Source organism: Cimex lectularius, unplaced genomic scaffold, assembly GCF_000648675.2.
Source record: "Cimex lectularius strain Harlan isolate CLEC.00 unplaced genomic scaffold, Clec_2.1 scaffold51, whole genome shotgun sequence".
Lineage (NCBI taxonomy): Eukaryota > Metazoa > Arthropoda > Insecta > Hemiptera > Cimicidae > Cimex > Cimex lectularius.
In genome coordinates, this window is record NW_019392674.1 from 67424 (window position 1) to 138370 (window position 70947).

Here is a 70947-nt window from a genome sequence, read left to right on the forward strand (position 1 = left end):
AAGGACATCCCGTGTGTGTGTGTATATATATATATATATATATATATACAGGGTGAATTGCTACTCGTGCTACAAACTTCTCCAGTAGATTCTTCACCCTAAAATGAACAAAAAAGTTCATATTGTCCATGGTCCGATTCTCAACCATTTCAGAGTAATTTCGCTTTTTATCGATTTNTAGAGTGAGATAGAGTGAAATCGTGAGAATGGGTAGGAGAGAAAGCGATCTACATCTATAAATAACATCATAAATAGGTAAGTAAATATATGTAAAGATAAATAGATCTGGAGATACTGAGAGAGAGAGAGAGAGTGAGAGAGAGAGAGAGAGAGAGAGAGAGAGAGAGAAAGAGAGAGAGACAGGGAGAGAAAGAGAGAGAGAGAGATAGTGAGAGAGATTTTATTGATTGAAAGGGAGAGAGCTATATAGAGGATGAGGCAGACTTACCATTCAAAATCATTTATTTTTTGACGTTTATAAAGTTCAATACATTCCCAATTTATTTAGGATCTGATCAATATGTTTAATTTATTTTGTGATTTTATCGCACTTGACTTACGCGCGTACAGTTTTTATATTATTATAACACATATTTTATTGCCTTTTCAATTTGCCCGCTTTACATAAAGGACAACTTTGCCGTTGATAGACACGAGACAATTTCGAAGATGGATGGTACATGTAGCTAGAAAGTCAATCGCTGTTTTCATTGTGCCTGTCAGAATCAGTTATAGCCGGTGACTGGGTCAGATATGTGCTCCCGTGTGGAAACAATAGGGCTACGTGAACCAGGATTGTCATTCTTCGGAAATATTTCGCACGAGGGTTAAAAACGGAAATATCTACGCGTCGACGATGAGGGATCCACTTATATACGTGATGGTCCCATTGTTCGCTCTGTCACAGACCTGATGGATGTCCAATAACACGTAACACGCACGCTCGCCAGCCTCATATTGCTTATACAATTTTGAAATGATATTTCTTATTACAAAAAAATATTGGAAAGAAAAATAGGAATAGTACTGAAAATTATAAAAAGCAATACAAATCCACAATAACACATTAAACATGAAAAACCAAACCGGCGTTAGTAACTGGTCAGGGAATAACTCTACCTCATCTCCCTCCTTTGCTCACTGAAGATTCTTCAACTTTCTTATTGTTGCACTCTCACTATCCTACTCCCTACTATGATCGGTACGTTTTTTTCTTTTATATATATAAAAAAGTGTAAAAAAAGCTCAAATACATTCTCCTCTTTGGTTCATTCAATTGTACACAACACAGAACACTCTCACTATCCTTGACATCACACTCTACTATCCTATTTACTACACTGAGAATTATCTCACGTATGCTTATAATTAAGTTACCAGAATATAAAGAAATTTTGATTGACCACATATATTGCCTTCCAGTTTGTCACTTCCTCAGCATACCCGAGCTCCTCTTCGGGTTGATATTCTTGAGAAATAATGTTAATTTTATATACATTTTTTTTCCTGACCACCTATATATGTCGCACTTTTTATTTTATAAACGTTATCGTTATATCTATATTTCATTCATTCTATCCTCTTGATTATCGTTTACTCCCACATTCCCTCCCTCTCACTAATTTTATCACTCAGTCCCTCTCTCTCTCTCTCTCTCTCTCTCTCTCTCTCTCTCTCTCTGTCCTTCTTTTTACCTACCTCTCTTTATATAAGTAATTTTTATATTTTATATCGTTATAATTTTATTTCATTCTTTCCTTCCTCTTGTGTTACATTATCAATTCTTTCTTTCTCTCTCTCTCTCTTCTCTATCTCTATGTAATTTTTATATTCTTTAACCGAATATTTAAATCTCATTTTTCCCTTCTCGTGTGTTTTACTCTCCTTCCTCACTCACATTCACTCTTTCTCTAATATGTCTAAAATTTTCTTTACTTAGTTTTACATTTCATTCTTTATGTTCACTTGTGACTCAATTTCGATTGTTTATTATCTATCTATCTCATTCTATTTCGTTCTCTCTCTTTCTCACTCACTCTCTCTCTCTCTCTCTCTCCTTCTCTATCTATATATAATTTTTATATTCTTTATCCGTATATTTAAATCTCATTCGTTCTCTTCACTTGTGACTCACTTTTGCTTCCTCATTCACTCTCTCCATCTCTCTATTTCGTTCTCTCTTTTTCTCCTTCTCTTTCTATATATAATTTTTATATTCTTTGTTCGTATATTTAAAACTCATTCGTTCTCTTCACTTGTGACTCAGTTTTGCTTCCTCCTTCTCTCTCTTTCTCTCTCTCTCTCTCTCTCTCTCTCTCTCTCTCTCTCTCTCTCTCTCTCCTTCTCCGTCTATATATAATTTTTATATTCTTTATCCGTATATTTAAATCTCATTCGTTCTCTTCACTTGTGACTCACTTTCGCTTCCTCATTCTCTCCTTCGCGCTCTCTCTCTCCTTCTCTCTATATATATCTAATTTATATGTTTATATGTTATCGTTATTCGTTATTTATATCGTTGTATGTTTATTTCATTCTTTACCTCCTCTTGTGTGGCTTTATCATTTTCGCATTCACTCTGTTTTTTTCTCTTTCTCTCTCTATCTTTTTTTCCTCTACTAATATTAATACTAACCCATGTGTATTTTAGTTGGTCCTAATTAACCGAAGTAATGATTTAAATTGATTTATATTTTTTATATAAGTTTAATTGTGATGAAAAAATTAATACCACGAGAGGGATACTTTGCAAAAAATCAATTTAAATCATTACTTTGGTTAATTAGGAACAACTAATGTACATATGGATTAATATGTATATTAATTACCGAAGTACTTGCGCTACGCTAACAGCGGCTGCTTCATGAGTCGCCGAGAATCGAAACCGATAACTTGAACTTTGAATATATGGCTAAAACTGGAAAATTTGGCGAAGTTGAGGTTGAGATGGGTCGGTCTCCCGAGCGAAGTCGAGAGAGCTGACTGAAGTGGTTAAGGCTCAACACTTTACATAAAAATCATAAATCAATTTAAGTGATACTAATGAAATAACAGTCATTGCTATGCATAAAATTTTGGGACGATATGCGAAACTTCTCTTAGAGATGCGTTGCACTTGAAAATTATAACGTCAATTATCAAACCGTGGAATTGTGTGTTTACTAGATGTAAAACAGAAAATTGATAAGGTTTATTTTATTTAAAGGAAAAAAGAAGAAACAATTTGACCACGATGAAAGCTCCTTGGAGTACACATCTTAGATGGGAGTGGCTTGTGAAAGGACCGTCCGTCCTCAATTACCCGGCAAAACAACCTCAGGCCAATCTTCAAATTAAACTGCCAACACAGAAAGGCCTCTTTACCCCTGTTGGCACTCGCATTCCACCACGGCGTGCCATTTTTCCCATTTCTCTGTTTAGATTGTTTTGTTATTTGTTTTTTGTCGTGTTGATTTTTTTTTTTAGGGTTGTTGTTACACCGTGTCCAAAAACACCTTTTACACGCTCGGACCACACGTGTCTACAAACCCCTGCACGCATCGGATGAAGAAATCCCGCAAAACTTTCGTTAAAAGGGTTGACGGGGAGAAAAATTGACTTTCGTTCGAGAAAGCGTGTTAACAGGTACAAGTCAAAAATATACAAACTTGTGGGAAAAAAGTGTTCCTGCTGTTTGAATAAATCTTTCGAGCAATTTTTCGCTCCGGTACACACAGATGAAAACGATTTTTGATATCTGACCTATTCAAAGTAATCCAACCGTTTCGTAGTAGAATCAACCTCTTTCTTTTTCGTCGGTGTTTAACTTATTTTAGCAAGTAAACTTCGTAGCTCTTTCTAATTTTACAACAAGTAGAAAAATGAAATATATACAGGTGTTCGGCTACTCGCGTTTCAAACTTTGCCAGTAGATTCTACATTCAAAATGCAACCAAAAAGTCTGAATTAATTATGGCCCGGATCTCAACATTTTCGGAGTTATTCCACTTATTCTGAATTTTTGAGATTCAATGACCTTGCTTTCAAATAAACCATGATCCAAAACTAAAAAAATTTAGACCAATGCGATGGTACCATTGAAAGCTACGTTAAATTTCCAATAAGATCTATTAATACTAAACTTGTAAACGTTCGTCAAATAAGCGTTTTTGTAGCGAGAACATTGAAAAATATTTTTTTTTCAAAGTTGAAAAACTCACTAACGTGATTCTAAACTACTATTTCCAAACCTAGTAATCAGCAAATTTCAGCAAACTTACTCTATTGAATATGCATTTTAGTAATGCAATTGCTTTTTTAATAACTTTTTCCAAAGATGAAGAAATTGATGAAGAAAAGGAATAACCTTGGTTGGAGGATTGGTAAGATAAAAAAATTAATAATAATAAAAAAATAATGGAAATTGTCGAATGAATTTATAAATTTTGTTTTTTGATTTTGACTCGAAATGCTCTCCAATCTCTGCAATGTATTTTCGACGAGCTGCCGTCGCATTAAATCCGCAAAACTCGTACATAAGATGTATATCAGCTTATTCTTCACTAGAAAAGTAACAATAGTGTTAACAAGATATCACATAGATAACTAAAAACGTTTTGAACCATGAAACTTTTATTCCGGAGAATATAATAATGCTAATATCAAAGTTGCAGTCGTGTTGGTAAATAAGTAAACACTTGCACTATTTCGATTTCGAACCCAAATAAAATAACATTTAATAAATTCATTCAAAATTTCTTTAATTTTTTTTTTAATTTTCCACCTTAGCAATGTGTCAGCCGTGAGTTTTTCCCTTTCCTCCATTAATTTCTTCATCTTTGGAAAAGTAGTAAAAAAAAATTAATGCCTAAATAGGATATTAAATGGAGTACGTTTTCCGAAATTTGCTGGTCAATAGATTTGGATATAGTATTTTAGAATCACCATAGTAAGTTTTTCAAATTTCAAAAAAAACAACACTTACTTCACGAACGTTTACAAGTTTAGTATTAACCACATCTTATTGGAAAATTAACGTAGTTTTCAACGGTATCAACAGATTTATTCAAAACCTTATAGTTTTTGAGTTATCATTGTTATGCAAAAAGTTATTAAAAAAGCAATTGCACCACTAAAAAGTATATTAAATGGAATTTGCTGAAATTTGCTGATCACAGGTTTCGAATTAGTAGTTTAGAATCACCGTAGTATGTTTTTCACATAGAAATTTTTTTTTTAATGTTCTCGCTACAAAACCGGTTGTTTCACGAACGTTTATATCTTTAGTATTCATAACATCTTATTGGAAATTTAACGAAGTTTTCAATGGTTTTTTTTTTGGTTCAACTTTTTAGTTTTGAAGTTATGATTGTTTATTTGAAGCAAGTCGTGAAATCTTAAAAATTCAGACAATTGGAAAAGAGAGAGAGAGAGAGAGAGAGAGAGAGAGAGAGAGAGAGAGAGAGAGAGAAAGAGAGAGAGAAAGAGAGAGAGAAAGAAAGAGAGAGAATTGGTAGAAAAATATGTAGAAAGATGGATAAATGTAAAGACAAAGACAAGATAGACATACAACAATAGAAAAAGTGGTAAATAGAGATAGAGAGATAGCAAGATAGATCGATATAAATAAATATATATATATATATATATATTGATATAGATAGATAGATAAATGGATAGCCAGCTAGATAGAGAGAGAGAGAGAGAGAGAGAGAGAGAGAGAGAGAGAGAGAGAGAGAGAGAGAGAGAGAGAGAGGGAGAGAGAGAAAATTGGTAGAAAAATATGTAGAAAGATGGATAAATGTATAGAGAAAGAGAAGATAGGCATACAACAATAGAAAGAGTGATAAATAGAGATAGAGAGATAGAAAGATAGATAGAGATAGAGAGAGAAAATTGGCAGAATAATATGTAGAAAGATGGATAAAGGTATAGACAAAGACAAGATACACATACAATAACAGAAAGAGTCGTAAATAAGATAGGGAGATAGAGGTAGAGATAGATAGATAGATAGATAGAGAGAAAGGGAGAGAATTGATAGAAAAATATGTAGAAATATGGATAAATGTGTAGAGTAAGACCAATATAGACGTACAATAATAGAAAGGGTGGTAAATAGATAGAGAGAAAGAGAGTGTTAGAGAGTGAGAAAAGAACATTAAAAGGGATGTCACAGCCAGATATAAACAGAGATGGCGTGTTTCTGTTAGGAAGTGCATACATAATTAAAGTGTAGTAAATTACGTCTTTCTCATACTCATCGTAATACTGTATCGATTTCTTAATTTCAGTTTTACTCCATTCCGCAAAATATATTTCTCGCTTTCGCTATTTGACAAACATACACCCTAGTTTTTTGTGCTGTTAATAAATTTTCGCATGTTGGTAGAAAGAATTGACTATTGTACATCCCCCAAAATGAAATTTTCCGTTTAACCGTTAAGCGATATTTGAAGTTTAAGGTAGGACGGTCGATGGTAAATTGTTCGCATGGTCATTACCATCGTTATCGTCCTCAGATCCTTTGTCGGCTGTTGGCTGGAAACCCGTAATCGTCCCAGATAGGGGCCACTTCTACGCACAATGCGGACCTCAAGAAATATTGAATCCCCGATTCGACCCACCGTGAGAAGGAACAACATTCGCTTTCCGAGGATCGGTACGCTTTCGTATTTTCACCGATTTTCCTCGCACACACCCTTCAGCAAACGTCCTTTCTGCTGAAAGAAGGCTGCATGCTCGCACATAAGGCAAATCCGGGGACTAAGGCAGACTTCGGTCTCGACTTTCTAAATGTTCGAATTATTTTGACATTTCTGCCCACTGGAGTGATTCCCCTCGCCAAAACATATGATTATACATTTGAAAACCTTTATTTGTACTGTTTTTACAGAAACGTTTAGGGCAAAGTCTACACTTTTTATATACAAATTTGGTATTATGAGATCAATGCTAATTAAAATCGTGTTGTCCACTCAGTTTTTTATTCTTGGTTCTATTATGTTATTGTAAAAAATACATGTTTGAATATTTTAAAATAAACCCAGAGGTTATTAGATAATATTCACAACCATTCTCAGATATATTTCAAAAATTGTATTAAGAATTTATTATTATTTTATATTTTTTTACAAATAGGTTCAAGTATGTACCAAATTTGTGGATCTGCAGAAAGCTACATTCTACATGCGTCGTTAACAAGTTGAAAACATAAAATATGGGATTTTATTTTAAACATTTTTATTTGTTACCATTTCTGAAGATGATCTTCAGAATTTCAAAAACGACCATCATCACAATTCGTTTGTTAAACTCTTGAATTGTCTTAGTTTTCTCAGACGATTATCCACTACGAAACGCAAAATTCCCGAGGATTTCATTTCTTCGTCGGTTAAAAAACAATAACAAATCCCTTATAAACGGGACTCCTTCGGTCGTCGGATCAAGCGAAACGCCACGATCCGAGAATCATTTTGACGTGCTTTGCCCTCTTGTCGACCCTATCGATAGTGTTATTGACCAAAAACCTCTGGAATATCTCTATATTGTCGACGTACACAAAAATGATCACGAGAGGGACGCTCATGGCGAGTCCGCACATCAAAGTCATCGATCGGCAAGAAAAGCGTTTACCTTCAACATGGCAGTCCTGATCGACTTCCGGCAAAATCATGATCTGACGTGATTTCAACCTGATAACACCTGGCATAGCCTCTTGCAAGTATTTGTCGCGGTTTACAAGCTTCAACCGCTTTTCATATTATTCATAAATATCGCCCACAGCTGTTTTATTTTGTTTCCTTTTAAATAATACTTGTCATAAACCATATTGGAAGTTGCCCGTCGTCATTGTTTATAAATGGAAGAGAGTAGTTCGGAAAAAGAACCTTTAGTGGAAGAGGGCGAAGTACCCTCCAGCGAGGGACAAGTCGAAGAAGAGGACTTTGATATTTATAAAGGTTTCGACATTGATGAACCTTTTGACACAAACTGCACAGTAAGCTATATATTTTTATTTTATTAGTGTTATCTTAAATCTACATAATGTTTCCATATATTTATTCAAACAACATTGCCATAAAAGTGCCACCAGTTTAACACTAATAAATAAAATTTTCTAAAAATTAAAACATTTAAAAAATTATTTATTTCAATATGTAAATACGTACAATTTTTACAATAAACACAAACCAGAATATGCTAACTTAAAATATTTTCTCATTGACCTCAGCTGGGAGAATTGTGAAATATTCTCAGTCGGTCTACTAATTAAATCTAAACACTGATGTGCAAAACTTTAAAACAGATTTAGCGACAATTTTGAGTACGTGTCAAACATTTAAAATATTAGTGAGATAAATTAGTAGTTAGATTGTATTATGTAAATTATTTAAAATTTTATTTCTTTTAGAATAATAGAATGAGCGTCAATGTTTAGCTGGAGGCTTGTAGATAGGTTTATAAAACAAAACTTTCTAGCCGCTAATATCTGGTTTTACTACAGGTAGTTCATTTTTACAGAAGCATACACCCATATATTCTTGTTTAATTTTTTTCCTCAATAAATTTTTATTATTGATATATGATTGATTTTTTTAAAGGATAACGACGAGGAATGGAGGATTTTCAACTTATCTGTGGAAAACGGCGAAGAAACTAAATCGCTTGATAACAAAAGCGCTGGAAAAGAATCGAAGGATTCAGCCTCCGAATCAGCCTCCGAGCTGAAGATGAGCCGCGGGGAAGCGGAAGCGAAAAGAGAAGAAACGTCCAAAATGAAGAGTCTCCTGGATTCCAACCACATCCCTTCCCTTATGTCGCTGAAGACGGAGCCGCCGGAATACTATACGAGCAGGAGGCAGGAGCGAAAGTATTACGGGCACAAATGGCGAAATTCGCGTAGCCGAGGTATGTCAATTTTTCAGCAAGTGGCATCGTGTGTCAGACTGTAAGAGTCAATATTACACATATACACATATTTCTTTTAAAAACAAAAACAGAATTTGTATCTTAAAAGGTGAGTTAAAAAGGTGGAAGTAGATTGTTAGACAAATGTGGAGGTAACGAGAGAGAGAAAGAGAGATCGAAAGGGCAGGAGATTGATAGATAGGTAGACAGATCGATAAATAGATAGAGAGCGAAAGAGAGAGAGAACGAGGAGAGAAATGGAGAGAGAGAGAGAGAGAGCGAGAGAGAGAGAGAGGGAGAGAGAGAGAGAGAGAGAGAGAGGACAAAAGGGAGAGAGAGTACATAGACAGTTAAATATGAAGATAGATATTGTGAAGTGTGTATGTAGGTCACAACTTGTAGGTTCACTTCGTGTAAATTACGGTTTTACTCATCTAAAAAGGTGGAAGTAGATTGTTAGATAAATGTAGAGGTAACAAGAGAGAAAGAGAGAGCGAAAGAGCGAGAGATAGATAGGTAGGTAGATAGAAAGAAATAGAGATTAATAGATCGATTTATATATATACATATACCGATAGATAGATAATAGATAAATAGATAGATAGATAGTCAAATAGAGATAGATAGATAGATAGATAGATAGATAGATAGATAGATAAATAGATAGATAGATAGATAGATAGATAGATAGATAGATAGATAGATAGATAGATAGATAGATAAATAAAGATAGATAGATAATTAGAGATAGATAGATAGATAGATAGATAGAGAGAGAGAGAGACAGAGAGAGAGAGAGAGAGAGAGAGAGAGAGAGAGAGAGAGAGAGTGAGCGAGAAGGTGAGGGAGAGAGAGAGAAAAGATAGAGAGTAAAATTGAATTAAACATTTAATTCATAAAAATTCGCAAAATTAGGTCTAATGGATCTTTCTTACATTTAATAAGCATTCGTAAATGAAAATAAGGCAAAACAGATATAATATAAATACAATTTTTGTCCTGTGTACATATGCATATTTTTATTGATGTCGTACAGGTATGACTGATAATCTGATGAGAGGTTTTAGATGTTTTTTTATATTTTTAGATTTACCTACATGATTTTATAACATTGGCTGAATTATTGTAAAGTTTTAAAGTTTTAGGAAAGAATGAATTATAAAAACACTGTGGACGACACAATGGAATTTTCAATGCTATTCGGGAACATGCAAAAGGTTGTTTTTTAACTGTAAAATGAGAAACAATATCAAATAAGTATCTCGACACCACGAGGAAACAAAAATCAAATAAGTATTAGTACTGTTAAGTCATGGAAAATAGTCCAAATTTTGGATCTTAACAAAATATAAATTTTTAAAATGGATAAATTGCGGTATTTTTCATGAATTCTAGAATCACAGTGTAGATTAGATATATTTATAGTAACATATAACTTAGTTTTATGTTCGACGGTTATATTTGAGGGAGAGAGTGACGAGGGAGTGAGAGAGAGAATAGAGAAAAATGGAATGGGGGGAAGAGAGAGAGAGCTAGAGAGAGAGAGAGAAATACATTGATAGAAAATCGGTACTGAAATAAGTGATGTACTTATAATTTTTATACTCAAAAGACGAAAAATTACTGCAAAACCTTTTACATTTTTTGTATTATATTTGTGCATGTTTGCTAATTATCTTACTGCATGTATACTTACCTGGTATCCATTGTGTATAATGACATGGAGAGAAAGAAAAAATGGTAAGACCTCTGTTAATTTTTCTGTTGAAATAATGACTTCCAACATTGTTATACCAGTCATCCTTAAAATATAAGAATATTTTGGGATTGTTACATATCCTGTTTTTGCTTTTGTTTCAGAATACGACCGAGGGAGTCCGTACAGAAATAGAAAAGAGAGCTACGAGGGGAGGCAACAGTTTTACGACAGGAGGAACAAGCCAAGGATTTCTGATTCGCGATTTAAATAAAATAAAAAAACGAATACTGTATAAATGTAAACAGTACTTTAAGCAACACATTGTTTCTTCAAATGTTTCTGTATTGATTAAATGCGCCTGTTAATGGTTTTTCTCCATGGACAACATTTTTTGTAAGAAAAACGCAATGTGCAAGCCATAGGTATTTTCATAGACTGTAACCAAAAGTTGATGAAGATAGCTGGTCTTTACAGAGAAACGATTAAATATTGATAAAATAAAATATTAATGTTGAGATGTGTGTTAAACAATAGATATGTGGGAGGCGTCAGTGGGCACAGCGGTTTAGGCGTTGACACTGCGCTCATCACTGTAAGGTAAAGGTCCCGGGTTCGAATACAGCGGCCCTGCATTCAAAGGCGACATATATACAAATGGGCCTTTTTTTCAGAAAATAAAGATAGGGAAGGATAGTGTAATAAAAAGAGAGAGAGGTTGAGATTGTGAGTGGGGGCGAGAGAGAGTGATACCAAGAGAGAGAGAGAGAGAGAGAGAGAGAGAGAGAGAGAGTGAGAGAGGGTGCGCGAGTTGAAGAGGGCGCTACAAACATATAGACTGACAGATAAACCAATTTTTAACTAATTTTACACATATGTAGCTTATTACGGTGACTCTTGTAAAATTATAACGCAAAATATATGAATACATATATCTTGTTATGTGTTTACGAAAACATTCATACAATTTAATTTCCAGATCTGTTTGATTTGCATCGCTCTTTTATTGAAACCGATACACAGAAACACAATAATAAATTAATAGTTAAGCTAAATTCAGTTGTTGCTTAGTAAGAAAGTACCATCCTCTGATAAAAACACCAGTGGATAGGGCAGGGATCGAACCCGCGACTGTCAACGAGAGAGCGGCACTTTCCACATCAACGAACGCTTATTTTTTTTATATTATGTTTTTACTTTTAAAAAATATTTGTTATTTCGATTATAATTTTACCCTTACCATTAATTTTAGCGTTTCCAATTTATATTAAAAACTAAAAATTCCATACTTGTATCTTCAAAACAGGGAATTTATGGGATTTATTGATTTAGCAGTAATCAGACTAATATCCTCAGGTTTATTAAGGTTATTTACAGAAAAAATTTGTAATAATTTAAATAAATAAAATGATTTCATAAGGGAAAATTATTTCGTTTGCAGTCAAGTGTACTTCACGTGTATCCTTCGAATATATGGTTGAGGAGCAGAGGGCGAATATTGCTGATCCTGGCCAGTCGGTGCGAGTGGAACTTGGTTTGCGACTCCTGTCTGCCCTGCTGCAGTCACTGCGTAAAACGGGGCAGAAAAAGCACCGACGGACCCTAAATCATGCATGGAAGGTACGCTGGAATGCTGGAAAAAAAACAGTTACAATATAATCTCAGTTTACAAGGGAGGCTTACCTGGAGGCTTACCTGATAGTATTGATGAAGAGCGAGGACGCTGGCAATGGCAACGCTGATTTTTGAGACCAGCAGGGCCATCAAGGCCATGAATGTCATCACCATCAACTTAAGAGGGACGAGCGTGTACGCCTTCAAGACAATGCCGATGAGGAATGGAAGAAGAGCTTTTTTAAGCTTACCTGTCAAAAAACAAACAATATAAAATTAATTTTTTGCCTACAGTACCTACTTCTAATAATTCATACTCTTTGCAATGGGATAAAATTCTGTCAAACCATATCAAAATTTGAATTTGGGTATAATGTAAAAAGGAAGTAGTTTGACTTCACGTTCCAATGTTTGAACCTTGATGTACGTGGCCAATTTTTTTTTTTTTTTTTGGTTGGTCCTAGTCAACCTAAGTAATGATGATTATTTGGTGGTCGTGCGATGCGTCTGGTGTGACGTAGACTTTAGAAAAACATTTTCTTTATCGTGCCAACGTTTCGACCTTTATTGAGATCATCTTCAGGGCTCAAAGTGTTTGTTTCCGTGTTGATGTGTCATTCTTGTCGTGTTGAGTGTGCCAACGAAGAACATGGGATGGGGATTACTAATTAATGATTTAAAATGACATAATTTTCAGTCGTTTGGTCATTTTGTAATGAATCTTCAGCACTCGGTTGATTAGAATCAGCAGAAATTGACATTTTTGGGAGTTTAAAAACTACATTTCCGCCTACCTCTCCACAAATTTTACTCCCAGCCGATCTGAATGTCACTTCGAACTAACATCAGATTGCTAAATTCTTCACTTCTTTCAGTTAACATCCTCGGTCCATCCTCCCCACACACGTCAAGTTCCAAATTTTCCGATTTTCCTTGCAGAACTCCCTAGACTACAGTCTGATTACTTCTAAAGTGCTCCGAAGCTGATATAAACTGTTTTCAATGTTTTGCACAAATTATTTTCTCATTCACTGAAAACTGACCTAAATAACCCCAAACCCACACAAATACCTTTGATCTTTTATAGCCCAACATAGATCCTACTTATTTTAATCAAAATCGTTCAACCACTTTTCCTTAAAAGACTAATTCCTAAAACTTACGGAACCCCACCCATCAATACGGTTCATCTTTCCATCCTGCTGTCCTGACGGCCTTTAGCGTTAAGGTCAAGGCTAGAAGGAGGTTAAGGCTTAAAGTTTAATTATTAATTAGAACGTTGTTAATCTTAAAGCTGTTTTTAATAGTCTAAAGCTTTCTTAGAACTCCCGTTTGTACCCTTCAGGCCGAGGTTATTCCTCTCTCAATAATAGGAATCTGCTCCTGCATTTGACTTCGCACCAAGAGAATGTTGCACTGTTGCTTCTTCCTATTGACAATATCTGCACAAGCCTGGTTTTGTTGCTCCGAGTTTATACATATGCCTGTATAGACTGCCAGCAGTGTCCAGTCAACAAGGGCCTTTGAGTAGTCGGATATCCTCGGCTCTAGAAAACTATTGCCCAACCCTATTTTTGAACGTTACAGAAATATTCGAGTTTGGCAGCCTGGCATCAAATTTGAATTAATTAGTAACCTCCCTCACTACTACTATCTCACTACTAGAAAAGTTGTTCAATGCTGCGAGTAGGAACTATCTTTTTAAAAAGATTGAGCAATACACTATTTATCTTTTCTAGTTACTAGTTCTAGCTACTAAGTATAGGAGTTTTCAGTTTGAACACAACTTGCTGAAAATAGGAACTATCTTTTTAAAAAGACTATAATTCTACTACTACCGGAAGTAGTTCCTGTCATGACTGTGGCTTAAAGTGAGCACCGGCGTCAATTTTCTACGCATCATATAAATCAAAGCTGGCGTTTTACGACCACACGTCCGAGACTCACACCCTCCGACCCTACCCTTGCAACTGAAGCAGTCCAATAATACCTAGACCAGGAAAACCTCGATGAAGAAATCGTTCGAATAGTGTTTGCGACACTAGCGTTCTAAGTTGGAATCCAGGGAGAGAGCTTGGCAGTTTCATCGATAATAATATAAAAAAGCAATATGCCATTTTGTCTTTCGTTTTTATGATAATGATATATTATATAATGACCATCACATGTAATGAAGTATTGGAGTTAGGTCATCCGTTTTGGACACCCAAGGAACATTTACATTTTAACAAACCACTCTAAAAAATAAAGCGAGTATGCCCCTTTCAGTATAAATATAACAAAAGTAAGTAAAATGTGATTTAGGTCGTGTTTAAATGAGTAATGAAAATGAAACAAACAACCGATATTGTACCAAACAGAAATATTGCCTTATTCGGTGTTTTAATTTTAAAGCAGGGCTCAACTTTTTGAAACGAGCGAGGCCAGGCCGTCCAATCGGGAAAACGGGAGATCCGCACCAATTTTTATATTTTACGCGTGAGAAACCTGAGCGCTTGGGCGAACGCATGGACACCGCTTGACCTCCAAAAACCTCCCATAATTAAAAAAAAAAGCCGAGTTAGACTTTCGCGGCCGAAATAGGATGAAATGCTCTGTTAAGTAGCGACTTAGCTCGTTAGAAATTCTGGCGTTGCCGTTTCCTTCAATACCGGGATTTCGGTAATTTATACGCTAATTATATGTAAGAAAAAGAAGCGAAGAATAACAACTAGATTATTTGGTTTTTTTTATCGGTAGAACATGAACTAGTCGAGAAACAAATGAAAATATTTGTACTAAAAACTTTGTATATCTGGTTTTACCCTCTCTCTATCTCTCTCTCACTCTCACTCTCTCTCTCTCTCTCTCTCTCTCTCTCTCTCTCTCTCTCTCTCTCTCTCTCTCTCTCTCTCAACCATTCTCTCTCGACCTCTCATTATCTCTCTCTCTCTCTCTCAACCATTCTCTCTCGACCTCTCATTATATGTGTTTATGTTTTATACTTTCTAATTATTATATCTTATTACTTATTTGATGGCAATTGGTGGGTTGTTTTACAAAAATCAGTGTATACAAATAAGATGGAAAAAACATTCAGAGTAAAAAGACATGAATATAAAAATAAATATGATAAAAATCCATATTTCATTCATCATTACGATTAATAAAAGTAACAAATATAGTTTATTCTGAGTACAAAAACGCAAAACATAACAACAGCAATTTAAATCTGAAAAAACTAAATGAAATGTAAAACAAATAAGGAAAATGAATAACAAAATATACAAATTTCTTCCTCTCTCTCTCTCTCTCACTCTCTCTCTCTCTCTCTCTCTCTCTCCCCCTCTCTCTCTCTCTCTCTCTCTCTTTCTTGATATATATCTGTATATTTATTTATCTAACCATCAATCTCTCCCAACACTCTAACTGTGTCTTTCTATCGCTCTATAACTCTCTCCCACCCACCCTCTCTATCACACCCTCTCTCTCTCTCTCTCTCTCTCTCTCTCCCTCTCTCTCTCTCTCTCTCTCTCTCTCTCTCTTGTCACAGAAACATATGGACAGTTTTTGTTTTGCTAATTTTTTGGATTTTGCTTTTCGCTCTTATTTCTTTACGTCCATTTTTCGAAATATGCCTTAGAATGGTAAAGGAAAGATTCCCGTATCATTGAAAAATGATTCAATTTCAATTTTATGTATATTAATATAAACAAATCGTCATTAATTATGACGATCTCGATTATATTTTACGACAAAAAGGAATATATATTTAATGTGATGTGTAGGGATAGTCCTCGAATAAAGTAAATCTAAAAGATAAGATTTAAAAAAGTAATAAGAAAAAGAACGATAAGACATTTAATGAAGAAAATTTATAAAAATGCCTTACCCAAATGTTGTTGCCATATTTCTTTAATAAAAGAATTATAAATAAATAAAATAAAATAAATCGATTCAATAAATATAAAGACTTCTGTGTGAAATCCCAAAAAGCTAGACTTCAGGCTTAGTTTGCACGCGAGCTTTCGTTCTTTACTCCAAGCATCCAATACGCCATCCTACGTTTTGAAGCTTTTTTCAAGTTTTTAAAATATGTGTTATACAAGGTGAGTTTAACTTCTGTTGTCCCCCCTTAAGTTCTTTTATTGGGGCATTTTTGTGAAAAACCCCGACACACATAAATTTATTTTTTGTCAAGTTTGTCATGGATCGAAGCATTGATCTAACTCGTCAGGATAACGGGGTATGGATAGGAACTAAATTATTTCAAAGAGCAACATGTGGTGAGCACCAATTCAAACTTTTTGGAATGGTTTTTGACTTTGAATTAAACGGAGAAATCGGTTATTAATTTGGGCCAACAAACTTTTCACTCTAAGGAATTCTTAATAAATCGACTTAATCGGGTTAATGAAGCTATTTTCAAAACCTGATTTTAGTCGCAATTAAATGCGAATCAATAGTTATTGACGACTTTTCAAAAATCGGAAAAATTTAAAGGGTCAAAAAATCAATAAATTTAAATTCACACAAAAATGTATGTATATTTAGGGAGGTGTTAAACCAAAATTTCACATTAGTTTTACAAAAAATAAATAAAAAATAAAATAAAAAATGTAAAAAACCGGAAAATTACTACTTTCAAATTTTTTTTGGCGATACCAGGGCCTATTCACAACAATGGCGATATTTTGGAGCATAAATCACCAAAACGTTTGGTCTAAATCCATGACCCATCAACCTGATTGCGTTAGGTTAAATTATAGTTCACTATTTTTCGTGGTCCGCTTGACCAATTAATATCATTCAATTAATTAAGGTTTTTAATTGAGATAAAAAGGCAGTGTCAGGAGCGGGATTCGAACCGACGACCTTCGGCTTGATACTCTGCTACTCCACCACTTGAGCTATCGTGACTTCGATCCGCGGGGCACCAACTTCTCATCTCAACCCCACTTTTTTTAATTTTCCCTCCTTTTTGCCAATTTAAATTTTAGTATGATGAACATCAATTTAAGTACAGTGTTTATGTAAATTTAATTTCTTTTTAAATATTCTGTCAAATATTTTGTGTTTATGTACATTTTCATATTGACAGGTTTCGTCTTTAATTTTGTACAATGCGTAGATACAATATGTAATTATCAAAGTTAAATATGTTTGTACTTATCAATACTTAAATCATAAATTGTAACTTTTGTTGTTTAACTATAACGTTCAAATCCAAACCTCTCTTGCTTTAATTTTTCTAGGTTGGTTTTTAAATTATTTTATTGTATTTTTTTTATTGATGCACATAAACATATGCTTATTCTAATTTTGTACTTTGAAACAACCCCACAGAACTGTAGGAACAGCAAAAGGTGTTTAAAATCTTATAATTTACACGAAAGAGCCCAGTTGCTGCCTCCCTTAATAAATTAGTACCAAAAATATAAATTAATAGGTTTGAGAGTTTTTAATTGAATTTTTCGTTGTTTATATCTTTTGTAATGGCAAACATTTAATCGCTGTTCACGTAAAATGAAATTAGAATTAATAGGCTTTCAAAAGGTTGTCATAATTTTGATGTTGTATAAACTCCCAAAGAGTTACAAATTTTTAGATGGAACAGCGGACTCAGAGAAAAAATGGATCCTAGGTAATTATGCTGCTCAAAAATGTTTGTTTTTTGTGAAACTGCGAATTTAAGAGATTTTAAAATGAATCCAATTTTTTTTTAAACAAAAATATTTTTCGACTGGCTTTATTAGACGCGTCTTTTCGATGATGTACATTTTGCATATCTAACCTAATTTAATATACATAACGTTTATATATCCAAAATAATTACTCGTTTATTGATTGTTTTTGAACTGTTCCACCAGCTTTTATATCTCGAAAGCTTTCGGGACAGCACATGACCACTCCCACCGTCTTCTGTCATGTGTGAGTTTTTAACATAACTCGAGTTGTCCCTCCTCATATATTATAATATGCTAAACCTAACGTCATTTAGATGCACAAAAGAGCATTAGAAACCAGATGAACTTTTTTTAATGCCATTATAAGCCAACAAAACTCAAAATCAGTTAGAAGATCTTAGAACTTCTACGAGTTCCGAACGTCTTGTCTAAACTCGAAGAAACATTTTTTTTGTGCAAATTCTGACAAAAATTGCGCATAAAGAAATATTTTCCCTACTAAAAAGCGTTAAACACATACATGTAATTTCACTATTTTAAAATTAGCATTTCACTGCTAAAAAATGTTGGTTACAAACCATTTATAAAAATTCAGTCGACTCAACATTATGTGACGTACTGGGACACGCTGACATGAAATATACGAAAAACAAGGGCAGAAAATCATATTTTGGGTGTTGGACTCATTGGGAAGGAATTAATTTTCCGTCCTGCTATCACCAACAAATGGTTTCATTAAAACTGATGGTTCCGCAAACGTAGACATCCTTCCATACAAGTAACATAATAACAATTCAGATTTGACATAAGAAACGTCCCGAATTACCAAATTAATTCTGGAAGCCAGAGAAGAAACGAAATAACCAATAATCCAGGTAATACTAACATACAGACACTTATCTCATATCAGTGTCACCTTCAATGCACACTTATATCCCTAATCTACTAAGTACTATCAAATTAAATATCTTGAATATCTACTAACAAATCTATTACATAATGTATTATTTTATCTTATTCAACACCATTTACGTTATCACATCGCTTTATTTACTATTAGGTAGTGTTTTGTAAACCCATCAATATGAATCTTTACTCGCATTACAAATCATGATTTTATATCATTTGCACTTCAATAAAGTACAAAAAAGCTCACAAATATTCTATCTTTGAGCGGTATTTTCACTATAATAGCATAAGGAGATCAGGATATCACATATCAGTAATATAAAGCAATATCATCGTTTTTTATTAATTAATATTTATGACAGTATTGGTTGAGATAAAAAAGTCAGTGTCACGAGCGGGATTCGAACCCACGACCCTCGGCTAAATACGCCGCTACTCTACCACTTGAGCTATCGTGACTTCGACCCGCTCGGACACCAACCTCACCCCTTGAATTTTCCCTCCTTATTGCGATTTTTCAACCGAAGTTCTTCACTCGAAGTCACGATAGCTCAAGTGGTAGAGTAGCCGAAGGTCGTGGGTTCGAATCCCGCTCGTGACACTGACTTTTTTATCTCAACCAATACCTTTCATAAATACTAATTAATTGAAAAATGTTAATTGGTCAATCGGAACACGAACCGTAATGGACTGTTTTATCTTGTCCCATTCTATTCCGCAGATGGAGACAAAAGAAAACACACTTTTCAAAAAAAGTAGTCTATTTTTTAAAACAATAACAATTTCGGGTTGCTGCCTGCTTCCCTTCTTCAGCTGTTGTTACATAAAAATACTTGAAACCATCAAATGTATTTATGTATTTTGTATTCATAACAGCTGAAAAGGGGGAGCGGGCAGCACCCCGAAATCGATAATGTTTAAAAAAACAAAAACTGCTTTTTGTAAAAAGGTGTTTTTGGTTGTCTCCGTCTGAGGAATAGACTGGGTCATGATAAAAAATAAACTTTAATATATAGACCTGATTGGTCCTAGTCTATTCATCTTATTTTTTTCTCTATTTTGATTACACCTAATTTGGATTTGGTTCCAGTTTTGCATCAAACCCGCATAATTCCTCACATAAACAAAACCATTTCATAGGATAAAATACAACTACCTCGGCCTTCCTGAACAACCGCCGAGTCCTGAGGAGCCGCCAGCGCCAGGGTAGCCAACGCTAGGCCGATCACGAGGTGGTAAAACGTACCCATCAAACTAAACTTCCGTCGCGTGTCAACCGGACTTTTATATAGCAGTCGACTTGCCCGCTCTTCCGTATTTTCAACTCCACCCACAAACATTCTAACTGGCCCGGTTAAGAAAACGCAAATGGGGATGTAAAGGCAATAATGACAAAGTGTTCCGCCATTCCGTCATATCAGACGAATCGGACACACTTCAGTTAAGTAGTGCTGGAAAATCAAAGCTAGTGTGCATGTGATGTTTATAAAAACGACTATTTCGAAAATCGTATACCCGGTTCTTGTTTTATTGGAATTAATATTAGTATAGTAAAGATTGTAATAAAAGAATGTCCGTAGCGCGACTGAACGATGCCACCGAGAGTTCGCAATTAAAGGAAGGGAACCGTCTTCACCTCTTTGTGGATAGGTCATACTCGATTGATGGAGGACATCTGTTTTTGAGACAAATCCTACCTAGGTGTCCCGCATGTAGAGAAAATTCGATCAGTGTCCTATAAACAAGTGTCTTGGCTTGTCTCTTTATAGGGAACGAGTAGGCATGGCACCAGATATAAAAACAGTCCTTATGTTGTTGTTGTTTCCCCTTTTAAGAAAAACCGGGTGTTCCCCTATATTTAATTTGTAAATATTTTATATATAAATTATTAATTGCACATAAATTTGTTGTAGAGTTTGTTTTAATGCTGCTGTGCGTGTATGAATCAGTAAGTGTGTGTGAAGTTAGAGGGCCGATGGCTGAATATGGAGTAACATCGACATTCAGAATTCATTGAAGGCTGCCTCCATTCGATAGCCACCATTGACAAAAATAATTAATTAATTTTAAACAATTATATTAGACATTTTTGACCAGTGGATTTGCATTCCGCCAGACATCCCAGTTCAAAAGCATAAATTCCCCTTCACAACAATTCTGGTGAAAAGTTATTTGAACCGTCACTTCCGGGATGGGTGGATAGGACCTCATGGCCCGATCTGAGGCCTCCTCGGTATCAACTTGACTATTTTCTGCGGGGACAATTAAAAAAAAGTGTCTATGCCAATTGTAATGCAGCAACCTCAGTTGAACAACTGCGCCAAAGGATAAAAAATACTTGTCAATCCATCTCCCCTGACTCTATCAATCTGGACACCGGTGAAAAGTGGTTAGAAAGAGCAAATTTTTGCATCTTTATGCAAGGCAGGCAGTTCGAACATGAAATGTCATTAATAAATAGATACCAAATGACTTTTGTTTTACTTTTTACCATAACTTTGTCATTTTTTGACCAATTTAAAATTCCATAGCACCATTTTTTCAACGTAAAAATCTTTCAAAATGACGTGTCAGGATGTATGGGGTCGTATTTCAAATTTTGAAGTTGAACTAGGCCTGAGGTACTCTGTATAATTTTTCTACAAAAAAAGGTAAAAATTTGAAACAAAACTAAAAAATATTAAAACAAAATTAAAACAGAAAAAGTGCTAAGCAGATGAATATTAAAATAATTATAATTTTGCAGAGGTATAATTATAATTATTTTAATATACATAAAGACCCAAAACTGATGATTTGTAAAATATCGAAAAATGACTGAAGGATATAAAATTGACTTTTTTTAATTTTTATTATTTTTTATTTATTTTATTATTTATTCATTTTTAGTTTTTTATATATTTTTTAATTTAATTTTTTTCTTTTTTTGGTGAGTGGCTCTGTATCTATGCGAGTGAGTTTGGGAGGTGAAGAATGAAAGAGCTAGATAGATTAGATAGAGAGGGAGAGAGATTGTGAAAGAGAGAGGGAGGGTGAGTGAGGGAGAGAGAAACAGTAAAATAGGAAAAAGAGGGTGAGCGACGAAAAGAGAGAATGAGAAGGGAAGATCGAGGTATTTCTATAGAAATAGAGGGCTATACGTAAACAGATTAATAAAAAAAGAGAGTGCGAAATAAAGATTAATGTAGATATAAAGATCAAACATAGTTAAGCATAGATAGATAGATAGATATACATATAAATAGATAATTGGATTAAATACTTTGTCATAACATTGTCATTTTTTGACCAATTTAAAATCCGTTGCACTATTTTCAGCGTAAAACAACCATTAAAACGATGTGTCAGGATGCAAAGAGCCGTATTTGGAATTTTGAAGTTGAACTGTGCCTGAAGTACCCTGTTTTATTTTCCTCCAAATAAAGTAAACATTTGAAATTCGAATAAAATTTTATTGAGCCCGTATTTTTTAGTTTTTTTTTATAGCATCATTGGTTCAAGAGAAATCTTTTCCATCTGAAAAGGACACCCTATATGAAAATGTGTGGTGTTTAGTGACCGTTAGCCAACGATTATTCGGAGATCGTGAGATGCGATCTGGTGTAGGTTTGAGAAAAACATTTTCTTTATCGTGCCAACGTTTCGATCTTTATTGAGATCATCTTCAGGGCCTGTATAAATAGATTAATAGCCTAGGATAAAAAGCTCATGCCATTTTTCGTCCTTCCTATAAATTTAAATTTAAAAATTAACAATGTAAACATCTGAACTTAACTAGTTCCTGATTGTTCATACTGTTTCGACCTCTGTTACTTACTTGGACTTTTTACTAATTCAAGATATTATGCATGAACCATCTAATAACATATAAACAAGTCTGCATACGCTCCTCCAAAAAATTATTTTTTTATTTTTAAAATAAAAATAAATTATTTATGACAAACTATAAAACTGAGAAAAACATAATATTTATAGTTTAGTTCAACTCTGTATTATTTGTGGATTGAAGAATGATATTATTATTTTTTAAATCAAAGATTAATATAGACATTATATTAAGTGGTCTATTCACCAAATAACTTCTCTCAATTAATTAATTTTTATACAAGGTATTGGTTGAGATAAAAAAGTCAGGGTCACTAGCGGGATTCGAACCCTAAAAACGCCGCTGCTCTACCATTCGAGCAATCATGACTTTGATACACTCGGACAACTCCCCATCTCAACCTACGAACTTTCGAATTTTCCCTCCTTTTTACGTAATCAGGAATCGATTCTCGGAGACATATGAAATGGCCTGTTAGTGAAGTTGTACTTCATTTTACGTAAATCTATTATATTTCGTGGTCTATCGACCAAATTACTTCTTTCAATTAATTAATCCTTTTATGTAAGGTTTAGGTTGAAATAAAAAAAATAGCTAATTTCTTTTGGACAATAAGAAATAATCCGTTTATCCTTTTATTTTCAAATTTAGATAGTAATACATACGAATCAAACATGCAAGGTGATAATCTTATAATTTTTTTTTTGTAAAGGAGGTGCCGTTGAAATTAGGCTGTTTATAGTGCGACACCGTAATCTTGGAAAATCGTTAAGTGAAATTACAAAAATTGTTTTCAAAAGTTGGTCAACTGTACAAACGATCATTCAGGACTACTAAACTAACGACACTTTGGAAAGTAACCACCGATCGGCGCGGCCAAAGAAATTAAACAGACCTCATGAGAAAATTCATCAACGTGTGAATGTTTACTGCTAGTTCCCCTGCTTTGGAGATCTTCAGAGGCATTCATGTAACATCTCAAAGGGTTTGTAATACCACGAAAAATGTCGTCTTAGCTTCCGATCTTCGTAAAAAGCCCTACATCAGTAAAGTTAAAATTTAAAAAAAATCACTAAAGCTCTCCGTGACCATTTCATTTGTCGGCGAAAATCAAATAGATTACACGACATTTGAAAAATGGCAAAAAGGAGGGAAAATTTGAGAGGTGAGGTTGAGATGGGTGTTGGTGTCCGAGTGGATCGAGGTCACGATAGCTGAACTGGTAGAGCAGCGGCGTATTTAGCCTATACTTTGATTGATTATTAAAAATATTTTTTGTATTGTATAAATTCACTCGTTGCCACATCCTACATGTATTTGTTAACTTTAAACAATGTATGTAAATCCTAGGCCCTGAAGATGATCTCAATAATGATCGAAACGTTGGCACGATAAAGAAAATGTTTTTCTGAAACCTACATCACACCAGACCACATCTCACGATTTCCGAATAATGATCGACTAACGGTCTCTAATCACCACACATATTATTTAATTTTGTCGCAAAGTTTAATCGACGATAACCTCGAGACCTTCCCTTAATTCTTCTCACTGAGTGACAGCACTAGCTGACTTCTCGTGGCTTATGTACTTCGGGTACAGCGCTGGCATAAATGTGAATAAAGTTCTTTAATCAAAAGTTTAATACGTACAACAAATACGTATGAACAATAAATAAACTAAATAACCGCTTTAGGAACAATTAAAAATTTAAGGTTTTAAGTTTAATAATATTATTATAATATAAAATTGTTTTTGTATACAATAATTATATATGCAATAATGTTCAATCGGCTTACAACTTCGGTAAAACAGTAAAAATTAACACTCGTACACAAAGAACGAGGTCATAATTCGGTCACTTGTCTTGGTTTCCACTCGGACTTAATTGCGTATGCAGTCTGTCATTATAAAAACCTATTTACCTCCTGTCCGAGTTAAAAAAATCCCGAGACTGTTTTTGATCCAGTTTACTTAGAGATCATGCAAGATTTTGGCCATTTCAATTACGAGGTTATATGAATCCTCGCGGTGGCGATGTTTTTTTTATATCCCATTTGTAAGTATGTGTAAAGTATGGCGGGTTCGAATACAGGGCCGCTGGATTCGAACCCGGGACCTTTACCTTTCAGTGATGAGCGCCGTGTCAACGATTAATGGGGCATTCTTGTATTATTCTAAATTCTATCAAAATTGTGTGGTGATTAGTGACCGTTAGTCGATGATTATTCAGAAATCGTGAGATGCGGTCTGGTGTGATGTAGGTTTCAGACAAACATTTTCTTTATCGTGCCAACGTTTCGATCTTTATCTGGATCATCTTTCGGGCTCAAAGTGTTTGTTTGGGCACTCTAACACGTAATGATGGCACACTTACGCAGAAAACAAACATTTTGGGCCCTGAAGATGATCTCAATAAAGATCGAAACGTTGGCACGATAAAGAAAATGTTTTTCTGAAACCTACATCACACCAGACCGCATCTCTCAATTGTTTATTTTAAAGACATGTGTCTTTATTTTTCTGCAAGAATCTTAAGGCATTTGCGCAGAAAAATAAAAGGCAGTACAAGGTATTAAAAATGAAAGTAATAGAACATTCTAATATTCCATAAAATACATCCAAATAAAAATTAATTTCTTGCAAAAGACGATAAAACAAATGCAAATTTAATTTTGAAACAAAAACTTACTTTTCCTAAAATTGTAAAAAAAAACGAAAATCAATATGACTTCGGAAGATTTTATAAATTATAAAATAAGAACATTCTGTGATTGCATACACATGATAGTCACTAGATTGCTCAATATTACGAAGTGCTTCTTTTTAATGTTTTTTCTATGAAATGTCAGTAAGTAAATTTATTCAGTATTTTTTTGGTTGAGTAAAAGTACTACTAGTTATGATTTTGTTTGTTATTTATTATTTACTTTGTATTTAATAGAAATAATCACCGACGAAGGACATAAGTTGATAATTTTCCTCTAACCAGCTTGCTTCTTGTTGCATAGGATGAGTTATTATTCAACTAAACACAATCTTGATAAACCTGGCAATTCTCAAGATGTGGCAGGCAATGAAAAGCCTCGGAGAAATCCAAAAGTGAAAAGGTTCTGGAGGGCGATCACAGAATTCAACATTAAGCGAAAATGTTACCTCTTGTCCTTCATACAGGCGGTGAGCGGTCTTCGTTCATCAATTTTTCGGATTTCCCATCAATAAGTAGATTTTTCATGTTATTAGTGTTATTGGTTGGCAAAAACTAAAAATAACTTCTCAGCTGCTTCTAAAAAAATGAATTCAATGCTGTTTTACGTTTTTTTATAAATTGTATTCAATGTAAAAAATCAAAATTAAATCAACGATAATAGATTGCAGTAAATAGAGTCTGTGTGTTTTCCAAGCAGTTTACAGTTTTTCTCAGCTGCTATAAAAATGATTCACTATCATCACATAGTATTTCTTGTGATCTATGTATAAAAAATCTAGCTTTTTACTCAATTCAATGATTTTGAAATTAGTAAAAACGGCTACTACCAATTTAAATACAATTTTTTTTAAATACTCAAAGAACCATGCCGCAAGCTTATAGTAGTACTTTCAACTTATGAAAATAAATTAATGACAAAAATCTGTTTTTAGATGTTTTCCGTAATACTTTGCATATTACCAATAATTGAGCTATTTTATTTTAACGAGAACTTTGTTGAACGAATGGGAATATTTCTAGGTAAATATATTATTTATTATATAAATTCAAAGTCTAAAATGTGTGCGTTTTAGGGACGTTTCTAGTGCCAACAATGGTGACAGTGAATACATTATTGTATATATTTGACATATTTGTCCAATGGTTGTTGATTTATAGCGTGATGAAGGTCACAAAGATAGCACATTCATTGAAAAAACATCAAATGTATAACGGTACAATTACAGTTATAATTCATTTTTAGACGAAATTGCGTGAAATCCAAATGGTAATAGTTTATTCCTTATTTGCTCCTATGATCGAAGCGGTAAGAGTAATTATTTGTGTCAATTTCGAATTCATCATGGAAATTGTCATATTCAGCATTGCCTTAAGTAAATTTGCTAGTCCGTTGAAGGCGAATTTGCCAATTTGCGTTAACATTTTTTTTTATCTGCCAGTTTATAGATTGCTGATTTTGTCCACCCTGCAACGTTTTCGGAGGACGCTTTCGACAGGGGTGGGATCCGTAGAAGAAAACGGTTGAAGATCTCCGTGAAAAATTAAAATGGCAATACAATTATAAAAAATATGAATTTCTATAATATTAAATTAAGAAATTGATAAATTATGATAATATGTAAGATAAAGACCCAAATAGATATATAACGAAAGATAGATGGAGAGAGAGAAAGAGAGAGAGAGAGAGAGAGAGAGAGAGAGAGAGAGAGAGAGAGAGAGAGAGAGAGAGAGAGAGAGAGAGAGAGATTAAGAGAGTGAGAGTGAGTGACTGAGAAAGAGAGAAAGAGAGAGAGATTAAGAGAGTAAGAGTGAGTGACTGAGAAAGAGAGAAAAAGAGAGAGAGATTAAGAGAGTAAGAGTGAGTGACTGAGAAAGAGAGAAAAAGAGAGAGAGATAGTGAGAGAGATAGATTAAGAGTGTGTGAGTGAGAAAGAGAGAGAGAGATTAAGAGAGTAAAAATTAGTGACTGAGGAAGAGAGAAAAAGAGAGAGAGTGACAGTGAGAGAGAGAGAGATTAAGAGATTAAGAGTGATTGAGTGAGAAAGAGAGAGAGAGATTAAGAGAGTAAGAATGAGTGACTGAGAAAGAGAGAAAGAAAGAAAGAGAGAGAGAGAGAGATTAAGGGAGTAAGGGTGAGTGACTGAGAAAGAGAGAAAGAGAGAGAGAACAGGGAAAAAGAGATTAAGAGATAAGAGTCAGTGAGTGAGAAAGAGAGAGAGATTAAGAGAGTACGAGTGAGTGACTGAGAAAGAGAGAAAGAGAGAAAGAGAGAGAGAGAGAGGGAGAGAGAGAGTGACAGTGAGAGAGAGAGAGAGATTAAGAGATTAAGAGTGATTGAGTGAGAAAGAGAGAGAGAGATTAAGAGAGTAAGAATGAGTGACTGAGAAAGAGAGAAAGAGAGAGAGAGAGAGAGAGAGAGAGAGAGAGAGAGAGAGAGAGAGAGAGAGAGAGAGAGAGAGAGAGACAGACAGACAGACAGAGAGAGGGAGAGAGAGTAATTAAGTGTGAGTGAGTGAGTGAGAAGGAGAAAGATCGAGATTGGGAGAGAGAGAGAGGGAGAGACAGTGAGGGAGAGAAAAAGAGAGGGTGAGAAGGAGAGAAAGAAATGTTTTAAACTAAACGAATTACAAGTTCATCTCTCCACACGGGATCAAGAAAAAGATATAAATGGAGCGAGAGGACAAGAAAAAAATATGAGTAAGAAAGATAGACAAAAAAGAAATAAAACCACAGAAAAAAGATAGATTTAGAGATCATATATAAATATATTAGTAGATAATTTATAGATAAATATATAGACTCAAATAGAAGAGGGAGAGAGAGAATAGATAGATAAATAAATTGGTAGGTAGGTAGGTAGAGAGAAAGTGGGGAGAGGGAGAGAGAGAGAGAGAGTGAGTGAGTGAGAGGGAGAGAGAGATTGTGTGTATATGATTGAGAGACCGTTTCCCTATCCTGACTGATAGATAGAATCCAAAGATAATTTCAAGCAGAAAGATTATATCTAAAAATTATAGATAATACAAATTAGAGAGAGAGAGCACACGTCCGTCAAGCATACGAGAAATATAAAGAGTGAAAGGTACTATCAATTGAAATCATAAATAACATTGTGAAAGAGTTGGAGAGTTGGTTTTTACGACGTTCGAATTTTTTTTTTTAATTACTTTAAAACTTCGTCATAAAACCATCAAAAATGTACGTTGATAAGTATCTTGCCAAATAGAAATAGTTAAATTGATGGGTAGGACATAAATTGTCTTTTCCACAGTAGGCGTTTATTTTGCCAGATGCGTTTCGGTCTAATATAGACCATCTTCAGTGACTAAATAACAAAAATCAGACAAATTGTACACAAATTATATACAAGAAATTACATAATTAAATTTTATGTTAACTAATGATAAAGAATATACCAAAATGTAATAGTAATACGGAGAACTGCTTTAAATTTACCTACATTTTTTTTAAATAAAATAGTTTGACTGTTTGTTACATAATTGTAAGTTTAAAAGTGAATATCTGGACAACTATGCACCGCAACTAACAGGCCAATCCATAAAAGTTAAGCAGACCAAAATGATCAGCATCGTCCAAATTTTAAATAATTAAGTTTCCATTCTTAAAGGGTAACGCTTTTAAAAGCAAAATGATATATCTCAATTTAAAAAAACATTTAAAAATAATATAATAATCAAGAGGAAGCAAAACGTTTATGGATTATCATAAACTTTACCTGGTCTGTTGTTCACGTTTGATATTACATAATTTATGGATTATTTTATTCATACACAGGGACGACGTTAAAATGCCAGCGTATGTTAGTACCTATTTTTTTTTGTAACAATAAATAACTAGGTACCGTTATTACGTTTTTTGCTCATAATGTTCTTCTGAAACACGCTAGGCAGTCATTGTATTATTTTCTTAGCGTTAGTTATTAATTAATTATAGGTATAAGCCAGGATTTTTTCTCTAGTTCTAATGAAGAGGAAAAAATTCGAATCGATTGAATAATGACGCATTTTATGTCTTACAGTTCTTCTGGCAAACAAGGACATTCCTTCACTGTCTTTGGTTTTTTCAGTATGCCGAAAAACCACAAAGGTCTGAGCAAGGTACAGTTAATCGAAATATATTGGGTTGTACAATAAGCCAGTTGAGTTGCTCAGTAATTAGATTTTATACTTCTTTGTTTTGAAAATAATGTTTATTTGGTCATTCATTTCAGTTTCGTTCAAGATCTCATATTTTTACAAGGAATTTTAATAATAACTTGGACTGAACTGTCTTTTTTGATCATTTAATGGTTTTTTTATTACTGCTGTTACTGTTAAAAAAACGCCATATAAAACTGTTAGGTGAATTTCGGATGGTGATGATGCTTTAGAAAATAAGCACCTTCTGTAAGTGGTTTGCTAGGTGCAGAAGAGGAAACTTTGATTTAGAAGACATTAAGGCTCTGGTCGTCTGCAGAAGTACCTAAGATACCAATCAAGCGTCTCAACTTATCAGTGAGCAGCATAAGCATGTTTATCGGGTCGGTATAGAAGTTCTTCTAAACGAGAAAAACCAGTAATGTCCATTTCCACCTAAGAAACGCTGTAAGCATTTAAAAAATATTACTGGAATGAAAAGTGGATCTTTTAGAATAATTTTCAGAAAAGAAAATCCTGGGGAAAACGCTGCTTCACAACCCAAAAGGCAGATTTCATCTTAAGAAGAACCGCCAAGTCAAACCATTAATGCCAGTATGTACCGGTTAAAATTACAACAATTCACTAAAAATTGGAATTGGATAATCCGGATAAGAAGATTGCTTTCCACCAGCATAACACTTCCCACCAGGTGTTTGCAGACGCAGCAGAAATTGTTGGAGCTTGACTAGAATATGTTTCCTACCCACCGTGTTTTTCTGACATCCAATTTTTACTTATTCTACGCTATGCGACACACCATTAATGCGCAAAGCTTCACTTAAGTCTGCATTAAATACATCGAGTAGTCCAGCGCTCAAAAACCCAACTCGTTCTGGGACAATGAACTAAAATTTTCTTTTCGGGGTCACTGATTACCAGTCTCTCTTTCTTCTCTGCGAATAAAATATCCCAACCTTCGAAAAGTGGCAATGGTTAATTTACTATTGATTAAATTTGTTTACAACAACCTGAAATTTTAATGGAATGTACAAACTAAAACGCTACGCACTTATTTTACGACCGGATAGTTCAATGGAGTGAATTATCAAAAATTTTTCAAGAAAACATCTAAAGTTTGACGTGTTCTCAACCAATAATTGCTAAAAGGTATCGGTTTTCAATATTCAAAAGAGGAAACCTCATGGATCATCTACTTTTTAGGTATTATTTGTTAAAAAATAAATATTTTTTTATTTCGATTATTTTTTACTATGTTTTAAATTCTACAATATATTGACATGTTTATATTTGTTTTACTTTTTAATTTAATTTATTACATGTTTATTTTCAGTTTTACAAAATACCATATGCAAGGTCCTTGCATGGAGTTGTGTGGCTAATGTGCACATATATTTTTAATCATTTTTGTTAAATTTTTAATAATTTTTTAAAATTAAAGATTAAACTGATCTATTTAAACATTTAAATGTTAGATCTAATACAGGACTTTGTATTTCTTATTTCATTGTATAATTTAATTTCAAAATTATAGGTGTGTGTATAAGTAGTTAATAAGTAAATGAATTAAATCATATTGAAACAGTTTATAATTAATTTCTCTTATCATTTTGTTAATTATTTTCAATAAATACTTATATTTATGTTTTGTAGAAGGTCTTGTTCTGTATTTTCGTGAATTTTGGCTAATTTTTTTTTTATTATCGGTAATTTGATTTTACATTCAATTCCTCTTGTAAAAAATTTATTCGAAGTAATTTACCTTTTTACATAAATGGTCTAATAATGTACATAAATTTTTTACATAGATGATTATTCAGAAAAAGTGAGATGCGATCTGTGTGATGTACGTTTTAGAAAAACATTTTCTTTATCGTGCCAACGTTTCGATCTTTATTGAGATCATCTTCAGGGCCTGGGATTTACAAACATTGTTTACATTTAACAAATACATTTAGGATGTGGAAAAGTGAATTTATACAATGCAAAAAAATATTTTTTTATATTCAATGAAGGTATTTCTTTCTATTATTTCACCACACATTTTTACATAAATTGACAAATGCTATAAACTACTATTTCTCCAAATAATTATTTTGATACATATTTGATTTTTTTTGTGTTACTTCTTTAGGCAACTTTTTTGTAGGATATATCTATATGTACTCCTAAATTGCAATACCGATTGGAAAAGGATTGTATATATTAATTTTTTTGTTTTAATTGGGAATCCTTTTATTCGGTTTATCATATACATGAATTGTCTTAGTTTATCACATAAATATTCTATATTTATTCTATTTCATGTGATTTCCCATGATTATCCCAAGGTATTTAAACTCATCTACGTTAATAGGAGAAGCGTCTGGATTTGGATGCGTTTTACGACAATTATGGTCTGTTACTGAGGATGACGGCGCTTTCCGGTCCAAAGTACGTCGTACTTGGTTGCTTTATTTTTTCATTACATGAAACATTTGTAACAACCGTGACCACCTACATGGTAACATTCGACGAAACTTTATTCTTCGAGAACATGGGCAGCGCTCTTATAATAACGGCCATCACAATAATCGCATTTACTTTTCTTCATCATAAAGATAAATTCGAATTTATCTGGAGGTAAGTAATTTTGCTGAAAGAAAGATCTTTATTTTTACTCCGTTTATTTCAGCGCTCTTGGAAGCAAGAGGCACCAGTACGAAGTGGACAATGAGACAAAATTTTACATAGAAAAAATACGTCAGAGGAGCAGCAGGGAGAAGAAGTACTCTCCGAAACTCTTCATTGTTCTTATGGTTTCAGCCTGCTTCGTTCAAATTTTTGTAAGATACCCTCTTGATACTTACTTGAACGGTTACGAAAAGTACGGAAGGTTCAGCGAGCTGCTTCCGAAATATGTGGTCGGCGGTGTTCCAATTCCGTTTTGGTACTATTTTGACACCAAGGTCAGCGACGCAGCCTACTACATAGCGGTCGGTCGCGAAGTTGTATTTTTTGTTTTTATGACAAGCATCGTAATCGCTTCAGACTGCTCATTTATGTGCGTAGCTTACGAAATCTGCACGGAGTTTCAGGTCAATTAACACACTTTTTATTTAATTAAAATTGGTTTCAATGTTTTGTTTTCAATTCAGATACTTCAGTACGTACTGAAAAATCTTGTAGAAATTTCAAAATTGATGTGCAAGTCACAAGGAAAGGATTCACCGAAATACGAAGATATAAGTCCCGTATTGTTGTCACTTTTAAAATCTTCAATAAGACATCATCAGTTATTGTTACGGTATTACATAAAAAATTAAATCACCTTCATACAGTTGATATCATTTCAATATTTATTGCAGAATGGGTGTAACTTTGAAATTCATACATCGTCCTACACTCATATATTTGTTAGTCGCAATCAGCATACTTGTGGGGTCTTTCGGATTTTTATTACAATCGGTATTGTTGTTTTGTTTTTACTATATGATACCATTATGTGAGTTTACATGGGTATAAATATCACTTATAGTCGAAGGTGGCACTGGGAGCACAAATAGCAGGATGTGGCACGGCGATGGCAGCGATGTTCCACCTTCTAATTTTCTGCTGGTTCAGCGAAAAGATGAAAGTTTGCGTAAGCATTCATTTTTTTTATTAAAAATAATAAATAAATAAAAAACAAGAAAGGCAAATACAATCAACTCCCCATTGAAGTCATCACAGGTCGGCCACAACCTCTTTACGCCAAGTATAATGGACTACACGGCCATTTTGAAGAAAGAATTCGTTATTATACAAATGCGTTCGACGAAACCGACTGTTCTATCAGTCAGTATCAAAAGTGAATTGAATCTAGAAACTTTTGCAGGGGTAAATACTAAGGTAACTAAGAGTTATATTTTATAACACTATTAACATTTATTTTTCAGATAATGCAGACTGCTTATTCCTATTGCAATTTAATGGTGTCATCAAGCGAAAAACTATAGAAAAAAAGGAATGTACAAAATTCAGGATTTTACGTTATAACACAATTATGTTTCCTATTTAAAATAGTTTATATTTAGTATAAAAAAACAATAACTTATGTTACTGTACTCAATGAAAAACCGTTAATTTATTTCAATTAATTAAGGTTTTTAGTTGAGATAAAAAAAGTCAGTCTCACAAGCGGGATTCGAACCCATGACCTTCGCCTAAATACGCAGCTACTCTACCACTTGAGCTATCGTGACCTCGATCCGCTCGAACACCAACTCTCCATCTCAACCTCCAACCGTTCGAATTTTCCCTCCTGTTTGCCATTTTTCAATTTTTCGAAGTCAAGTCTCAAGTAGTAGAGAAGCGGCGTATTTAGCCGAAGATCGTGAGTTCGAATCCCGCTCGTGACACTGCCTTTTTTATCTCAACCGATACCTTTCATACATATTTATTACATTGACGACGAAAGCGTCCAAAATTGCCATCAACTTTTATATTCATTAATAAATAAACCTTACAAGTTTTATTGCTTCTGCTTGGTTTTTATAATAGAGTTAAAGAAAAAACTAAATTATCATACAATGATTCTCCTATCTTTCGACCTAATAGAGCCTTGGTTCTGGGGCAACTTTGTTAAGTCCTATTCGTACCTCACATACCTTCACCCCTCACCATGGTATACATAATGCAACTCATGGGCATACATAATGAATGGCTGAACTTGGAAATGTAATATAATAGCATATTCGGCTAGATACGCTATACATTTATTTTTCAGTTAATGCAGACTGATTATTCCTACTGTAATTTAACGGTGTCATCAAGCGAAAAACTATAGAAAAAACGGAATTTACAAAATTTACGTTTTTACGTTATAACACAATTATGATTCCTATTCAAAATAGTTTAAACTTAGTATAAAAAAACAATAACTTATGTTACAGTATTCAATGAAAAACCGTTAATTTATTTCAATTAATTAAGGTTTTTAATTGAGATAAAAAAGTCACTGTCACGTGCGGGATTCGAACCCACGATCTTCGGCTAGTTACGCCATACATTTATTTTTCACTTAATGCAGACTGCTTATCTCAACCCCACCATTTGAATTTTCCCTCCTTTTTGCCATTTTCAAATGGTGGGGTTGAGATGGGAAGTTACTGTCTGAGTGGATCGAGGTCACGATACCTCAAGTGGTAGAGCAGTGGCGTATCTAGCACGAGATCGTGAGTTCGAATCCCGCTCGTGACACTGACTTTTTATCTCAACTAAAAACCTTAATTAATTTAAAGATATTAATTGGTCAAGTGGACCACAAATCTAGTGGACTTTAGTGTTGTATTAAGGTTTGGTAAAATTTCTATCGTTATCTCTCCACCACACATTTGTAATATTATTTTAATTTCATTGCAATCACATAGTAACTACTATCGTTGGCTGTAAGTGTGATTAAATTATTCTAAATTCTGTGTTGGAGAGCCTCGAAAAAAAAAAAATTAATGATTTGCAAGGCCCATGCTGTTATGTGTCTCCCAGATGCCACAAGTAACACCAACATAAAGTGCATACAAATAATTCAAACCAAGCTTTCAAGGTTAATATCAATGAGCACTAGTATAAACTAGATGTATGAAATTTTAAACATCCGTTACATTAAGGAGGATGTGTAGAGATTAGTGACCGTTAATCAATAGTTAGCCAGATATCGTGAGATGCGGTCGGGTGTGATGTAGGTTTCAGAAAAACATTTTCTTTATCGTGCCAACGTTTCGATCTTTTATTGAGATCAACTTCAGGGCCCGGGATTTACAAACAATGTTTACACTTCTCAACACGACACGCAAGGATGGCACAATTACACAGAAGACAAACACTTTGAGTGAGTAAAAATACTTTGATTGAATATAAAAATATATTTTGCATTGTATAAATTCACTTTTCCATATCCTAAATGTATTTGTTAAATAGAAACATTATTTGTAAATCCCAGGCCCTGAAGATGATCTCAATAAAAGAACGAAACGTTGGCACGATAAAGAAAATGTTTTTCTTTTTAAAAAGCAACCAGCTCTTTTTTTTCACGTAGCACTGAGGTTTAATAATAGTGTTGTCACTTTGTTTCCTAAGTCTGTTCTGCAAAAAATGTATTTTATCTTATTGTGAGTGGTTCTTCTAAAAACATTTTGACCACCGCTTCATTTATTAATTTTCGTAAATACATATAAAATCTTCTCCGGCTAATCTCACAGGGTCTTTCTGTCGGCCTCTCTCTCTCTCTCTCAATCTCTCTATCTATCTATCTATCTATCTATCTATCTATCTATCTATTTCTATCTCTCTCTCTCACTCTCTCTCTCTCTTTCTTCCTCCCTCCCTCTCTTTTCCGATTGCTGTTATGGTGCAAAATATAAACTTGTAAGTTCAACTTACTCTCATTTTACACATTTAGCTCATTGTTAATTTTACAATAATTTGTTATTTCTATTTTATGTCTGTTGCAACTATAAACAAATATTATAATTGTATTTACACGTTAAGTTTAAAAATAGTCCTAGAGACCTACATAACTTTTACGTGCATTTCAATAAATAAATCGTTAATCAATCAATCAATCTCTCTCTCTCTCTTCATATTTTCTATCGATCTGCTTATCTATCTCTGTTCCATTTTCGCCTTCTATGCTTTGTTTTTTGACAATATTTATTTAACCTTTCAGTCACTTTCACTTGTTATTTATTTATACAAATTACCTTCATCCTTATATATTTTTCTTTCCTTTCTGCAGAATAATAGAAACCAAATAAATAGGTACATTCTTTTATTTGATTTATTCACCTTGTTTCAAGTACTATCATACTGTGTATTTTCAGTGGTGAGCGAATGATAAGATTCGGAGGCCAAATACGTTTTTGATTTTTATTTAAAACTACAATACTATTTTTGGTTTGGTATTTCAAAAAATCATTTTCACGTATTGGTGTTTTTACACCAACTGGATTTGATGATCTACTGGAAATTGTGTTGTATGGTAACACTAAATTCATAGTAAATGAAACCGACACTAGCGGGATCAGCTGTCAAAATATTTTACGTAAAACTTTCACCATAGCTGTTTTTATTTTTTTTTTTAATTGTAGTAAAGTTGCAAGTAAAAAGTTAAGTTCTCGCACTCTTTCTTTTTCCCTCTTCGATATTTATTTTTATATTACAACTATTTATTTGTTTTTTGTTTTGGTTAATTAACATTTACAATAGATTTTTAGTTTTTATATGTATTTATCAGTTTTCTTTAATTGTACACATTTGGTCGAAATAAAATGTAGTATATACTTCTGAAGGTATATTAACAAAATGAGTTTCTCTGAAAAAGTCAACTGGATATTTTCTGGCTTCTATTTTCTAGGTAGCTTTATTATTTACGTTTTGTTTTGTATTCCCGTTGAGTACGAAGAACATATAAAATATTGACTATGAAAGAGCACACGGTCGATAGAATCTGGTCGCTGGACTTTATTTAAACCACGTAATTTGAGGGACACAATGTTTTAATAATAAATACTACCTTAGATGACACCTGGATAAGCGAAAATAGCGTCAAATAGTAGATTATTAGGAAATACTTAAATGAATAAATACCTCCAGGTATCATCTTTTTCCGCGTGAAAAATAGTATGTCAAGTACAACCTGCGCAAAATATTTGATATGGTGATTTGAATTTTCTATCGTATAAAAAGGAGTTTCCATATTTACAAGATAGCATTTTACCAAATACGTTTTGGTTGGTTGAGGAGGCTAATAGGCTTTTTACACTGCGTCTGTAAAGGCTGCTTATTCCCTCCGTAGTTTTAACAATGTTTGGCCTATAATGTTTACACATTTTCAGTAGCATATAATTTATTCTTGTTTTTCTTACCATTAGCTGATGTAAAATTGTACTCAATATACCCCGTAGGCCGTCTTCTACACGTCTTGCTACGCAAAGTTTCTTCCAATTTACGAGCATGAACTGGAATCGTAATCCTCAGTCTTGTCTCGCCATATTCTTGTAGAACTGTCGCTTAAATACTGCGGTTTCTTGTGTGTCAAAACCTATCTAGACTATCTTCTGCCACTCCCAACATTTTCGTATGTATGATGAACTGACAATGTTATTTTTAAACAAATTTACCAGTTAAATACTTTAAATGTCAACAGAATAAACATTACAGATAGATTTGCTCGGATTGGTAAAAATTTTTTGCACGGTGTCCTTAATTTTGCTTTTCATTGTTAGTGACTTGAAACCTCATTGTTGGGCCTTCACATCAGCACATATTGTAATAAGTAGTGTGATTTCCTTCTCATTTTGCTAGAATCAAGTGTACCTTTTTCTCTTTTCCAAATGCCTCCAGTTAACAGATTTGAAATTAACCTGAATTTGTCTGGTCTTTGCTGGAATAAAGACTAAGTACTTTAGGCATGACATTTTTGAATAACTGTAATCTACTACGTGCCTTATGATGGACAATATGCTATGGCATCCATATTGTTGAGAGTTACGTGCTAATTATTGATTTATTGATTGATTAATTATTGAATTATTGATATATTGAGCATTGATTTGCGCACGAATACATGAATAGAAACATTTTCCTATTTAGGCCTTCACAGAACCAATAAAATATAAATTGCGGTTTCACAATTTTTACATGCCTATGACTTGGGTGTTTATTCAAGCAGACATTTTTAAGAACGTTTAACCTGATCAATTTGGAAATTGCACAACCTGATGTCAGAGAAGATTACTATCTTTTTACCTTTCATACTTTGAATTTTATTCTTCTTATGGCAATTATAAATTTATGTTGGCTGTTAGTCATTTATCACATTATAAGTTCCAAGTTTCTCTCGAAGTGCTAATTGATTAATCGAGGTTGCTTATAAGAGCCCTTCCTTGATTCTTATGAACAACTGATCTTGCTGCTGGGCAAACATCTGTTATAGGTGCTTTATAATAACATATCCAAGGTAGCAATCAGCTGTGGCACAGAGTTTTAAAACGGACAACATTGGTAAGATTTTTGTCTGAGAATTGCATGTGCCAATATGTCTGCTTCCTCTTGAACCAAGTAGGCACGTCTCTGCCTCCCAATTGCCCATCTTCTTTAAGTCGTAATTATGAGTAAAAAATGAGTGATATGGAGGCCAATAATTTTCCTGAAACCTGCAGAAAGAGAAAGAAAGAAAGTGTGAGAGAGAGAGAAAGAGATAACGAGAGAGTAGTTCTCCTGCTTTTGAGAGATGTATAAATTTCTTAGCTTGCTCACATCTTGTGTTTGTATAGTGCTTGAGTTGATCTTGCCGCTGGGCAAACATCTGTTATAGGTGCTTTATAGTAACATATCCAAGGTAGCAGTCAGCAGTGGCACAGAATTTTAAAACGGACAACATTGGTACGTTTTTCGTCTGAGAATTGCATGTGGCAATGTGTCTGCTTCGTTTGGACAGAGTAGGCACGAGTATGTCTCTTCTTTGCTTCTTTGCGTCGTAGTTAAGAGGGAAATAAGGGAAATAAAGGGCTATAATTATCCTCAGGCCTGCTGGGAGAGGAAGAAAGAGACAGGAGAGAGGGAGTGAGGGAAAGAGAGTGAGTAGTTCCTGCGTCTTCTTTTCTGAGAGATGTATAAATTTCATAGCTTGCTCACATCTTGTTTTTGTCCATGCTTGAGTTTTTCTTTCTCAAGCCAATTATTTAAGTTTACGTTAAGCAAACATTCTGGTGCATATTATTGTCGTTCTGGTACCATGGGAGTAATGGCTGTTAATGTTTTGGCTAGTTGTTCAGCCTGTTCATTTCCTTCAAAACATTCATGTCCGGGAACCTTCTTTAAGGTAAACTCGTTGTCATGGAGCCATTAGGCAATTTAGGCAATCCTTTATAGTTGCCTAACAGTCTGAGTGCATGAAATTCTGCGCACCTTTCATATTTATCTTTATTAACTGTGAGCATAGAGTTGTGTTGAATGGACCTCCGCTTGGAATAGTAACACCTCCAAGGAAGTAATTTGTGAAGTCCCTGTGAAGTATGTGAAATAAAAATTCTATAATTGAAACATGACTACAGCTAATTATCTATTATTATCAGTGTTGGTGTTTTTTGTGGTTTATGTACAATTAACACAGATCACACTTTCGTGCATGAAGATATATGCTTGAACAACCGAATTGAACAACCGATCTTGCTCCCGGTTAAATAACTGTAGGGGTGATAGGTTTAGTAACATCTCGGAGGTAGCAGTCGGCGTATAGATAGAAAATAATAATAAAAACGAAATAAAAATATTTATTTTCATATTCTATACTTTGTTACTCTTTGACGAATTTAAAATCTGATTACGCCGTCGCTTTCAGTGTAAAAAATTCTTTAGAATAGTGGGTAAAAAAGTAACCGTTCTCATTAAAATTTGAAATTGTTCTAGCTCTGAAGTATCTTGAAAAAAGTATCTTTAAAAAAAATTAAAATCAGACTGAAAAATGTTAAGTACGAATTATATTATTATAATATTATCTATTACTAGTTATAAATAAAATTTTGTTTTAATTATTTACAGTCTATATCTCTTGGAAGAGCACTTTATGAATCAAATTGGATAAAATACAGCTCTTTCTCAATCTGGAAATGATGATAATTGTTGAAAGATCAAAAAGGCCTATCACACTTTCTGCTGGTGGATTTTCTGAATTGAATCTGGAGATGTTTCCAGCCGTATGGATTTCTTACGCTACTTACTAAAAATTAACAAACCATCAAGTCAAACTCTAATTTGACTTCATTTTTCAGATTATCAATTCTGCATTTGGCTACTTCAACTTCTTAAAGGCTATGTCCTAAATGTTTTCCTTGGGTGAAGCATTCTAAGTAAAAACGGATCAACGGAAAGACGACCTGAGAACCAAAAATAGACCATTTTATTTCACTTTACAACATTTCATACAATGGCAGTGTCAAAACATCAATAGTTGTAGAATTCTTTCTAGAACTTTATTTCTTCGTTCATTCTAGAAATCTCTAGAAACGCAAGTTCAACAATATTCGGTATAAAATGTCATCATATTATACAATGTCAGATGTATTAAAAGAATGCAAAAATATTGCACTACGTTAACAGTAGAGTCAATATTTTGTAAACTAAAAAACAATGGTGATATCAGTAAATAAATAAATTGAGAGTAATATTACAAAATTAATTGTCTAGCAGTAGGAGGTCTGAGCTATCGACAGTTTGGCCATTTCAGTTCTAAGAAATGCCGTTTTCAACCTAAACATATAATCACACACTAATTTTTCATAAATATATATTTTATTGTGTAAATACCATTCAAAAACCTCTATGTTTACTATAGAGACAACTTAACTACAAATTGAGACAACATAAAATATATTTGACCTTACTATGAATGTAGAAAAGAAATATGTTGTGGAACAAAAGCCAACGGAAAACACCGTTGTTCTATCCAAACATCGGACCAAGGACTCGCAGCAACCAAGCACAAATACTGAAAAGGGTGGCTACGACGTGAAGTCAAGGTGACACACTTCATTTTTTGAGAACACATCTAGCACCATACCTACAGGACAACTTATATAGCATATTAACATAATATATTATGTATTGTAACTAAAATGAGAAACCAATAAACCATCATAAAATGGATATTTTGTATTGTTTAATTAATTAACCACAATTGACACATCTCGGAAGGTGACGGCAATACGCCTTATGGTGTTCGTACTGCTGCCAATGGAAGAACTGCACTCAGTCTTTCCGAGAATTGGGAATGGACTCTCATGGGAAAAATGGTTGTTACTGCATATATTTTTTGCTCAGAGGAAGTGGGTTCTATGGCCGCAAAGGGGTAAGGACATTTTTGCCGTAATGACATTTGCTGTCCTTTGACTCAACACGTCGACGTTGGTCCTGTTGAATCGCCTTTCGTTGTGCTTTTCTATTATGGTTTCGAATGAAATGGTCTCAATAAGATATTTTGTAGCGCTTCTACGAGTCCACAGTTGGTGTATGCTCCCTTCCTATTTGCCGTGGAGCTGTCGTGGAAAATCTTCCTGATTTGTCATAAATATTGGTGGCCGTTTTGGCACTCTCGGATAAACAGTTGTTTCCGAAGTTTTCCAGGGCACTGAAGGATTAGAGACCCTTGCTCCATACGTTTGCAATATTTATGGTGCGGTTGGAGAGGAACCTGAGCAATATGTGCTGAGCGACAGAACATACTGGACAAGGTTAGAAGGCGATGAGGCTTGATTGGCTGGTAAATTATCTAGAGCTGCTTTATCCTGTTGTTTCCGTTTTTTTTCTTTTTTAAACTGTTTGGTAAAAAGGGGTGTGAACTTCTTGAAAGTGTGTCTCAATTGGAAAACAAAGCTCGCCGCATTTATATCTGCTTGTGCTCGTCTAGGGGCGATGGTGGAATATTAAGTGACTCACCATCATCGACTCCAATTTAGATTAGATTATTGCTATTTGTGTAGGATGAAGGAATATCGATTACTTACCTCTGCAGGTTGTGAAACGACGATCTCGGGGGTATTAGGCTTAAGGCGGATACTAGCGACGCAGCCATAAAACGAAGTTACGGAAAGGACGTGCCCCAAATATGCACGGCGCAGGCCTCACTCTCGCTGGTCCTGGCCAGTCCGTATAGACGAGCCGAGAACCGGCGTACCCCTATCTGTGTTCAAGGAACTCAACTCGGTAGAGGTGTGGCGCTGTACAAGATCTGCTAGTACCGCAAGATTGTCCCGGACGAGTACGGTCGGGAGGACTCAAACGTCAAGCCGTCCCTCTAATAAACAGGGGATGAGACCGAGTTCGAAGCCTCCTGCACACCTGGCTACCCTTGTTTATCAGTACCTTTCCCGACGGGGGCGTCCAACTTGGCCAAGAAACCCGCCTCATTTCGGTGAGTAAGGCGCTCTCTCCGGAATTCGGGCTGCAGCAGTCCCAACTCTCAGCAGAGGCTGGCCAAAGGGATGTTTCTATACACGCCTGACACAGCTCGAAGTCCCTGACAGTAGAGTCTGTCGAGCCGCAAGGTACGAGTTTTTCGGGTCGAGGAAAGGCCGTATCAGTAGAACCCTCATGACCAGAGCAAGGCTTCTAATACTTTTAGTAGTCTCACTGTCCTCTCACCACTTGAAGTGACCAATATACCTGAGTAAACCCAATGTTTTCATGCAATGAATTTAGGCATCTTCGATCTATGACTGCCACTTTTGATGGAATATGGGGTCGAGGAACCACAACCTATCCACATACCCACCACGAGAAGAATTGAGAGGGAGAAGAAAAAAATATACTTTATACTGGGGCTTAAAGCCTCTTCAATATCTGCATCATAGAGCTGTATCTAGACTTTTCCTCAACAGTTGTTCCAGATTGAACATTTGAATTGAGGTGGATTGTGGGCCCTCCTCAGTCTGCAGAAGTGGACGCGCACTGTCTTTGAAAAGGAGAAAATAAAAAATTTCTTTATGATATTTTTTTTATTTTAGAACGGAAATAAAATAAACATTCGACCTCTTTTTAATTTATATTCCTTTTACTGATTTTATTTAATTATAATCTTTAAATATTATAAGATAAATTTAAAATAGCAACTGACAAATGTGTTATCTCCTTTTTCCATTTTTGTATTTTGGCAATATCATTCCTGAAGGAAGGGGGCCTGACAAGTGGAAAGAGTCCTCCGGTAATGATGCAGGGTGGACAGAAATAGCAACCTATACACTGATAAGTCAAACGGAAAATATTATATTAGCACAAATTGGCCGGTTTGTCACACACGGACAATCAGAATTACATAATGCACAGCTGAATGCCAAAACCTCCGCGATGAATTCGAAATTGACGCAAATAATCACTCTTGTCGCTTCCAACAACGGCGAAAATACCGAATAAACTGTTACTATTTGAACGTAGCGTACATTCGCCTGAAAAACGGTTCATATTAAAAAAGATTGTATTTATTAAACATATCATATAATGTCCTCTTTTACCTCTTTTACTGCGTACAAGAAGAACCCTTGCATGAATATATCTAGAATATATAGCAAAGTATTCACAGTCACCATTGTCGGCACCAGAAAAGTCCCTAAGAAAAATATACAATGAGGGACCTTAATTATTTAATTTATTCATATTTACCTATAAATATTCCCATCCGCCTAACGAAATATTCGCTAAAATAGAATATATCAATTAACGGTGTAACGCAATATATTACGGAAATCACCTAAAAACAGATTAAGGTTGTTTTATAAAGAACTTAAGTATTACATCATTTATTTACTGTCAGTGGTCAAACCAAACATGCCGAATGTGTTTTGTCTTTTCGTTAGAAAAAAATAGTTTATGTCATAAACCTATTTTAGGTTAGCTCTGATTATTAATTTATATAAGCACAATTTCACTTTCTAACCCCACGCTGAGGGATATCAAGTACTGTGAAGAGTAAATATGGCCAAACTTCTATGTTGTATCGGGTGTATGTATTGGCACTAATGTGATTTATTAGCGCGAAAGGAATGGGTTGTTTATCCTTATCCGAGGAATATCAAGTACTCTCAAGTGAGTATGACGTCTGGATGGAAGTCGTAATTATTAACGGGAATTGAGTTGGTTCGATCTTGCCACTTTGGTTATACCGTGTACTGTGAGGGATTGATATATATATATANCGAATGAATAGCATATTACTGTTTTCTAAGTTCGTTTTTTTAATATTTTTATAATTTTAAAAACTGACCAATGTCACATTGTTATACTATTCGACGATAGACGGGTATAATTCTTCGGCTTAGGTATGTACTTTTAGAAATATCTTTCGACAGAGTGCAGAAAATTGCAATTAAATATTTGCTATCTACTGCTATACTAATTTAATATAACTTATAATGAGGGAGAAGAAGCAGTCCTTATTTTGCTGTAATCAATAAAAAAACGTTTAATATATTGTTGTATTAAGGTTTGGTTAAATTTCTATCGTTATCTCTCCACCACACATTTGTAATATTATTTTAATTTAAATGTAATCACATAGTAACTACTATCGTTGGCTGTAAAAGTGATTAAATTAATTTAAGTTCTGAGATGGAGAGCCTCGAAAAAACATTAATGATTTGGAAAACAGTAGTTAGGCCCATGCTGTTATGTGCCTCCCAGATGTGGAGTTTCACAAGTAACACCAACAACAGTGCATACAAATAATTCAAACCAACCTTTCAAGGTTAATATCAATAAGCACTAGTATAAACTAGATGTATGAAATTTTGAACATCCGTTACATTAATGAGGGTTAAATTCACTAATTTCGTGGTCCGCTTGACCAATTAATATATTATAATTAATTAAGGTTTTTAGTTGAGATAAAAAAGTCAACGGCACGAGCGGGATTCGAACCCACGATCTTCGGCTTGATACGCCGCTGCTCTACCACTTGAGCTATCGTGACCAACTTCCTATCTCAACCCCACCTTTTTCAGTTTTCCCCACTTTTTGCCATTTTTCAGTGGTAGAAGTGTACTTCACTAAAGCTCTCCGTGGCCATTTCATTTGTCCTCGAGAATCCAAGCCGAATACACGACATTTGAAAAATGGCAAAAAGGAGGGAAAATTCAAAAGGTGCGGTTGAGATGGGAAGTTAGTGTCCGAATGGATCGAGGTCACGGTAGCTCAAGTGGTAGAGCAGCGGCGTATCAAGCCGAAGATCGTGGGTTCGAATCCCGCTCGTGCCATTGACTTTTTTATCTCAACTATAAACCTTAATTAATTATAATTAATGAGGATATTAAAAAGCAACCAGCTCCTTTTTTCACGTAGCACTGAGGGTACAAACAAAATAGAAAACGTAAGGAACCATAACTTATCCATAAATTGGAAGGACAGAGGTATAAAACATTTTTTAATGTAAGGCTTATGTAGTTATTTATTTATTTGTTAAACTATGTATCTTCTAAAATTATTTATTTCATAAATTATTTACGTTTTTTCTATTTATTTAGTTTCAGAAATTTTAACAATAGTGTTGTCACTTAGTTTCTTAAGACTGTTCAATAAAAAATTTATTGTATCCTATTGTGAGTGGTTCTTCTTAAAAGGTTTCACCACTGCTTAATTTATTAATTTTCGTAAATATACTTAAAATCCCCTGCCCCCCACAGGATGGATAAAGGTCCTTGACATTTTCCTTTGTGCTTTTTACTTTTTTACATATGTATGTATTAATCTCTCTGTGTCTGTGTCTTTCTGTCGGCCTCTTTTTCTGTTTGTCAGTCTTTCCCTCTCTATATCACTCTTTTCTGTTTAACGTTTCGTTAATTGTAAGAGAGGTCGGTTGCGATCAAAATTTGAGAGATTTTTTTTTTAATAACACGGTATTTATTTATTCATTCTCCTTCTTTCTCTATTTCCATCTCTCTCCGTTTATCCCTCTTTTTTCTTTAATGTCCGTTAATGGTAAGAGAAGTCGTTTGCAATCAAAATTTGAGATTTTTTGAAATAAAACGAAATTTATTGATTCTTTTTCTCTATCTCTATCCCTCTGACGGCCTTTCTCCCGGATAATTTCTGGCTTCTCTTTTCTTGGTGGCTTTATTATTTTCGTTTTGTTTTTTATTCCCGCTGAGTACGAAGAACATATTATAAAGTATTGACTATGAAAGAGCACAGGATCGATAGAATCCGTTCGCTCTACTGAATTTAAACCATGTAATTTGAGCGACACAATGTTTTAATAATAAATACTTCATTAAATGCCACCCGGATAAGCGAAAACAGTGACTTCTTAGGAAATACATAAATGAATAAATATCGCACCTCGAGGTTTCATTTTTTTCGGCGTGAAAAAAATAGTATGTCACGTACCACCTTCGAATAATGTTTGATATGGTGATTCGAATTTTCTACATATATTCTGACGTGATAGTATAGAAAGAATGTCTACAAGAATATTTACAAGAATGTCTTTTACCAAATACGCTTTAGTTGGATTGGTTGGCTAATAAGCTTTTTACACTGCGCCTGTAAAGGCTGATTATTCCCTCTGTAGTTTTGGCAATGTTTGGCCTGTAATGCTTACGCATTTACAGAAGCATATAATTTGTTCTTCTTTTTTTACCTTTAAGCTGATGTAAAATTGTACTCAATGTACCCCGTAGGCCGTCTTCTACACGTCCTACTACGCGGATTCTTCCAATTTACGAACATCAACTGCAATCATAATCCTCAGGCTTATGTCGCCATATTCTTGAAGAACTGTCGCTTAAATACTGCGGTTTCTTTAACTGCGTGTCAAAACCTTATTAGGCTATCTTCTGCCACTCCCAATATTTTTGTATGAATGGAAGTGGACAATGTTATATTTACACAAATTCACCAGCTAGATATGTTAAATGTTAACAGAATAAACATTGCAGATAAATTTGCTCGGATATGTAAAAATTCTTTTGCACGGTGTACGTATTTTTGATTTTCTTTGCCAGCGACTTGAAATCTCATTGTTGGGCCTTCACAGCAACATAATATAGTGTAATAAGTAGTGGGATTTCCTGTTCCTTTTGGTAGAATCAAATTTATTTTTTTTCTCTTTTCCAAATGCCTCCAGTTAACAGATTTGCAATTATCCTGAATTTGTCTCGTCTTTGCTGGAATAAAGACGAAGTAAGTTTAGGCAGGACATTTTTGAATAACTGTAAATCTCCTACGTTCGTCATAGCATCCATATTATTGACAATTGCTTGTTAATTATTATTGATATATTGAGCTTTGATTTGCACACGAATACATGAATAGAAACATTTTCCTATTTAGACCTTCACAGTACCAATAAAATATAAATTGCGGTTTCACAATTTTTACATGCCTTTGACTTGGGTGTTTATTTCAGGAGATATTTTTTAGAACCTGACAAATTCGGAAATTGCACAACCCTATATCCGAGTAGATTACTATCTTTTTACCTTTCATACTTTGAATTTTAGTCTTCTTATAGCAATTATCAATTTACGTTGGCTGTTAGTCATTTATCACTTTATATATTCGAAGTTTCTCTCAAAAAGTGCTAATTGATTCATCGAGGTTGCTTATAAGAGCCGTTCCTTGATTCTTATGAACAATTGATCTTGCCGCTGGGAAAACATCTGTTATAGGTGCTTTATAGTAACATCCAAGGTAGCAGTCAGCAGTGGCACAGTCTTTTAAAACGGACAACGTAGGTACGTTATTTTCCTGAGAATTGCAAGTGCCAATCTGCTTCCTCTTGGACCGAGTAGGCACGCGTCTGTCTCTGCTTTGCTTGTTTTAGACGTACTTAAGAGGGAAATAAGCGATATAGAGGGCTATAATTATCCTCAAGCCTGCTGATAGAGAAAGAAAGAGACAGAGGAGAGAGGGAGACAATGTTATTTTTAAACAACTTCATCAGTTAGATATGTTCAATGTCAACAAAATAAACATTGCAGATAGATTTGCTCGGATTGGTAAAAATTCTTTTTCACGGTATCCGTTTTTTTGATTTTCATTGCCAGCGACTTGAAACCTCGCTGTTGGGCATTCACAGCAACATAATGTATTGTAATATGTAGTGGGATTTCCTTCTCGTTTTGGTAGAATCAAATGTATCTTTTTTCTCTTTTAATACTTTCTTATGCCTCCAGTTAACAGATTCGTAATTATCCTGGATCTGTCTCGTCTTTCCTGCAACAAACCAGAAGTACGGTTAGGTATGACATTTTTGTAAATCTTCTACGTGCCTTATAGCATCAATATTGTTGATTAGGCCATCACAGTACCAATACAATATAAATTGCGGTTTCCTCTCTTTTCTTGGCAGAATCGACACAGATTATCTTATTTTGTCAATTTTGCCTCTTCCAATATTTACATCTACATATTAACCCATCAATGTTCAGTTAACAGATCTTCAATAAACCTGAATACTCCCCGGCATAGTTCCTTCAAGGCTGAAGTAAATTTAGGGACAAATATTTTTTCCATGCAGTCTTGGGAGTTTATTCGAGCAGATATTTTTTAAAACCTTTAACCTGACTACTTTCGGGAATTGCACAACTTACTATAAGAATAGTACTTTGAATTTTAGCCTTCTTATTGCAATAGTAAATTTAGGCTGGCTGTTAGTCATTTATCCCATTATATTTTCGAAGTTTCTCTCTCGAAAGTGCTTAAAGCCTTTCGTTGATTTTTATTTACAACTGATCTTGCCGCTGGGCAAACATCTGTATAGGTGCTTTATAACTACATATCCAAGATAGGAGTCAGCAGTAGCACAGACTTTTAAAACGGACAACATTGGTACGGTTTTTGTCTGAGAATTGCATGTGCCAATATGTCTGCTTCCTCTTGGACCAAGTAGGCACGTCTCTGCCCCCCAATTGCCCATCTTCTTTAAGTCGTACTTATGAGGAAAAAATTAGCGATATGGAGGCCAATAATTTTCCTGAAACCTGCAGAGAGAGAACGAAAGAAAGTGAGAGAGAGAGAGAGAAAGAGAGAGAGAGAGAAGAGAGAGAGAGAAAAAGAGAGAGAGAGAGTGAGTGAGAGAGAAATAACAATCACACAATAAATACAGAAAGAGAGGGGATAAAACATTATAGACAGAGGACCGAGGTACAATACAATACAATACAAATTAAACTACAATACAAACTCAAAAAAGACGCAAGAAGAGCGTGAATGGAAAAACAGAACAAAAGCGAAATAATCGATTTAATATTTCTACCAATAAAATATAAATTGCGGTTTCACAATTTTTACATGCCTTTGACTTGGATGTATATTTCAGCGGATATTTTTTAGAACCTTTAACCTGACAAATTTGGAAATTGCACAACCTGATATCAGAGTAGATTACTATCTTTTTACCTTTCATACTTTGAATTTTAGTCTTCTTATAGCAATTTACGTTGGCTGTTAGTCATTTATCAAATTATATATTCGAAGTTTCTCTCAAAGTGCTAATTGATTCATGGAGGTTACTTATAAGAGCCGTTCCTTGATTCTTATGAACAACTGATCTTGCCTCTGGGCAAACATCTGTTATAGGTGCTTTATAGTAACATCCAAGGTAGCAGTCAGCAGTGGCACAGACTTTTAAAACGGACAACATTGGTACGGTTTTTGTTGTCTGAGAGTTGCATGTGCCAATATATCTGCTTCCTCTTGGACCGAGTAGGTAAGTTTCTGTCTCCAATTGCCCATCTTCTTTAAGTCGTAGTTATGAGGAAGAAATGAGCGATATGGAGGCCAATAATTTTCCTGAAGCCTGCAGAGAGAGAACGAAAGAAAGTGTGTGAGAGAGAGAGAGAAAGAGAGAGAGGGAGAGAGACAGAGCGAGAGAGAGAGAATGAGAGAGTAGTTCTCCTGCTTTTGAGAGATGTATAAATTTCTTAGCTTGCTCACATCTTGTTTTTGTATAGTGCTTGAGTTTTACTTTCTCAAGCCAATTATTTAGGTTTAAGTTAAGCAAACATTGTGGTCTATTTGTCATTCTGTTACCATGGGTGTGAAGTCTGTTCATTTTTTGGCTAGTTGGTCGCCTTGTTCATCTATTTCTACATTCATGTCCCGGATCCTTCTTTAAGGTAAACTCGTTGTTTTCATAGAGCCATTAGGCAATTTAGGCAATCCCAGACAAGTTTGGAGTTGAAGCTTTCGCATTTATTGCCTTTATAGTTGCCTGACAATCTGAGAGCATGAAATTCTGCGCACCTTTCATATTTTTCTTTATTAACTCTGAGCATAGAGTTGTGTTGGATGGACCTCCGCTTGGAAAATTGTGGGAATTAGTACAAGAGGCTTTACTAGGGTGAAATTCGGCCCTTTCACCCCTAAGCTACCTCAATATTACGTGCTAATACGTATCATATCGTCCGTCCCTGAAACTCGCTTCTACTTTTTTTAAACGTCTCTATTATCTATGACTACTTAGAAGGACTGGCAAAGTTGAGCTGTTCTCTCATTTTGTCAGGTTTCATTTATTTTCATTCTCGCCCGAATTTCGTGGTGGCTCCTCCTCAAATCCGGCTTTATTTCCTTTTATCTCAGGAGTCTACTGACACTCGACAGCCACGTTTCGTACATAAATATGTAAAGGTAGAAGGTCGAATGTGGTGTACATTGCTTTTGTTATATTAATATACAACCAAAACCTGTGCTTGACCCTTTGTGCAGCTGAGTTTGCTCCATCATAGTGAAAATGTATAACACCTCAAAGGAAACAATATGTGAATTCTTTGTGAAATAAAGTAATAAGTATGTGAAATAAAAATTGTTTAATTGAAACATGACTACTGCTAATTATCTATTTATATCAGTGTTGGTGTTTTTTTGTGGTTTATGTACAATTAACACAGATCACATTTTCGTGCATGCTTGTAATTGAACAACTGATCTTGCTCCCGGTTAAATAACTGTAGGGATGATAGGTTTAGTAACATCTCGGAGGTAGCAGTCCGCGTATAGATAGAAAATAATAATAAAAACGAAATAAAAATATTTATTTTCATATTCTATACTTTGTTACTCTTTGACGATTAAAAAGAAAAAAAGAAAAATCCGATTACGCCGTCGCTTTCAGTGTAAAAAATTCTTTAGAATAGTGGGTAAAAAAGTAAGCGTTCTCAATAAAAATTGAAATTGTGCTGGCTCTGAAATATCCTGAATATTTAAAAAAAATAAAATCTGAAAATATTTTAAAAAAGCGATACAAATTTAAAATCAGAATGAAAAATGTTAACTACGAATATATTTTTTTGCGAAGAAGAGAAATTCATGCTGGTCATCAAAAAAGGACATGCTCTATGTTCTTGAAGAATAATGTTCAGAATCATTTGAAGAATTTAAACAGAATTATGTTGTTATTTTTCAGAAAAATGAAAAGGATAGAGAATCGTTTGAAAGCAACTTTGGGCGTTTTGTTTCCATATTTATCGCCTATAGATCAAAATTTCGAGCTTTTGTGGTTCTCCTTTTGTGCGGCTCTCAAACATTTGAAACGGTTATGTCCATCATTATAGGTTGGAATGATTACGACGTAAGATTCGAGTGTTTAAACGTAACTTTGTTGCTGGGTTGTATGTTTTCCTTTATAATACTGTACTGGATTAAGAAAGATAAAGTGTTTTATTTGTACAGGTTTGTAATAAGAGTCATTATATTAGGTTTTATTCGTATTACGTTATATCTTCATTGTAGAGCCTTGGGAAGTGAATTGCACGAGTACGACGTTGGTGGTGAGACGTTGGAACACATAAACCGTTTGCGAGCAGAAAGCAAAATTGAAAAACAAAAGATACCTCGAATAAATTTTATAATGTGCTGTTCCGTCATGCTACTAATTTCGTTCAGACGGCCCTTGAACTACCTTATAAAAGGTGAAACCAGGCATGCCAGAGACGGAGCGGATTTGCCTTCGTCGCATTTCGTTGGCGGCATCCCGATCCCGTACTGGTTTTACGTCGAACCTAAGGGCAATTTATATTATCTCGCAGCGTTTCTCGAATACTTCAACATAATTTACGTCGCGTTATTGTTTCCGATTATCGACGGCGCTTTCGTCGCCATGTCTCACGAGATATGCACGGAATTTAAGGTGGTCAATAAAATTCGTCGCAACTGTCGATTGACTTAAGAAAGAGCCAATGTTTTTCTTTCAGATATTGCACTACATGCTAAAAAACTTGGTCGAGACGGCAGAAGTCCAATATGAAAAATCGAGCCCAAATTCGAGTATTAAGGACATGAACAAATTTAAAATAATTCTCAAGTCTTGTTTAAGATCATGTTTAATTCACCATCAACATATTATCAAGTTATTATAATTATTATTTATTATATATATTTATTTTGTATAAATTTTATACATTCAGAGGCAAATGTTTTTGGTAATGGTGTTAAAGGGTGATCTCTGTGATTCGTGATGTGAATTACATGCTCCTCGTGTTGTCCGGACTTGGCATTGGTATCTTTACATGTTTGCTGGGCGTGGTTTTAACTGTGGTAAGCTTTATACGTACGTATATAAATATAAATTGTACATACATATTCATAATTAAAATATATTTTTCAGCCGGGCACTTCTGAAGCCCTAAAAGCATCCTCGTTTATACTAATTCTATTAGAACTTATACACGTTTATTTCTACTGCTACTACAGTGGTCAGTTTTCCGATTTGGTAATGAAACACTTTATGAATTAATAAAAATATTTTTACCTGAGCTCGACACAAAAGATTAGGAGTGATAGCATTTAAATATAATCTTATACTATATGTTGGCATTTTTATATATATATATATATCAACTTTTTTACTATATTGTGTGTTCGTATAAATTTACCCATTGTATAGTCTTACATTAGAATTAAATTTATTTACCTATTATATCATAATTAGTTCATGTGTCACGCTGTTTATTTGGTTCAAACCACTATTTCCTTTAAGAAGACCGTTGTAAAAATTTTAATCCATAATTGATAAGCTACAAGCAGCATTTCTAAAAACAAAGAAAGAAAGATAGATACACAGCTAGATAGATAGAGATAGATAGATAGACAGATAGATAGATAGATAGATAGATAGAGAGGGAGAAGAGAGAGAGAGCGAGAGAGAGATAGAGAGAGAGAGAGCGTGAGAGAGAGTGAGAGGGAGCGAGAGAGATAGAGAGAGAGAGAAAAAAAAGAGAGAGAGGGATAAAACATTATAGACAGAAGAACGAGATACAATATAATACAATACAAACTAAACTACAATACAAAATAAAAAGAGACGCATGAAAAGCAAGAAAAGAAAAAAATAGATCAAAAGCGAAATAATAGATTTAATAATGCTAAAACGAGCTGTACCTTCAAACAACAAACAGATTGTTTGTTTTTGCCAAAAAACATAAACTAAAACAATACATTTTCTACGAAGAATAATGAATAAATATAATTAATTTATTATGTACATTCTGTTTTTCTTAACGTAAATGTAAATTCGAACCTAATTATCATTAAAATTGCTCACCTTCTCTTTTCTATGCATTCTAAAAAATATTTAATTTTATTTTTAACGTTATTTTCCTATTTATTCCTTTCTATAATGTGCTGATAGTATAATCTGGCCGAACCATTACCAACACATTGTTTCTCTTTGTCGGCTCTTTTCACCTCAAAGAAGCCGACGCCTTATACAAAATTGTCTTTTCTATACCGACTTCCTTCCCCACCCCTTCAAAATCCAACATATATAAACATGAAACAGCAAAATCTCACTGGCACTCTCGACACGACACGCAAGAATGGCACAATTACACAGAAGACAAGCACTTTAAGTGAGTAGAAATACTTTGATTGAGAATATAGAATATGTTTTGCATTGTATAAATTCACTTTTCCACATCCTAAATGTATTTGTTAAATGTAAACAATGTTTGTAAATCCCAGGCTCTGAAGATGATCTCAATAAAAATCGAAACGTTGGCACGATAAAGAAAATGTCTTTCTGAAACCTACATCACACCAGACCGCATCTCACGATATCTGAATAATTTATTTTTAACCTCTATTCCACATAAATATTTATATGAATTATGTAAACATTATCTATTATTATTATTGGTTATAAATTTAAATTTAGTTGTAATTATTTACAGTCTGTAGCTGTTGGAAGTGCAATTTATGAATCTAATTGGGTAAAATACAGCTCTTTACTCAAAACGGAAATGATGATACTTGTTGAAAGATCAAAAAAGCCTATTACCCTTTCTGCTGGTGGATTTTCTGAATTGAATCTGGAGATGTTTTCAGGCGTACGGATTTCTTACGCTAATTACTAAAAATTAACAAACCATCAAATCAAACTCTAATTTGACTTCATTTTTCAGATTATCAATTCTGCATATACCTACTTCAACATCATAAAGGCTATGTCCTAAATATTTTCCTTAGGTGAAGCATTATAAGTAAAAACGGACCAACGGAGAGACGACCTGAGAACCAAAAATAGAAAATTTGATTTCACTTTACAACATTTCACATAATGGCAGTGTCAAAACACCAATAGCTGTAGAATTCTTACAATTGTACGCAAGTTCAACAACATTTAGTATAAAATTGTCATCATATTGTACAATGTCAGATGCATTAAAATAATGTAAAAATATTGCACTACGTTAACAGTAGAGTCCATATTGTGTAAAATAATAAACAATGGTGGTATTAAAACTATGAGTATTATAAACTTTAATCTTTACAGAAATCACATACCCCTCTGTTTTCTACAATTTGGGTTTAACTATGGTTTTGTCTATCAAACAGAGTTCGTGCTATCAAATGTTTAGTCATTTCAGCTCTAACAAATGCCGTCTACAAACTGAACATATAAACGCATACTTAATTTTTCATAAATAGATATTTTGTCGTATAAATACCATTCAAAAGCTTCTATGATAACTGCACAACCATTTACATTGAGACAACTATAAATACATTAGACGTAACTATGAATTTTGTACAAAAGAAATATGTTGTGTAATAAAAGCCCCTGAAAAACACCGTTGTTTCCTCCAATGTTCAGACCAAGGACTCGCTGAAATACTCAAAAGGGTGTCTACCACGTGAACCCAAGACTTGGGTATATAAGCCATAGCGCCTCTGTCCGATTCCACAGTTGTAGGGATTATTTTTGTGTCGGTCATTCGGTTGAGGTATGGTCTCTTCCTATTTGCTGGTGGAGCTGTCGTGGAAAATTTTCCTGATTGGTCATAAATATTGGTGGTGGTTTGGCGCTCTCGGAGAAGGAATTGTTTTCGAAATTTTCCATGGTTCTGAAGGTATTTTATTGTACACCCTTGCTTCATAGGAGGGGAATATTTATGGCGTGGTTGGTGAGGAACCTGAGCAAAATGGGCTTTGCGACAGAGCATACTGGACAAGGTTAGAGAGGCAGATGTGGTTTGATTGGCTGCTAAATTATCTAAAGCTATCCCGTTGTTTCCGGGTTGTTCTTTTCTTTAAAACTGTTTGGTAAAAAGGGCTGTGAACTTCCGGAAGGGAGAAGTGTCTCAGATCTCGCCATTTTTGGTAGTGGAAATTGGACAACAAAGCGCGCCGGGCTTCAAACTGCTTGTGCTTGTCTAGGGTCGATAGCAGAATATTTATAAAAGTGACTCACCGTATCGACTCCCATTTAGAGTAGATTACTGATATTTGTGTAGGATGAAGGAATATCGATTACTTAACTCTGCAGGTTGTGAAACGACGATCTCGAGGGTATTAGGCTTAAGGCGGATACGAGCGACGCTGCCACAAAACGGGGTCACGACCTCCGGTGAAGTATAGGACCTTCTCGCTTCCGAGGAGCCTAGGCACGGCACTCCCGGCGAAACACACTGTGCAGGGTTTCCTCAGGTTGCCATGTGGCAATCGAGTATGGCCTATCCTCAAACGGGTGAGCATGATTCCTTCCTTCCGTTTCAGATCCTCGGCGGGCCATTGTTCATTCCTGCGCTTGACAAGAAAAAGCTTTTCGGACGATCAAGCATATCGACTCTGCCAACGTTCTTTTATTGTGTTCTTTACTGCTCGTACGGCGTCACAGGGCCGGACTGCGGTGGTTCTGTCTGGACGGCATACCTCCCAGCTTGCGCCACTTTGTCTCCACGTACGTTGTCCTCCAGTCAAACATACAAGTGCATAAAGAACTACTTATGTTTTCCGGGACACTCCAATTCATCAAATCTCTCTAATAAGAGAACGACGAGAGGGTATACTGTGAATCTGGCATGAATAACCGAAACCGCGCTCAGGGAGTCCGTACAGACTAGATAATCAGCCCCCTCATCGTCTCGAATCACACTAAGTGGTACCTAATTGCATACAGCTCCGCCGTGTACACGTTACAGTGACGCAGTTGCGGAAAGGACGTGGCTCATCTATGCAGGGCGCAGGCCACACTCCGTATAGACGAGCCGAAAACCGGCGTACTCCGATCTGAGTTCCAGGAACCGCAGCACGGTAGAGGTCATGTGTGTATAGGATCGGCTAGTACTGCAAGATATTCTCTGGTCGAGTACGGCCGGTTTCCAAGCTCACGCACCGTTTCAACAGTCTAACCGGTCCTCTAATGGCCTTGGGTCGTGTCCGAGTTCGAAGTCTCTCACATACGTGGAAATGGATTGGAACGCTATGGAAGCCTCACTAGTCTGGGAGGTAGAATGGCCTTCTCTATCTAGGGAGTGCGCGGGAGACAAGGTTGATGTATTTCGGCTTAGGTAGCCCTTTGTGCACGGCATAAGGTTCGATGGTTAATGCGGACTCGACCACTCGGAATGGGCAAGCGGGGAGCGAGATTGTCTTGGCCCCTCGGGGCTGAGCTGCCTCAACACCAACGCTGCGGCAGTAACACCCTTCAGTCGTATGCGGAGGTGCGTCACCTCTCATCTTGAGAAACAAAAGGTCCGATAAGGCCGAATAGGTTTGGTGCGGACGTTAAAGATCCTCATTGTCCTTTTTAGGACGACCGAATATACGGGAAGAAATTCCTGGAAATGCTTGTTTTTCATTATCATGCCAAGAAACCAGCCTCATACCGGTAATTAAGCCGGAATTCGGGCGACAACACACCCAACTGGTAGCAGAGGCTGGCCAAAGGACTGTTTCTAACCACGCCTGACATAGCTCGCAATCCCTGACAGTAGAGTCTGTCGAAACCGCAAGACACGAGTTTTTCGTGCCGAGGAAAGGCCGTATCCGTAGAACCCTCTTGACCAGAGCAAGGCTTTCAATACTTTTAGTAGTCTCACTGTCCTGTCCCCACATGAAATGACCAATATATCTGAGTAATCTGCGTGTTTTCCTGCAACGAACTATAACAGCTTCGATCTGTGAATGCCAGTAACTTTTGATCGAATATTAGGACGACGAACTGCAACTAAATATACGAAATATAATATAAATGGAAATATACTTTATAGTGGGGCTTAAAGCCTCCTTCAATAACTACATCATAGAGCTGTATCTAGGCCTAACCAGTCCAGATTGAACAGATGAATTGAGGTGGGCTGTAGGCCCTCCTCAGTCTGAGTAGTGAACGCGCACTGTTTTTGACAAGGAGAAGGTAAACAAATGCTTAATGATATTTTTCTTATTTTAGAACGGAAATAAAATAAACATTCGACCTCTTTTTAACTTATATTCCTTTTACTGATCTTATTTAATTATAATCTTTAAATATTATAAGATAAATTTAAAATAGCAACTGACAAATGTGTTATCTCCTTTTTCCATTTTTGTATTTTGGCAATATCATTCCTGAAGGAAGGGGGCCTGACAAGTGGAAAGAGTCCTCCGGTAATGATGCAGGGTGGACAGAAATAGCAACCTATACACTGATAAGTCAAACGGAAAATATTATATTAGCACAAATTGGCCGGTTTGTCACAGACGGACAATCAGAATTACATAATGCACAGCTGAATGCCAAAACCTCCGCGATGAATTCGAAATTGACGCAAATAATCACTCTTGTCGCTTCCAATAACGGCGAAAATACCGAATAAACTGTTACTATTTGAACGTAGCGTACATTCGCCTGAAAAACGGTTCATATTAAAAAAGATTGTATTTATTAAACATATCATAATGTCCTCTTTTACCTCTTTTACTGCATACAAGAAGAACCCTTGCATGAATATATCTAGAATATATAGCAAAGTATTCACAGTCACCATTGTAGGCACCAGAAAAGTCCCTAAGAAAAATATACAATGAGGGTCCTTAATTATTTAATTTATTCATATTTACCTAGAAATATTCCCATCCGCCTAACAAAATATTCGCTAAAATAGAATATATCAATTAACGGTGTAACGCAATATATTACGGAAATCACCTAAAAACAGATTAAGGTTGTTTTATAAAGAACTTAAGTATTACATCATTTAATTACCGTCAGTGGTCAAAACAAACATGCTTAATGTGTTTTGTCCTTTAGTTAGAAAAAAATAGTTTAAGTCATAAACCTATTTTAGGCTAGCCCTGATTATTAATTAATATAAGCACAATATCACTTTCTAACCCCGCGGTGAGGGATATCGAAAGCTGTGAAGTGTGAATATGGCCAAACTTCTATGTTGTATCGGGTGTATATATGTGCACGAATGTGATTTATTAGCGTGAAAGGAATGGGTTGTTTATCCTCACTCGAGGAATATCAATATTCAATATATAATATTGAACCGAAAATCGAAGGTTCGAATCCCACTTATGACACTAACTTTTCATCTCAACCAATAATTTGGATAAAAAGCATAATTAATGGATATAAACATATAATAAATGAAATAACGGAAAAAGAAGGAAAACACGCGGAGGGGCGATGGCCTCAGCTGATTGAAGGAAAAAGGTTACGCCTGAGATTGGTTTACCACCTTCATCCATGACTTTATTGGCCTTAATTAACTGGGTACTGAATTATTTAAATATAATATTGGTTTGGTAAAATCTTTATTTCAAACAGTAATCCTATGAACATTTGTTTGACCTAAGAAAGCATTCTGCCTTTTAAAACAGTCACAAAAGAATTTTTGGTCAGTGAGACATTTCAATAAATTAAATAATTCATAAAATCAATGAAATATGGAAATTTAATTCATCTGTAACATTTTAAACAGCAGCTGAGAGTTATTTTTACGTTTTTTGTAAGAAAACCAAGACTATTTTCTTTTTGTTTGTTTGGAGAGTTTGACAAATTTTAACTTTGTGAGGAATGATCGTTTGTGGTTGAAGAAGGACTAACACTCACCATTTGTACGATGGACAAGACAATACATTTGCGTTTAGCATCAAATCGTAAGGCCCTCCACCTGTTCTGTTTCGCTTTCGGAATGTCTGGAGCCTTTTCTACGTTTTCCACAACTATTGATTCGTCAGGTTTTTCAGGATGTGGTTGATTTAAGAAAAAGTTCAACATGACCAATAGGAACAGGTCTGCCAAACCAGTCATGAATGATTTCTCTTGAAAATAATGTAAAAAATGCAATAAAAAATGTATTACCAGAACTTTTTTTGTCTGACAAAATTTACTTACAGAACGATTTCATAGGAGTACGTTGATACTTTAAACTTATTGATTTAAAAAAAAACGAATGAATAGCATATTACTGTTTTCTAAGTTCGTTTTTATAAAATAGTTTTATAATTTTAAAAATTGGCCAATGTCACATTGTTATACTATTCGACGAAAGATGGGTATATTTCTACGTCTTTTATAAACATATTTCAATGGAGTGCAGAAAATTGGAATAAAATATTTGCTGCTATTGCTATACTAATTTCATATAACTTACAATGAGGGAGAAGAAACACAGCAGAGTTTCTTTCGAAATAATTCAACTTGATAGTTGGATTGTACTAATTTATAACAAAATAATAAATAAATTGCGAATTATGCATTATAATTCAAAATGTAATATGGGCATCAGCTCTCTTGCATATTGGGCCTCTTTATTTTTAAAGATTTAGAGGTCTCTGAAGGGTTAGTTTAGAGCAATATTAGGATTGGGTTGAACGTGTCGAAAAAAAAAATTCCTTTATGGACATATGGCATGTCAAGATGTTTATTAAAAAAAGTTAGCTGGGTAGTAGTCACCTCTTGAAATTAAGAAAACTAGAAGACTATAATGTTTGTAGTCATTTGGAAGAATGGAATGAACTTGACCCCGGCCTGAAAAATATATGTAATTTTTGGGAGTGAATGTGACCAGACTTTTATGTTTTTATCGACTGTTGTGTTTATGTTAATTTATTGGAACGAATGTAATTTATGCGCGTGAAACAGGGTTTTTTTAACACCACACCTAAGAAGGTCGAGTACGCTGGAAAAGTGAATTTGACCTGACGTTTATTTTTGTACGTTTAGTGTCTGTTCTGCAGTTGACAACCCGAGGTAGAAATGAGATGCTTTCTTTTTAAGAAGATACCAACTTAGTTTTCATACAAAACGATAGACACCGTAAAAGATCTAGTGCCCCTATGAGTGAAAAATACTCGCGAAAAACTAGGAAAATAAGTACAAACACTTAGAGGGCCGGCGATGATATCAGCTGTTTGTCGTCCATCAAACTTTCCACTCTTATAAGGGTGTCCGTTTTAGGTTGGCCCGACTGAATTTATTTTTGACCAATGATGCTACCCACAAAAAAAGCTAGAAATACCAGTTCAACTTCAAAATTTCGAATACAGCCCTATACACTCTGACGCTAAATTTTAAAGGATTTTTTACGTTGAAGTGGTGCAATTGGAATTTAAATTGGTCACAAAATGGCAAAGATATGGCAAAATGAAACTGGCAGCGTAATTCCGACGGGCAGCTGAATATTTTATTTTATGTTCGCAAAAATCTGAATCCCTCTCTCGGAAATGTTGGACGGTTTTTTGAAAAAATAAATTCAGACATGTACTCCGGACCTACATTTTTAGCCGTATCGCTCCCATCTTGTTCAGGAACTTCGGGTCTTTGATTTTGACAGGAGTCTAACGTTACTTGCACAAATGTCGAATAGGGAGGATGAAGAAAACGTTATTTCATAAACCCTATAGACTGATGATTCTAAATCAACCTTTAACGCAATACTAAGCCACTGGAATTTTTGAACGTGGGCAGAGGAAAATCCGACGAATTTTGTACACTTTTCATCATCAGGTGGTTCACAGTATCAACGTTTGGTGTGGATGTCTCGGAAATAAATTAATTGAGCCATATTTCTACGAATATAATTTAAATGGTGCTCAGTTCCTCAAGGGAGGTTTCACTATCACTATTAGATGATGTTCCTCTGCAACAACGACAAAAAATGATTCTTCAGCTTTTGATGCATTCTTTGCAGGTGAGAGGTTATTTGAATCGTCAATTGCCCGATAGGTGGATAGGACCTCATGGCCCGATCTGTTGTCCTTCCTCCTTGGTTACTCTACCTAACTCCACTTGACTATTTTCTCTGGGGACTATTTACAAAACCAGCTTCTATGCCAATCATAAGAAGAACTTCAGCAAAGGATAGAAAATGTTTGTCAACACATCTCCCCCGACTCTATCACTCTGGACACAGGTGAAGAGTGGTTACAAAGAGTAAATATTTGTAAAGCAGGCACTTCGAACATGAAATGTGATTAATAAACAGCAAACCAAATGACCCAACTTTTTTGCCATACCCTTGTCTTCTTTTGGCCAATTTAAAATCAATTTGCACCATTTTTTTCGGCGTAAAGAAACCTTTAAAATTTTGTGTCAGGATATATAGGGTCTCGTTATATATTAATGATTTGGAGGCATGCTTAGATGGTGTTGTGTATGTGGAGGGTGTCCCTCGAATGCGTAAGTAAGCGATTGGAAAAGGGTAGTGAGTCGGCGTCTTTGACTCGAGTATGCTTTGCGTTGTGCGTTGTGCGTATGACCGGCGTGGTACCCTTGGGGAAGCGAAGGATCGGACCACCTAGGCTAGCCCTATGGCGTCCCTTGAATGCGTGCAGCAGGTGTAGGCTGAGCTCGATAAGAGACTTTTTACCGTAGACAGTGCTCATCTAGGGGGTGGGTAGCAATCCCACTCTAAACTAAAACCGCTGTCGGGGCGTTCCCGAAAGTTTCTACGCTGGAGGAGCCTCTACACTCAGAGAGATAGAGTCGCCTTCTCTATCTAGGGAGTACGTGAGGGGGGGACGGGCTGATGTATTTCGGCCCGTTAGCCCCTCGCGTGCGGCGTACGACCCGAAGCACAATGCGGGCCCGACCATTCGGAGTGGACAAGCGGAGAGCGTGGCTACCGACCCTTAGGGGCCGGGACACCACTACACCAAAGCTGCGGCGATAACACCATTCCGTCGTATGTGGAGGTGCGTCAGCTCTCATCTTGAGAATCAAAAGTCCGATAAGGCCGAATAGGCTAGGTGCGGACGTTAAAGATCCTCTTGTCTTGTTGACGATGAGTAACCGGGAACGCATGTATGTGGAGGGTAGTGGCAGAATCAAGTTGTTAGCTTATGCAGATGACATAGTTTTACTCGCCTCACACCCTGCCTCTTTGCAGGGAATGATCAGGTCTTTACAACAGTACTGCCTCAGATGGAACTTAAGAATAAATCTGAATAAATCTAAGATTATGGTATTCAGAAATGGGGGTAGACCTGCGAAAGGTAAGAGGTGGTATTTAGAAACTGAGGAGATAGAGGTGGTGAATGAGTATAGGTATTTGGGAATCCGACTCACGCCGGCACTGTCAATGAACGTTTGTTACGGATGCGATGGATAGAGCAAGGATGGGACTAAATTCTATCTGGAGACCTCTTAGAGACAACGGCGATATTGCGTACTTGACTAAGCTAAAAATATTTAACACAGTCAGCAGTCTATTTTATGCTACGGCGCTCAGGTTTGGGGAGGAGAGATGTTTGGACAGGTAAAGGGGTTTCTACGGTTCTTCATCAGGAGGCTGTTCAGGCTGACTCAGTACGCCCCCACAGCCTTCCTCTAGCTGAGACGGGTCTCCTGCCAATTTTTCTCTACACTGTGAAACTTCACTTCGACTACATAATAAGAATTTTATCCCTACCAGATAATAGACTCCCGAAGATCCTAGCCAAGCAGATTGTAGATAAAGGAATGTATTGGTTTAAGGAAATAAAAAGGCATAACATGCAATTTAATTTGGACTTGTCCTTAGACCGGAACAATATCGACAGAGTTGAACTGTGGAGGGATGGTTTGACACTAGTTAGACGGTCCATTTGTGACAATATAAAGAGGCAATATTACACAGCTTTGGCCAATTCATACCGTTTCCCACTCCATAGAGAACTTCTTTTCAAATCCCCAAATTATCTAATGGATCTCTCGCTACCCTTAGATAGCATGCGGTGGATAATTAAGTGTCGGGGGATCTGTTTAACTTAAACTACAAACACTTCAAACGCAGGATATTAACTGTGAACTTTGTAGTGGTACAGAGCGGGAGGATTTGTTCCATTTCTTGGCAACTTTCCCTGCACTGACCGCTGTCAGGAAACACTATTTTGGTAGGGAAACTCTGTCTAGTGAGATTCTGCTATTTAGAATATATTAATGGCAAGGATTGGGCTGTCATGGTAAATTTCTGCAAAGAGGCTTATTCTCTTACAGCCAGAATCAGAGGCACCTGGTGAGGGTGGAGGCGGCTTCTTTTGTCGGATTCCCCTGAATAAGTGAAAAGCTCATCTTCGACCTGAATATTATATTTTAAACACTTATTATTTGTTTTGTTTTTTACTATTATCTATTGTGGTAGATAATGTACTGCATTATTATTTATTTTTACTTTTATTATTCCCACTTACTTTACTTTAGTTTATTTTATTATTGAGTTATGTGCACTATAGGTAATCATAAATAAGAGATATTTGCAATCATGTTTCTGCTATTATTATATAATTATGTTCTATTATTACATTACCGAAATTTTTGAAGAAAGTATGTATTCCCTTTGTAAATATTAATTATAATTACTTGTAAATAAGAGAGATTTTAGTTATATAAGTTTATGTGCTAGACTCCCTCAGACAGTTTTAAACCATGAGGTACGTCTTTCTTGCTCTGTAATATATACTGCCGATCTGTAAACTTTGTATATATATAAAACAATAAAGACATATAGTAGTAGTATATAGGGTCGTAGTTGAAATTTTGATGCTGAACTGGACCTGTGATACCCTGTATAATTTTTCTCTTAAAAAAGGCAAAAATTTGAAACTAGACTAAAAAACATGAAAACGTATTTTTTCTTTTTTGTTGACGTCATTGCTCAAGAGAAATTCAGCCGGTCCATCTAAAAACGACATCCTATATATGCTTGTACACTTTGAGACTTTACACCCAGATAAAAAAAAAATTACAATAAATTTGACGCAACAAATTGTTTTATGTAAAACAATTTCACTCTAGGTCTATTTTAATATTTCTTGTTCTTTGATTTAAACAAATTACAAACATTATAGATTGTAAATAAACATGGCCATATTGAGTTTTATCTATTTTCACAAAAAATATGTAAATTATGTGTTAGACAATCATGTGCATGATCGGAAACGTTCATTATTATCTATCAGATAAAGAAATTAAAATTTAAAAATACTAAATATAAAATATTAACATATAATTGTTGAATAATCAATTACAGATTTCTTTTAATTCTTTGTTTGTTCACAATTTTTACTCATATTATTATAAAAATATATTACTACAGTTTACCCATTACCAATTATATTATTGCTTGAATGAATTTTTGTCTTTGGTAGTAAAGTAGGAAGGATCGACCTCTTCTGGACTCACTCGGAACTCAAGGTTGCGCCCTGTTCCACTAGGTAGTATCTAATAACTCAAGCATTTCAGATACATACACAGATAATAGTACAATTACAATTTATCAACATATACATTTTGTATCAAGTCTAATATATAGCAAGTATTTACTGTTTTATTACTGTAAAAACATGGTTTGAACAACTTAACTCGTACTTATTAAATTCATTAGAGTTCGTGGTCCGATTGACTGAATAACGTTTTTCAATTAATTTATCTCTCATTTATCTCAACCAATGCCTTATATAAAAATTAATTAACTAGTAGTAATAAGTCCCATCTAAAATATATTTATTTATCAAATAAATGACCGTCACTACTCTAAATACAATCACAAATGACTGAAGCATATTCTTCTGTGATATTGTATCAGGTTATTAGTCACCTTCTAATATTATAAATTAATCAGTTGTCATTTCTTATTTTGTACTTTATTAAGTTAAACTATTTAATTGTTCGTTGTTTCGGTTTTATCTATCATTCTTTGTTTATTTATTATTATTAATTTTTAAGGGCGTTTTACCGGCTAAGGTCATTTCATGCCCTAACATCTACACCTTCTTAGGTTAGCTAAATCTTTTATCTATTTTCACAAAAATTATGTAAATTATGTGTTAGACAATCATGTGCATGATCGGAAACGTTCATTATTATCTATCAGAAAAAGAAATTAAAATTTAAAAATACTAAATATAAAATATCAACATATAATTGTTGAATAATCAATTACAGATTTCTTTTAATTCTCTGTTTGTTCACAATTTTTACTCATATTATTATAAAAACCTTCTGAGTGCTATAAAGCTCTGACTCCAAACATTCACTCATAAACTAAGTTATCCTATTGCCATTCAAAGATTTAATTTATCATTTTAAAATTCTTAATTTGGAACGCCAAATGTATGCAAAAATCCCATTTCAAATTACATATACAATTTATTCCTGTTTTTTTATTAGAATTTTGAATTTTTGTTCCATAATTTAAACATTTCCCATAGGCTTATATGACATTAGGTAATTTTAAAAACACTAAATTTCAGGGCATAGAATTAAAATTAGTGGATTCAATGAAATTCCTTGGTGTGACGCTTGACAGGAAACTTGATTAGAAAGGTCATATTATTAATAAATACAGGAAAGGCACAATATCTATGGTACAATGTAGGAGAATTGTCGGTAAAACATGTGGTCTTAAACCATGGGTAGCCAAATGGCTATATACCGCAATTATTCTCCATAGATTATTGTTTGCAGCTTTAGTATGGTGGAAAGGTCTAGAAAAGAAAGGGAATATTAACAAATTAAGGTCATTTCAAAGACTAGGCTGTTTGATGATGACAGGAGCATTTTCAATCATACCCACCCTAGCACTTGAGATCATAACCAATACCACACATAGAGGTTAAGATCAGAGCACTTATCAGGTGCTACAGAATAATTAGTGAAGGCAGCTTGAACCAGAAGGGCATAACATAGTTCACTCGAAAATCCTACAATTATTGAGTAAGGTTAACGGACAATTATTAAGCGTTAGCGATAAAAAGGTTAAAAACCCTTTCGGGGAAAAAGTACTTTCAGGTAGTCACTCCTTGTGAATGTAACTATAGTGAGGATGATGATCATCGTAACATAGACTGCTATACAGATGGTTCACTTATCAAAGGTAAAGAAAGTGGTGCTGGTATCCATATACCTAAATTAGGTATCAGCATCTCCTCCCCTCTTGGCAATAACACCTCCGTTTTTCAGGAGAAAATCTGGGCCATTAATGTGTGCTGTAGAATACTTATGGAAAATAAAATCAAAGGAAAAGATATTAGAATTTTTCCGACAGTCCGGCTAGTCTTAGGTCATTGCAAAATGATTTGTCAACATCTAGACTGGTGGAGGAAACTGTAGATCTTATCAATAGGATTTCTTTCAGGTTTGAGAACAAGGTAACTTATTTGGATACCAGCACATAAAGGACACCATGGCAATGAAGAGGCGGATAGCCTGGCCAAAGAAGGCTCTAATACTGCGTTAGTCGGGCCACAACCGGTATTACCTCAATCTATAAGCACAGCGAAAGAGAGTATTAAAAACTGCGGTATGAAACTATTCCTTAAGGAATGGAATCTATCCCCCGGACACAGGCAATCGAAGGAGTTTGTTAAGGAGATCAAACCAGCAGAATCGAAATATCTATTCTCTAACTCAAGGAAGGGAATTAGGAGGCTGGTAGGCATCCTGACGGGCCACTGAGAAGACACCTCTTCGTAATGGGTATTCTACCAGATACCTTTTGCCATTTTTGCGAAATAAAAGAAGAAACGGCAAGGCACTCGCAGAGTGTGATAGGTACGCTAAATCTAGATACGAAACTTTTGAAGGAGAGGACATCACCAAATCACTCCCCGAGATAAAATGGTCCAAAATCTTGGGGTTTGTGAACAGGTCCAAGAGGTTTATGCAGGACACGTGAGCCGACCAAATCCCGGCCCTTTTAGGGATGGGGTACGAGTCTACCCAGGCATTTAACCCCTCGGGCCTTGGTTGCCCACTCTGCATAATATATCTAAAGGCTTGTATGGCTAATAATAATAATAATAATGGAGTCAGACTAGCAACAGTCTCAGCATGAGTATAGGCTCATCCTTATCCTTTTATTTTTTTATTATCATTTTTTTAAATTTATTTATTTATTTATTTTTTTTTTTTGAGAAGCTAGTTAGCTCATATTTAACAATTAATTAAGGTTTTTAGTTGAGATGAAAAAAAGTTAATGGCACGAGCGGGATTCGAACTCACGATCTTCGCCTAGATACGCCGCTGCTCTACCACTTGAGCTATCGTGACCTCGATCCACTCGGACATCAACTTCCTATCTCAACCCCACCATTTGAAAATGGCAAAAAGGAGGGAAAATTCAAAAGGTGGGGTTGAGATGGAAGTTAGTGTCCGAGTGGATCGAAGTCACGATAGCTCTAGGTATCTAGCCGAAGATCGTGGGTTCGAATCCCGCTCGTGCCATTTACTTTTTTTTCATCTCAATTAAAAACCTTAATTAATTGTAATGTATTAATTGGTCAAGCGGACCACGAAATTAGTGAATTTAATTTCTTATTTAAATTGCGATTTTTGGGCATTGCAGTTTATTACCACGAAATTTGTATTTTCTTTCATTTCATTTTTGCGCTCCGGGAGCCTCAAAAATTTCTGAAAAAAAAAGAAATCTTGCACGCACAACTCTCATACAAACATTATCATTCAACGGTATAACAATTTGGGAAAAGGCTTAAATCTCATTACAAATTCCAATAAATTTGAAAAAGCTGAAAAGTGCTCTGAGAAAAGAACAATAGGGACCCAGTAACTCCTGTAAATCACTCGAAAGGTTGAACCTTTGCCAAAAGGGTTGCAAAGTAGGACAGTCGACCAAAATATGTTTTACTGTCAGAATGATACGTTCTCCACTTCGCATACATCGAAGAAAGGTTGGAAGGTTGTTGCCTATTACAAGCCTAATATGGATTAGCCTGATGTGACCTATTCGCAACCTAGAGAGGATCACAAGTTCTTTTCTCTCAAGTTCCTCAGTTGGCGGCCATTTATGTTCAAATGGCTTAATTTCTTTGATACTATCTCTACAGGCATTCCGTCTTGCCGCCCACTTTAGTTTGATAATGTTTTTAACATAAACGACAACATCATCTGGGCGGAGAGGAAATTGATCTTGAGCCATCGTGAGTGCGATCCACTCGGACACCAACTCCCCTTTCCTCCTTTTTGCCATTTTTCAAATTCAAGTGGTAGAGCAGCTGCGAATTAGCTGAAGGTCTTAGGTTCGAATCCCGCTCGTGACACTGACTTTTTTATCTCAATCAATAACTTACATAAAGATGAATTAATTGAAAGATGTTATTTGGGCAATGGGACCACGAAATCTAATGAATTTAATTTTTACCTTTATCGATCCACAAAAACGACAATCCGCTATGCACAAATTGTGCGAACGATCATAACGCAAAACACAGACTGTAGCCTTGTCCTCTCTATAACAGGCATAGAAAACTAATAAAATAAATAGGCTAAACTAATAAAATAACAAAAATAATAGGCCTCCAGGCTTTAACAAATTAGTTTGCGATAAAGAAAATTTCAAATTATTTAAAAACTTAAGTCGAAAACTAATAGGCACATAATTTGCTGGCATAAAAAACTCCTTAAAAAAGCTTATTTATCTATTGTGAATATTGCATACTCGCTATTTATTACTTATTTATTCATTACTTTCCATATATTTATCGCTTCCCTTATATTTAATATTTAGCTAACTTATTTATTAATTATTCGTATATTTATTTATTATTTATTCGTCTTCCTAGTCTCAATATATGTACATACTCAAATAGGAGGTAAATTTCTATCTGTTTACTTCTATTGAACTAACTTGTAAAATTTATCGCATGTAAATATCATTGAACGAAAGTGTAAAGAAGTAAAGAGCAAAGGCCCTTTTTGAATAAATTTAAAAAAAACCTTCCTTCCCCTTGCTTCACCTTCCACCAAGGTAGGGCTAGAAAATTTAAATTTACTTAATTCATTAATTATTTAATAGATTTCATGGTCGTGGTCCGCCAGCGTGGGGTCTCCCTGTGGTAGTAGAAGGTAGATGGTGGATGTGTAAAACAAAGAATCTAACAATTTTAAATTGACTTATTTTTCTTCAAAAATGAATTAAAGAAATGATTATGGATTAAGGCGTTAATAAAAACAAAAAAATGATAGTAGTTATCGTAAAAGTGTATATAATCGCGTTCAATATGAAAGTTATTATCTATGACTACTTACCGGGGTAGGTACTACATCTAATAGTAGTAATTTTTCGGTAAATGATCCTACATCATCTAATACTATGCTTTCACCTACTTTGTGTGCATTGAATACAGATATGTCCTTGAGTATTTGCGATTACAGTAATAACATATTTAGTGCAATGTGGTCGTTCCCGATCATTCAGTTTTGTTTATTCTCCCTAGCTTTTGTCAGTCATTCAGTATCCCTTTGAAATCCGTCCGACAGACCAACACTGCAAGGATGCAACAACGATTATCGATATCGACAAATTAAAGGTGCACGCTGAACCGGCATAGGGTCACTTTTTGGGTCCGTCTTCACTCGCTGGTTTTATCTTTGCTTTCTTTATTGGTTAGTCTTTTGGCTATATTTTTGAATACCGACTGTTGGTAGCTAAGCTTGTAAGTTGCTGTAACTGTAAGATGTATTGATCACTTTTCTACTCAAGAATGCTCTTGATCATGTATAATCTATGTATGTACTGTATGTATAGTTAAGGTTTTATAGTTGAGATGAAAAAAAGTTAATGGCACGAGAGGGATTCGAACCCACGACCTTCGGCTAGATACGCCGCTGCTCTACCACCTGAGCTCGATCCACTCGGACATCAACTCCTCATCTCAACCCCACCTTATGAGTTTTCGTCTCGACAAAAAACCTTAATTAATTGTAAAGTATTAATTGGTCAAGCGGACCACGAAATTAGTGAATTTAAAGTACCTTATTTTGAAACATTCTTACTCCTTCTACCATGGTTTTTGCCGCTGCTCCCTACACTGGGCACTCATGCATTAATATCGGTCTTAATAAGTTCTTGCTCAGTAGTAATGCACATTTCAGTTTTACGATGTATTTATTAAATTATACGAAGTTTGTGATGGATCCAAAAAACCTTTTACCTGTTGATGGTTATTTGTACTTTACACTATTTTAACAACTGGGTTTCGAAATGAACGAATTTTTGGATTTTGGAAACATTATACAATTTTTAAAATATTGCTTGCCATATTAAAATGTTTTCTACTATTAGAAGTAGTGACGGGCGATATCAATAGATATGAATAAAGTATCGAGTATTTTCTTTCGATACCGAGGAATTTTGGTATCGAATATTGTCATTCGATACAAGTACTGTATCGAATACTTTTTGCAGTATCGGAAAATATACCCAAATAGATTTTCGTCGAGTGTTTAAGTAATTACAATTAATTAAAGTTTTTTAGTTGAGATGAAA

At 35.0% G+C, this 70947-nt stretch overlaps 6 protein-coding genes across 16 annotated transcripts; 4 read left to right on the forward strand and 2 right to left on the reverse strand.

Moving 5' to 3' along the window:
- Window positions 1-7215: 7215 nt before the first annotated feature.
- Window positions 7216-10970, forward strand: LOC106662371. 3 transcript variants are annotated; one of them, XR_001339888.2, is made up of 4 exons: window positions 8019-8305; window positions 8393-8485; window positions 8583-8889; window positions 10750-10970. XR_001339888.2 is itself a non-coding variant. In XM_014386430.2 (3 exons), exons 1-3 carry the CDS (start codon window positions 7841-7843, stop codon window positions 10857-10859), a joined length of 555 nt encoding a protein of 184 aa, XP_014241916.1. In that variant the 5' UTR covers window positions 7216-7840; the 3' UTR covers window positions 10860-10970. The 3 variants fall into 3 exon arrangements, 1 of the variants encoding a protein (XP_014241916.1); XR_001339889.2 differs by having other exon boundaries at window positions 8285-8331; XM_014386430.2 differs by lacking the exons at window positions 8019-8305; window positions 8393-8485 and adding an exon at window positions 7216-7978.
- A 966-nt stretch (window positions 10971-11936) lies between these two features.
- LOC106662396 lies at window positions 11937-26236 on the reverse strand. 3 transcript variants are annotated; one of them, XR_001339893.1, is made up of 3 exons: window positions 25757-26236; window positions 12281-12450; window positions 11937-12218 (listed from the first exon to the last, which is right to left on the reverse strand). XR_001339893.1 is itself a non-coding variant. In XM_014386464.2 (3 exons), the coding sequence occupies exons 1-3, from the start codon at window positions 14054-14056 to the stop codon at window positions 12027-12029; spliced, it is 381 nt and encodes a 126-aa protein (XP_014241950.1). In that variant the 5' UTR covers window positions 14057-14169; the 3' UTR covers window positions 11937-12026. The 3 variants fall into 3 exon arrangements, 1 of the variants encoding a protein (XP_014241950.1); XR_001339892.1 differs by lacking the exon at window positions 25757-26236 and adding an exon at window positions 25531-25575; XM_014386464.2 differs by lacking the exon at window positions 25757-26236 and adding an exon at window positions 14038-14169.
- Window positions 25302-26856, forward strand: LOC106662395. 4 transcript variants are annotated; one of them, XR_001339891.2, is made up of 6 exons: window positions 25302-25451; window positions 25612-25822; window positions 26243-26330; window positions 26384-26478; window positions 26554-26683; window positions 26750-26856. XR_001339891.2 is itself a non-coding variant. In XM_014386462.2 (6 exons), coding segments are annotated over exons 1-6 (567 nt in total). In that variant the 5' UTR covers window positions 25304-25445; the 3' UTR covers window positions 26836-26856. The 4 variants fall into 4 exon arrangements, 3 of the variants coding, with proteins under 3 accessions (XP_014241949.1, XP_014241948.1, XP_014241947.1); XM_014386462.2 differs by having other exon boundaries at window positions 25304-25447; window positions 25612-25777; XM_014386461.2 differs by having other exon boundaries at window positions 25305-25451; window positions 25612-25777.
- Window positions 26857-29399: 2543 nt separating this feature from the next.
- LOC106662066 lies at window positions 29400-33471 on the forward strand. The gene is made up of 8 exons (XM_014385871.2): window positions 29400-29428; window positions 31824-32089; window positions 32142-32544; window positions 32605-32753; window positions 32815-32914; window positions 32985-33089; window positions 33170-33325; window positions 33385-33471. Exons 2-8 carry the CDS (start codon window positions 31878-31880, stop codon window positions 33442-33444), a joined length of 1185 nt encoding a protein of 394 aa, XP_014241357.1. The 5' UTR covers window positions 29400-29428; window positions 31824-31877; the 3' UTR covers window positions 33445-33471.
- A 9535-nt stretch (window positions 33472-43006) lies between these two features.
- Window positions 43007-59672, reverse strand: LOC106662377. Of its 3 annotated transcripts, none has more exons than XM_024225421.1 (6): window positions 59577-59661; window positions 59292-59503; window positions 58292-58379; window positions 43492-43586; window positions 43296-43425; window positions 43007-43222 (listed from the first exon to the last, which is right to left on the reverse strand). In XM_024225421.1, exons 2-6 carry the CDS (start codon window positions 59490-59492, stop codon window positions 43140-43142), a joined length of 597 nt encoding a protein of 198 aa, XP_024081189.1. In that variant the 5' UTR covers window positions 59493-59503; window positions 59577-59661; the 3' UTR covers window positions 43007-43139. The 3 variants fall into 3 exon arrangements, with proteins under 3 accessions (XP_024081189.1, XP_014241924.1, XP_014241923.1); XM_014386438.1 differs by lacking the exons at window positions 43007-43222; window positions 43296-43425; window positions 43492-43586 and adding exons at window positions 57757-57876; window positions 57950-58079; window positions 58144-58238 and having other exon boundaries at window positions 59577-59672; XM_014386437.1 differs by lacking the exons at window positions 43007-43222; window positions 43296-43425; window positions 43492-43586; window positions 59577-59661 and adding exons at window positions 57757-57876; window positions 57950-58079; window positions 58144-58238 and having other exon boundaries at window positions 59292-59542.
- On the forward strand, window positions 51384-54682 carry LOC106662376 (odorant receptor 4-like). 2 transcript variants are annotated; one of them, XM_014386436.2, is made up of 7 exons: window positions 51384-51643; window positions 51704-52100; window positions 52165-52319; window positions 52408-52507; window positions 52578-52682; window positions 54142-54297; window positions 54373-54682. In XM_014386436.2, the coding sequence occupies exons 1-7, from the start codon at window positions 51510-51512 to the stop codon at window positions 54421-54423; spliced, it is 1098 nt and encodes a 365-aa protein (XP_014241922.1). In that variant the 5' UTR covers window positions 51384-51509; the 3' UTR covers window positions 54424-54682. The 2 variants fall into 2 exon arrangements, with proteins under 2 accessions (XP_014241922.1, XP_024081188.1); XM_024225420.1 differs by lacking the exon at window positions 54373-54682 and having other exon boundaries at window positions 52578-52665; window positions 54142-54210.
- Window positions 59673-70947: the final 11275 nt, after the last annotated feature.

Bases quoted from the DNA above. Each gene is read 5' to 3' on its own strand.
- LOC106662371 (XM_014386430.2), top strand. From the start codon at position 7,841: ATGGAAGAGAGTAGTTCGGAAAAAGAACCTTTAGTGGAAGAGGGCGAA. The intron at 7,979-8,582 runs GTAAGCTATATA...ATTTTTTTAAAG, and splicing joins CTTTTGACACAAACTGCACA to GATAACGACGAGGAATGGAG. The intron at 8,890-10,749 runs GTATGTCAATTT...CTTTTGTTTCAG, and splicing joins GCGAAATTCGCGTAGCCGAG to AATACGACCGAGGGAGTCCG.
- LOC106662396 (XM_014386464.2), bottom strand. The intron at 12,219-12,280 runs GTAAGCCTCCAG...TTTTTTTTCCAG, and splicing joins CTCTTCATCAATACTATCAG to CATTCCAGCGTACCTTCCAT.
- LOC106662395 (XM_014386461.2), top strand. The intron at 25,778-26,242 runs GTGAGCGGTCTT...ATCTGTTTTTAG, and splicing joins TCTTGTCCTTCATACAGGCG to ATGTTTTCCGTAATACTTTG. The intron at 26,684-26,749 runs GTAAATTTGCTA...TTTATCTGCCAG, and splicing joins CATATTCAGCATTGCCTTAA to TTTATAGATTGCTGATTTTG.
- LOC106662066 (XM_014385871.2), top strand. From the start codon at position 31,878: ATGACGGCGCTTTCCGGTCCAAAGTACGTCGTACTTGGTTGCTTTATT. The intron at 32,090-32,141 runs GTAAGTAATTTT...CGTTTATTTCAG, and splicing joins AAATTCGAATTTATCTGGAG to CGCTCTTGGAAGCAAGAGGC. The intron at 33,326-33,384 runs GTAAATACTAAG...TTTATTTTTCAG, and splicing joins ATCTAGAAACTTTTGCAGGG to ATAATGCAGACTGCTTATTC.
- LOC106662376 (XM_014386436.2), top strand. From the start codon at position 51,510: ATGTCCATCATTATAGGTTGGAATGATTACGACGTAAGATTCGAGTGT. The intron at 51,644-51,703 runs GTTTGTAATAAG...TCTTCATTGTAG, and splicing joins AAAGTGTTTTATTTGTACAG to AGCCTTGGGAAGTGAATTGC. The intron at 52,320-52,407 runs GTTATTATAATT...ATGGTGTTAAAG, and splicing joins CACCATCAACATATTATCAA to GGTGATCTCTGTGATTCGTG.
- LOC106662377 (XM_024225421.1), bottom strand. From the start codon at position 59,492: ATGACTGGTTTGGCAGACCTGTTCCTATTGGTCATGTTGAACTTTTTC. The intron at 58,380-59,291 runs GTGAGTGTTAGT...ATCTGTTTTTAG, and splicing joins TCTTGTCCATCGTACAAATG to GTGATTTCCGTAATATATTG. The intron at 43,587-58,291 runs GTAAATATGAAT...TATTTTTCTTAG, and splicing joins GCGGATGGGAATATTTCTAG to GGACTTTTCTGGTGCCGACA.